We start from the raw sequence: 72,089 nt of genomic DNA on the forward strand, positions 1-72,089 counted from the left end.
CTATAGACGACACAAACACACTTAATTTGCAGCCTAAACAATAAGGATTTAATGGTTTTACAAAAATGTGGACACTCATTGAAATTCTTTGTTTATGGATGGTTGCTAAAAATTTTAAAAGTACTACTATTTTTATTTGCTTCTCTCAAATAAAAGTATTTGAGAAAAGCAAGAAAGTTTTGTTGTATTGCTGTTGTATTGAAACGTTAAACAACTGTCTCGTCTGAGCATCTAAGCAAGTTCACCTTAGAAGCAGTGTAAAATCCTAAAATAAGACATGTGTAGCAGTATGTGCTCACATTTGTTTATTTATTTATTTTTTGCTTAGGCCTTTTGGTTCACCACTCGGATTGATTAAACAACTGCAATGTACAACAAAAAAATATTTATGCACTCCAAGCAACCTTGTAATAGCTTCAGTTGAAACCACAGTAAAATACATTAAACGGAAATTGCAAACACAGACTCACTAGAAAAGCCTGCATGTAATTTAGTTTGGGTACTGCTGCTTTGAAAAGACCTCAGAGGTTTGTTAGAGATGATTAGTGAACAAACACTGTCATAAAACCAAGGAACACTCTGGGAAACACAGGGGTAGCAGTCCCAGCTAACTGTGGAGGATCTGCAAATATGAGGGGATCAAACCACAGGCAGTTTATATTTTTCCACCTGAACTGTTGCAAGCTATTTGTTGTGGGTTTCCACAAATCTGGCCACTGAGCCAAAATGAAACCTGTTATTTAGAGAAGGTCATGTAAAGTCCTGTTTGCAGTTTGCCACTAGTCATGTAGGAGACACTGCAGACATGGTTCAGACTACATGCGTGATGCTATTTCTGATACAGTGTTTCCTCCTGAGCATTCCACTCCTGTGATACAAAGTGGTGGAAGCATGCTGATTAAGTTCTGATTGTGTTTGAGCTATTTTGACAAGAATACTGGGCAAAAAATGTGAATGTTTATACTTGCAGGGCTGATGGAAGCATACCCTAAATCACATGAATTGACAAATGCAGCAAAAGGTTTTTTCTCATAAACTGAGGTGAAACCTATGTATCGTTTTCATTACACTGTACAATTATGCACTATTCTGTGTGGGTGTATCATGCAATCTCATGAAATATGAAAACAGTTATAGGGGCATGAATATGTTTTCAAGAATTATGTTTCTAATTCAAACATCAATTATCAAAGTTGCAATAAAAATGTTCTTTATACAGAGTTTTTAAAAAGTCCACAGAAAAGATATAGCAAGTACCACTTTCACATTTATATCACTGAAACATCCTCCCCGTGTATAACAAATAATCCAAAAGCAATATATGACATCAACTTTTTAGCTTTATCCTGTAATATATCAAATGACTGCAAGACACTGGATGTTATCACTCACGTTGTATTTTCTGCATATGAAAAAGAGATGAATATTAATGTCTTTAGGAAACAGTGACCATAAAAATGTCATCTCTGGCTTTAAGAATAGCTCTCACTGTGTTGTTTTTTTTTTTTTTTTTGCTTCTCTTAGCCTCAAATATGCAGCCGACATCGGACGGTCACAGGAGCTCTCTGAGAGCTCGGTTGAGCTGCATAACTTGAGGTGAAGGCATGTGTGTTTTCCATCCTCGCACAGCATGAAGGCAGATTCGCCTTCACATCTCCCGGCAATCCGTCAGTGAGCCGCAAGCAGCACGCTGACACTCCAAAACAGGGGCTCCATTCTCCTCAAATGTTTCTCAACCTAGATGAGTCACAGGGTAACTGGCACTGCTTGAAACAAGCGCGTCGTCTCTTCGGTTCCTTGCGGCTGGGGCTGAGGGGATAATAAGAGACCTGGGAGAAATAAGGGCCCTTTCTAATCCTAAACCTCCTCATAGACAGCACTATTATCAGCCTTGTGTTTAAGTCAGATTACATGCTGCAATTAAAGGAAGGCATCGCGGGATCCTTTATGGGAACTGCTACAGTGAGCCAACGGGCTAAGGGTTTGGAGAGTTTTGGAGAAAAAGACTTGTTTATGGAGTGGAGAGGCTGACAAACTGTCCCAGTGGTATTGGAGGAATGGTTTAGTCATGAGGTTATGCTAAACATGGGTGGAGATGAATAAACATCTATCATACATGGTGGAATATTTTCATATACAACCAGGGGAAAAAAAGGTTAAAGAAGGCGTTCATGCACACTTCATACCTTCCTAATGTACAGAGGACTGAGTCATTGCAGTGGCATGGTCACTGGTATAACATAAAAAGATTTTTTTAAAAAACATCAGAAAATAACTTAATCCTCTTAATTTGCAGTATATTTGCATATTAGGGAAATGAGCTGGCAATAAATCAGGAGTTGCGCAAAAAAACTATGCTGATTGGGAAATTATTCTATTGCAACCATATATTATTGATAAGCTTGCCAATGCAAATTAGTCAACTGCTCATTTGTTTAACTCCACCCTTTTCCAGAGACATTTTTTTCATATTTTATGGCAGGTTTTGTAACATTGGGGATGTAAGTGGAAAACATTTAATTTGACAATGTTTTTAAAGTGATCAGTTTTATTTAGTGTGTTTCACAAAGCAGGGAGCAGTAAATGTTGACTTCAAATTTGGCAGTGTGGTGAAGGGCTATCAATTGCTTTCTTTGGATCAGTTTGACAACCAAACATTGATTTGGAAAGGACATAACATTCTGCCTGTGATGCTTAATACTTTATTTCATTTCTTAAAAACGTTCTTGGTCCTAGTTTAAAACTAAATTTCCAGTTGTTTACCAAAGAATCACCAAAAGTAGTTTTAATGTTTTAGAAACTAGAAAAAAAATCCAAATTAAGTTTTCTAATTTACATACCTGAAAAATGACATAACTACATTCCTTACTTTTTAGAATTGTAGAAACCTTGAAATGTTTAGATACATAGGACAAGTGAACCTAAATGCACACACCAGTGGACGTGTGTGGCACTGATGAGAGGCCAATGGGGAAATCAGCGGGGACGCTTTAAATGCCCTAATGTGGTCAAATTGTTTTCAGATTTTCCATTGATGGACAGTTTCCTTTCACCCATTTAACTACCTCACACACACAAATATATATATAACTCCTCTGAAGCTCTGGTCAGTACTTCCAAGTCTGGACATCGTTACAAAGTTCTTTGCTTGACCCTTGACCTGTGACCTGTGATCCTAAAGTGCTCTTTGCATCGTGAGCCATGGAGATGGGCAGGATGGAGGACCAATCTGAGACAGGAAGTCATGGACGGAAAAGAATCGCTGTGGAGGCACCGGTGTAGGCTGATTGATATATATCCAAATAAACCGAACCAGATCAAAGGCACAGATAGGTCTTGAAGAAGCTTGGAAACTCTTTATATCCGAGTCAGTTTTTGTCATACATTCTCACAGAAGCAAAAGTCGAGACGTGCGAGGGAGATTTAAGACACCGGTGGCATCCGGTTTCTGCCCCGACTTGTGCTTTACAAAATGATTAGTTACAGGAGGTGAATAGATGAGTGCATGAAATGAAACGGAAGAGACAAGGGATTAAAAAATGTGAGATAAATCTAAAACAAAGCACATTCCCTCTTATCTACCTTTGCATCTTAAAACTCCATGATTATTCCATCCCCTCATCCTCTGACAAACAGAAGTGTAATAGAAATAAAACAAAAATTAAGATAATCATCAATGGTTTTGACAGAGACACCAGTTCAGCCTGCAGCACTTTTTTGTAAGCTTTCAAAAATGCAGTTACTTTAGTCTTGTGCTTGTTTGGAAAATACCCAGAACCAGGCAGAGCTGTGTGGCTGAGGCATGACTGGACAAGCAAGGTGGTTCAGGATGTCCATGAATTAGAAACCTGAGGGCCAGAAAAGATGGAGGAAAAGGATGTGGGAGTATTGGAAGACCATTCTAATAGCTGTAGAGGAGAAAGGAGAAAAAACAGTGATTATTTTTACACAAATTTTTAAGTGGCAATTATGGCATTTTGCTGTCATGCAAAAGATCTCTTTTAACATGAAGTATGAATATAAATAAAGCTTATTATATTCCTAAGTTAGAATAAAACTGAAAACAGAGATGAACAAATATATGTAATGGTTATTGGAATCTGACATTTTTAGCTTGATGCTAATTGGTTTTCTGGTGGTCCGAAATGCCCTTTTTCAACCACTGAATTTCACATATGTTAGCAGTACTAGTTCCCTGTTTTAACATGCTTTGGTGTAAAGGCTGTTAATTTAATGTAATTCATTTTTAACACCAGTATTGTGTTTCAAAATGAAATCAGCGCATGCAAAAAGATGTAAGGAGCAATTTAAGAGAAAAATCTGTATTTTCGAAAAGGTATCAAGAAATGTTTGAGAGTCATTCACTCTAAACAAAAATGAAAGAGGAAGACTTTAAGAAAATAACAGGATGTCTAAACATTACGTCAAATGTGCTTTTTTTCACCCATTTGTAATATTCACCTGGATGTTTCAGCAACTATTTGTTTCAGAGTTTAAGGATCTATCTTCTGAAGGAAATACCAAAAAGACTCCGCTGTGTTAGTTAACTAAATAATTAATCACAGGAAGGGTAAAAAACTATAGTAGAATGCTGTTGTTGTATATTAATATATTGTGGATTAGATTCTACATTTTACATCCATGTGCTGCATTGTTCAGTCACTCATCCTCAACTAGGTCAGAAGCAACACTGATGTTACTGTTTCTTCCAGCAACATTTCAACATGTCCATAAGTTATGGAATCAAGCAGTCTTTTGACTTAACAGTGATGATCATTCATCATCAGAATGAGGATGGAAAAAGTTAATTGCCCGCAGTGCATAAATCTCTTTGCATCCTCACCTAGCATAAATCTAGATTAGGTAGTTCTGGATGCTAGTGGCTAGTAAAAAAAAGGGCCAAGACCAAAACAAATCTGTACTGGCATTAACTGTCATAAACTCCAGTCTAACAAAAAGTTGAAGTGATTTCTGTGACTGCTATTTTATAAACCTTCAAAGTTTTGCTACATATGAAACAGAGTAGAAGGCAATGCACCACCAGTAATCTTTCCGTATGACACACAACAGATTATGTGAAACTAAGAGGTTTCGGTCTACTGCGGGTAAAATATTCAGCACTTCAGCATGTCATGATACTTCAAGCTGTCTTATTTTAAATGACCAATTGTTCACTCTCACTTTTCAAATTGATGAATGCTCTTTATATAAATGTTCTGTCGGTTTATAACAGAAAGTCAGTTTACAATACACATATTTTTGCTAATTTCTCCCATTAATCACTGCAATATTCTCAGTCCTGCCAGTTCTTGCCTTTCACTAAGGCTGACTGAGTCATGTTCAAAGATGCCCAGAAGAAGCTGCTAAATAAACAGTCTCAACCACAGTGTATTGAACAGAATTGTTGCTTTAGGTAATTGTGTTTTAAAAGAGCCCAAGTCACTGAATCATCCTCTATAGACTCAAAATTTGACTTTGGGTGTGCACAGCCCTATGTTTACATACTTTAAAAGGTCATAAGGTATTGTTCTCTTAAAAGTGAGCATTCCTACAGAAGTTATTTTCACCTTGAATTTGAAATTATGTTCTAGGCGTTTCTTTAAAGTGCTTTTACCGAAAGGCTCTGCTATGCATGTTTAAAGCTGTTGCCATAAAAATCAAAAGTTTATATGGTCTTTGTTTGGGATATTCCCAAAAATAAAAGTAATCTGTTAATAGTAATATGATTTGTGAAACCCAGTTGTTAGATGATTCCATTTATAGAAACCTGTTAGCTGGCATTAGTCATTTTACAGCAAGCATATTAAACGGGCTATGACATAAGTTTTATTCATCGTTGCAGCTTCTTTTTCTGTTTCATGGCTTTTTTGGGTGAAACGTTTCTTCTGGAATTTTTCCGAGATCTAGTTTTGACCAAACATGTTTTGAAACATAACCTCCCCCCCATTTATTTTCTTCATTCTTCCTGTCCTTTATCTTTTCTTCTACTTTCCTTTCTAGTTTGGGCAGTAAATATGTGACTCCAGGCAAGATACTTATCCAGCAACAAGGTTCTCCAAGAGCAATAACATGCTGTGACCCAGGAAGCACATAGAAGCCTTTCAGACCTTGTACCGCACCACACACACATACACACCCCCGCGTGCACGCCGACGAGACACAGGGAAACATCTGTGTATGGTGAAGTGGTCAGCGCGCCAGTAAAACTGGATGAGGCTTTAAAGACATTCCTTCATTTTACGGCTAGGTGAAAGAAAGGCGGTTGAAGGTAATGAGGAGGCAAATACCTCGAGTGTCATCGACACCACACCGCCTCCCAGATTTCTATCGCAGCTTTCTGCAGGGCCAAACAAACAAGCAAACACACACACACACACACACACCAGCCAGTAAAGAGGTAACTGTCATTGCTGATGAGGTGGAACACAGCCCCCTACAGAGTTGCAAATATGTTTGTTTATATCCACATTCAATCCAACATCTCTGTGTAAAATAAGTGCAAAAGATCACAGTGACTGCAAGCCCCCTTATACAGCAAGAGGGTGCTGTGAAGCACAGCCTACAAATAACTCATTTTGCTCCGTGAATTCTCTCAGATATTAATTAAAAATTCATTTATTTCTATGTTTCTTCAGATGATTTCAGAGTATTGTGCACATTGTTTTTTTTGTTTTTTACCTGCCTAACTTTTCTGTGTATGACATTCATGCTTAAGTACTGAGATACTAGCCAATTTTTTTTATGTTACTTTATTTGTATTATTGTGAAACTAATTAGCATTTTTTTGACACAAAGTTTCGGTAAGTCTATTGTAAGAACGACAATAAAAATGAGACATGAAAAATAATCTGGGTTAAGATTTTGTCATCATGTACAGTATGTAATGACTAATGTAAAGATGGTGTATTTACCTCTTATTTAGGTGTAACTGGTGAATGAATTTATCTTTGACTCAAGTATTGAATATTGCAGAACATTTTGTTTATTAACAAAGAAGAAATTTGTATTTTCAACCTAAAGTGTGAATTCCTATAGAAATAGTAGCACCGAGAACCAACCTCTCAGAATCACATTTAGAGTAGTGACAGGGAAACTGATGAGTGACAAATTTTCTCACTTTCCAAAAACAACACTCCAACATTTGTTTTGTGTCATTATTAGCAGATAAGGTGCAAAAGTAAATGGAAATCTTCTTGACAGCTGTTTTTTTAGCGGTCTGGGGGGATGGTGTTCAGTCTCCCATTTATGTTTTTACGCATACTTTTAAGTCACCAAGCAAATGAATGTGTGTCTGCAACTAGAAACAATCATATTATCTGATAAATAATAATCAGTTACGAAGAGGAAAAAGAGGAAAAATAAGAAATCGAAAATAATGCACTTGAATGAAGGGCCATGTTTGTAAATAAAATAAAGTATCATACTTTATTATGATAGTATTTAGTATTTATGTACTAAATCTTTAGTACAAATTTAAAAAGTGACAAACTCGCAGGTATTTGTCTATTTGCATCTCTGGTAAGCCACGTCACACTGCAGATCAAACAGTACCCTCTCAGACAACTTTTCACCGTATGTGGATTATCTGGAGTGTCACACACCCTCTCCGATCCCAGGCCGATCTATCCAAACAGAGCAGGCGAGCAGGGGGAGGAAATTGAATTTCCCTCCTCAAAGACAGACCTCTAAATCCCCATCAATGGGAGCTTAGAAAGCCTGGAGTCCATCAAGTTTCGTCTGTCAAGGTGGTCCAGCCAATCAGATTCCTTCCTCTTGCATGTCTTTCCTTAGCAAACATGTCACAAAAAGAGATAGTCACACTCAGGCGCTCACATGAGCTCCAACAGAAAAAAAATACTCGAATAATCAAACAAATGCAAACACACACACACAGAGACACACAGTCCTGTCCCTCCTCTCAGCACCAGCCTCAGCATCAACAATCAACAATCTGAGGCATTGTGGACCCTCTGATCCTGTGACCTTTCACCTTTGGAGTTAACCTCAGAGAAGCCTGCACTGAGAAGTGAACTAGGCAGCGGCAGAAAAGAAGGTGAAGTTCCCATGAGAACAGGAACAAGGGAAGTTCAGAAATACAAGACACTGAAGATAGTGATGATGATGATGATGATGATGATGATGATGATGATGATGATGATGATGATGATGATGATGATGATGATGATGGTAAGGAAGGTCGATGACGTGTACTTTAGTATTCTGCACTGATTGAAGACACTATTGGAGTGTCAACGTTGCTAAATATAAAACATGGAGGCAAATCAATATTAGAACTTATGCCTTAAGTATAAGAGGTTTGTAGGCGAACAATGAAATATTCTTTCATTTTGTACATGAAACGTACAACTACAAAGTGTCTCAACTTATCAGACAAAAATGTGATTAGAGAATGAAACTCCTAGAGCTCCACTCCCACCATCCCCCTTTCGACTCGCTTTCATCACTGTGTTGACACTCTAACATACAGCAGCTGCTCCAAATGGCAACAGCAGCATCTCTCTAGAGGAAAGCCCCAGCTGCAACACCTCTCTCTGGGCATCCAGGTCAGCAACCCCACCAACTACCCCAGAACCCGAGGTCTCATATGAAAGGATTCAAACCTGCCTTTGAGTAAAGGCATTATTGACCTGCAAATTTGTGACAACACCCACTTACCCTGGATCTGTATTGACATATCCTGCGGTTCTGGTGAAAGGTTTGCAAATACATGAATGTCATTCATGTTGGGATTTTAAATAATGATTTGTAACAGTTTGAAACTAAATTAACTGCATTCTTGTATTTGGATATTTCACTTCTCTTCTTGTCAAACATGGCAGAGTTTATTTAGATTGGCTAATCTCCTGGCATAGGTCAGAGTTTTATAGTTCATAAGTTTTTGATATGCTTAAATTGAGGGTACAGCGAGGTGTTTAATATTAGCCCTTATCTACACCCGATCCAGTTTTAGTGTGTTTGTTGGCATTTTGGATCATTATTCTCTTAGAACGCCCAAGTTTAGACCACAGACAGACCTCTATGCGGTTGGTTATTGTGAACGGATCAACGGTCCAACTGCAAATGTGAGTTGCTGATAACCAATGGAAAGAGAGCCTTGGATATGTCATCAGGTGTGTGCCAACTTAAAACAAAAAAACACAAAAAAAACTTTATTTGTCACTATACTCAACAACTTTTTTACCATCACTGCTCCCAGCAAACATTCCTGTTGGTATTTTCACAATTATTTATACAGTTTTACTGTTTTAAATCATTGGTAAAAAATGGCAATTTGCCTGTACTTGTATAGCACTTTGTCAAGTCCAGAGCACGCCAACGTGCTTCCCACTTCATTCAGTCATTCACCCATTCATACACATATTCACACGGAAATAAATGGTGGCAAACTAATTGTAGACACAGATGCCCTGGGGCAGTCTGACAGAGGCACTGGGTAGAAGCGTCTTACCCACAGACACAATGACGAAGACAGACGGAGCGGAAGTTTGAACCATCGACTGATTTCATACAGGATGAACTCCTATCACTGTAGCCACTTTCATACAATATTCTGCTGGTATTGCGCATCTCTGTTTTTCTGCAGTGTTTTTATTCATTATATTTACTATATAAAAGATATTTCTATTCTATATTTCTTTCTATATTTCTAAACAACATTATGAACATAAATGCACAACAGCACTGGACATAATACAAATCACTTTACTAACTACAATCAGTTTTATCAAAAACGATTGATGGTGTAACATATATTGCAAAGTTAAATATGTTTATTGTCTCCAACCAAAATAGTTTTGTAAAAACACAGAAAGCTTACAATAAGGAGCAGCATAATTTTTTAATGTCCCTTATTGTCCTCTGTACAGTTCAGTAGTTTTGATGAGAAGCCATTTTGTTGCCTTCTTTTCCTGACTCATTCCATTTCCTGACACCTGCCTTACTTATACGGCATGTTCTTTTGTTGTGCCTGTTAAGAAGATTGAAAAAACCTGAAAGAAATTATTTATAAATAAAAAGAGCTGATTATGATGTCCGTATATCTGACTTCTAACATTCAATAAGACATCCAAACATTGGCCTTACAAAAAAAAGCTCACTCAAGAGCAAACCTAACTTGGACCTATACAACGTGGAGATCCATCAAAACAGAACTGTGACACATTTGTCTCTGGTTATGTTATACAGTCGTATACAGCATGCACATGGACACAGACACACTTTCTATCAGCAGTCTATATCCTGTTTGGCAGCACTCTAATGACCTCTAAACAATGTATCCTTTAGATAAGGATCAGATCGCTGTACAGTTGTGTGTGTGTGTGTGCGTGTGTGTGCGTGTGTTCGTGTACGATGCTGGCTATAATCGGCAGTATTCATGCAGGCCCAGGCTTCCAGCGTTTCTACAGCTGTTGCCTGTTGTACTCCCTGACCTCCGCCAGTAGGTCCTGAGGCCATGAGTCCTGATAGCAGCCGCTCAAACGCTCCCCTCTGGATCAGCAGGGCCAAGGTCGAGGACAAGCACAAGCCGTTCAACCGTTTGTGATGCATACAAACATTTCACATGTCTTCCCTAAAAGTTTGTTTAAAAACACAGGCATACCTTTTGTTCACACCTGCATAAAAGCGCTGATGATTTTGTTATTTTTGTTTTTTTCGTCAGGAAAAAAAAATTGTTAACTGTATGATCCAGATTGCTTCAACAAAAACAAAAAGATCTGTTCACTTCGACTTTTCACTTGTTGCTCTAAAATGCAAATAATTACCTTGAGAAGTCACCTAAGTAGTAAAAGTCTACCTATGTAGGTAGGTGGAAGAAAATGTTGAAAACAATGTGTAAAATTCTCATAAGTTTGTTGTAAAGTAATAAGGTGGTGTATAAAAAATTTAGCAAGGCACCTCATAGATGTTATCCTGTCAGCCATCATCAGCTTTCTCCAGTTACTAATGCATAAAAATACAATTCGGCCATACACAAGCCATAAATCGCCTGTGTAAATACCCATGGTCTGCAATTTAGGTTGCCTGCTTTAAGTTGATTTTTGGTGGAGTGACCATTTGCGCTGCATGCACTTTATCATCAAAAACCCCAAAACACAAATTTAGACAGAATTTATTATGAGGAGTATTTGTATTTTTCCTCAGAGCAAGAGAGGAAATCCATCCCACTGACAGCTGTCTCAACATTTCTCTGCTGACCAGTAACATTCAAACAATAACTGCTACACGTTCTGACATTCTTCAGTAAGAACATCGCATATCATTCATGCTTGTCATGATTTCTTGCTTCTTTCAGTCTGAGACAAGTGCGTTTTATGAACGTGCACGTTGTTGCAGACAGGTGGTACTGATCGATGTGAAAGGCTGTAAATGATGACACATTCATGTAGCCAAGAGTTTGACTGATGAATTCGGAAGACTCATGTGAAAAGGTTTTATGGTAAATAGAAAGAGGAGCTTTGACTAGACTATAAAATGTTTAACATAAACAACCATTGATAAATTATGAAAACTTATGTAACTGTGTACTTTTAAATCCTGAGCAGTTATTTAAAAGAAGCTTTATAACTTGCATTGTGCCTTACTTTACAGTAAACTGGAAACTGTATTTTCAGACATGTCTCAAAAACCTTTTACACTAATCAGATATGTCTGATTAGTGTATGAAAAAGCTTTTCTTTTTTATTTGTTCTTGCTTTCAATTTCTGTCCTCAATGCAACAAGCTCACTTTGAAAATAAAGGCAGATTTCCAAAATCTCAGAGTTCAGCTCATTTTCTGTTTTTTTTTTTTTTCATTTTTATCTTTTATTTATGGAAAAATTCAGAATAAAAAAATATGTACAATTATTAACAGTGGACAACAAATTAAATATAAATGTGAGAAAACAAAAACAATTTTTTTGACTATTCTACAAATTCCAAAAGGAAAAACAAAATATACTCAAAAAATTATGCAACTTACGTAAATTTTTTTGAAAGTCCATTCTTTAAATCATTCAAAGTCCAAAAGAGGTCCAAATATTTTCCGACAAAGTTTCTTGTTGACCCCGCCGACCACCCTCCATTGATCCTAAAATAGTCCAAGAAAAAGTTTCCAGCAATTTACTTTATTTTTGTGAAATTCTATGTTCATTATGGAATACACACAAAGGCTGCCATTTTAGCAATTTTAACCAAGGAAAATTTGCTAATCATTCATACAGATCGCAAAAGACATTAAAGATAAAGCTAATTTCCCTGCAGTTGTTAAATCTTCTTTTATAAAGACATATCGCATTGCTTTATCTCCTGAAAACCCAACAACCACTTCTTTTCTACACACTCACAAGTCTTCATTCGTTCCCTTATGGCCATCGGGAGAAGTCTTTTTTGGACCTCAGATGGATAGACTGTCTCTCTGTGGACCCTCAACCAGTCACATGAGACTCATGAGTATGCACAGAACAAGGCAAACACTGACATAGTGTGATATCCATCACTGGTGGCAGTCACATCTCCCAGCCTCAAGCCCACAGTGGGTGTGAATGTTCACTATAGAAATCATGTGCAGATAGAGAAGTGCCCAAGCCTAATGACAGAATAGGACAGTCTGTCCATCTGCTCTTACATTGCAGTAGCGCAAATTTAACTACATGGACAACCACCTCAGGAAAAGGTCATCAACACTAACACTGTGTTTCTCTGTTTTCTTCATCCAGTACAACGTTTCTCTGTCATATGCACATGCAGACTCTCAATCAGTGATGGATATCCACTTTAGTATTTGTGCACACGAAGTCTGGGGATTCCCATTTCCCAGAGGCCATTGGGTGACTTTGGTGAGAGACAGGACTTCTGTTACCTAAACAAAGCAAGGCCGCACTTCCTGCTTGGTCAGAGAAAATGCAGAGGGAGAAAGCAAGAGAGGCATTTTTATCGCATTTCTGAGACAAAACATGGATCATAAAGGAGGACATGGGAAGAGTGGGGGCTGAAGCAGCAGGGGTGGCAGAGGAAGAGCCCTTTCCCTCTCAGCTGTGCCTCCACTTCCTGTGCATGGAGGAAGTCCCTCGTAGGACATGCAGTGATCTCATTCTGGCTCGTGAGGGGCTTCCGTCCTGGCAAGTGGTGCTACTTTGAACCAGAAGCCATGAGAGGAAAACGAAGGAGCGAGGCGCACGCACACACATGCCAGTGCTCATTATTGCTGTGGAAAACACACACCCACACAACCGGCCCAACAGGAAACAGGGCTGCTCGGAACAAACAAGCACTTCCTGTGAGTGCTGGGGGCCCATTCATAGAGACCCCAATCAAAATCCAATGTTCTGTCTACTGAATCATTATCGCCATAATTCAGGAGACATTACCACTCATTTGCTAATAGCCACAAGGCCTTATTTATCCTAACAGCCCTCCCAAACAGTACATCCCCCTTACTGGTGACCCACCTTTAGACTTTCTCCTTGCGGAAGTCAACTTTCCCTTTAAAGGTTGACCACTAATTGAAATACATTAGGTTTAAATTGCCTCTTCTTTCCTTTCACCCATCATGTTGACAGACGACCCAATATTTAAGTTTGCCTCTCTAATTTGTTGTAGAAATACCAAGGCAGAAAGGCAATGTGGCTCAGGGGGCTTCTGGGCTGTTGGTTTACAGTACCATTACACTGAGAGACGGCAGGAACAGAACAGCCATTATGTTCCAAGGTCACAGGGCGGTCAACACTGGACTACATCAAACAACAGCATACTGCGTCTCTCTGGATAAGTTTAGGTAAAAAGAACACAACTAGATGATTTGCGGCTGTTAGGACAAGTTGGAGCTGTAGATATGTATGAATAAGAGCTACTCATGGAATTACATGTAGACTTTTGATATTATGATCATGCCTGGATTTAGGCCCTGGTTGATTTGGCAACATAGATAGTTAATGCTGTCTGATTAAAGTTTAATGGAGCAGCTTTATCAGAAAATGAACAAAAATTATAAATCTTTCTCAGTTTACATTTGAAAAAGTTGTTCAACCATAATTGTTTGTAAAGTTGTTTGTTTTGCTGTAGATCTACTAAGAAATCTTTATCCAAAGGGATAAAGCCCAAAATTCCCATTTGTTTCAAGGAGAATGACTTTTGAATGTAAGAGACACATTAGGCTCATTGAAAGGCATTTCTGTTTGGCTAGAAATAGGAACTCAAGTTAAATAATGCATGCTATGAATAATGACTGTGTGTCTTCAGTTTTATTCAGTTTATTTATTTTAATTCACAAACCGTGTAGTCTCACGCCACTTTACACAATAAAAGTTGATTCAATCTACTGGTAATTATACAGACAGTTTCAAAGTCAATTACATACATTTCAAATATATTCTGGTTATCAAACAATGCATTCAAGTTCAGATTATTATCGAAACTAGTAAAAAGCAGATTGCATTAAATCACTGGCTTCCAGCATTCATTTCTCCTAGACGAGCATGTAGTGACAGTGGACTGTGGTTTGCATTGTGTTGTTTACTTTGCAGCAATCCATCATCTTAGCATTCATGTAGCAACAGCAGGAAGGAAAACTCCCCTTTAACAGGGCATCTCTCACAACTGACCATGGTGTTTGGAAGGTAGAGCATACACACAAAAAACAAAGAAGAGTGGATCCAGAAGTACTATTCGAGGGCTTTCTTTTATTTTTATCTCTCAACTTTTCAGATTTATGTGTTTAGTAGTTTTCTTTTGCTGCTTGATCTACAGTATGTCTAATGCAGACATATTTATTGTTGCCTATAGTGTCGGTGATTGACAGGTTATATTCCTCGGAAGAATGACATGACAACATAGCCGGCTGTTAAACACCACTGCAGAAGGACTGCTAAAATAACATTACTGTTGGACAATGTCTCCTACGTCATAGCATGAAGCTGTTACTGAACTGAAGAGCTCCTGCATCCTAGGTACACAAAGGAACACTATGGGGGATCCTTTCTCCCTATAAACTCAATGAATGTTGACCCCCTTGCTGGTATTTGGCAATTTCTAAAGAAATCTTGTAGATCGCTATAAGTATGCATACATGTCATACATTGGTGGTGTGAGAACCCTCATGGGAAAATAGATATGACACTGCTAAAAAAGAAAACAAATTGAATCTCATACAAATAAATAGACAATAACAGAAAAAAGAATTACAAAAGAACATGTTGCAATTGGTTCTTTATCCTTTTTTTGTTGGTAGCCTGAACACCATGCAATCCATCTACCACATACCAAGGCTAACCCACACAAAACCACACTCTATAAATTACTGAGTCACTTGTCAAACAAACGATACCTGTGATAACACTCCTTTATTTTCCCTTTGTGTGTGTGTGTGTTTGGTCCAACCCCCACACCTCCTCACCGTTATCTGAACACCCAACCCCAATGAACAGAGGCAGCCTGTGGAAGCTCAACAGCGAGTAAACTTTGCCTTAACTTTGAAGCCGGCCATGTGAGTGCTTGTCCCCAGGTTGCCTGGAGCACTCAGCAGTGGTGGCTCTCCAAAGAGGAGGTCAATGGGACAGGTAAACAGGAAGCGCCAGTGCGATGATTGACAATGTGTTTAGACACAAAGAGATGGATAATCTGAGAACGCTCGCTCACAGACAAATGACTTACCTACACATGTTGCAGGGCAATTGGTGTATGGAGTATTTAACTTTGCTTATATATATATGTTGTTTTATTTATTTTTTTATATGTATATGTTGCTTTTTTTGCCTGCATCTGTCTTTGGAATTAAATGAATCTGAAGATTTCAAGTCCTGCTTTTGATGAATGTCCTTGTCTTGTATTTACCCCCAAAGAGTCTGTAGAAATCATAAAGTGAAACCTAATATTTCATCTTTGTTGAGCTTCTGACATCCAGTGTAAAGCACAATGTTTTTACACTGTCTGGAGTTTGTTTCCCAAGGGGAGCTATTTGTTTGTGACACAGCACTGGTTCATTTTCTGAATAAGGGAGAAGTAATTTTCCCACAATTCTGAGTCACATATTCTAAATCTGTTTGCAGTCTTGAACTTCTGGCCTACAAACCAATCTCCCCATCTCTTTGGCCGTACTTATGCCTTGTTTGTGCCAAACTTACTCCAGGTTTAGTCAGCTATATTGTCATAAACTAAGGCGGATGTCTTGTCACAGTCTGCAGATGCTATGAGGTGACGCTGAGGGTGCTTGAAAGCAAACAGCAGCCTGGGTGGCAGACTGAGGTCTGGTGGCTGCAGCTTGCTTGAGCTAATCACGTTGATTATTCTGATTACAGACCATTTCCCCACCTCTGTGTCATGCTGCAACTTTACTGACCTGAATCTGACAGGAAGTCCTGCTTGCCATAGGCGATCTGTCTTCCTGTTCTCTCTGCCGTCCAAGTCCTCACCACCCACCCATCCACCAAAAACGACCTCTCCCTCCCTTCTTTCCTGCACTCTAACACAATCGCTCCCCAAGGTAGCTTTGTGACTGTTTCCTCAACATTTTGCCAGGCAAGTCATGGTCAAGAGATTTACTAGAAACTCTGAAAACATACTCACACACACATGCAAACCATGTCTAATTTTGTACCTGTGTTCCCCTTTTGTTGGCCAGTTTTCTCTTTTTCTTTAAAGGCACTTGAGTAAAATCTTCCTGGCTACTGTGTGGCCAAGAGGCACACAGATGTTTGTACTCTTCTCTTTGCTCATATGTTTATCAGATCACTGTGCTGTTTCATAATCTACATTATAAGGACTGAGCAGATAACAAAGTCTTTGATTTGGGGCTGATTTAACTCTTATCCCCCATGTTAAATTTAGCACAGTGATTGCTAATTGAGATTATGGGCCTCTGTGGGACTCTGCCACAGAAACACACAGAGGTCCTGTTTTTGAAGGATAAGAGCTAGTGTGGTTAGTTCAGTTCAGTTCAGGTGAGAGGAAGTTGTAATCAAACATCTAAGGGTGTAAAAAAGTAGGGGTATCAATCAATTTCAAAGTCTAGAAGAATTGAAATATTTAAATTTTTTTCTATTTAGATATGTAAAAATGATTAGCAATGTTTGTGATTTATAAGAGCTTCCCAAGCTTAATTCCTATTTGTGGCAATATGATAAATTGTTTCAATATTTTCATCCGAGGTTCAAACAATTCAGTTTTTCAGTCCCACAGCCCCATTAGGTTTTTTAATTACCCAAATGTCATTCTTTTGTTGCCATTAGAGAGAAATCTATCTTTTAATAGGACACACTGTTAATGAAAGTGGAGCTGTTAATTTAGTAAAGCTTCTACATAAACATTGTACTTTATGTAACCTAAAAGCTGCAATTAATAATTAGACAGTCAGATGTGGTTCAAAAGTAAAACCTTTGTTACCAAGTTAAAAATGGAAAAGCAGACCAGGTGGATATGACTTCATAATAACACCGTTCTTAGTCATACGGCTAACCCCACTTAAAATTGAATACCACTGTAATTAAAAACTGAAAATATTTACACAAGACAGTGATAGTATCAATTAACATTTTTGCCTAACCACTTGCTTATGTCAATTCCACCTGCTATTATGGTTTTAAAGCCAACATTATGACCAATGCTTCTCATGAGACTTGGAAAGACATAATGATGTTACATGTCAACACAGCATCACCTGCAACTTTAAAGAACTACAATTTTAGACATTTAATTGGATCTATTAAGGAAAAAAATGTTATGCAACATGCTGACATAGTCTTAGATCCTTTACTCATGAGGAACCAAGTTCTTGAGCAAAAATAATATTAAAATTTTAGCACTTTTAGTCTTATTGTGTTAATTGGAGGCAAAATATAATTTGTCTTCCTTTAGCAGAAGAAATTAGTTTGCTAATGAAATGTCGCATGCTAGTGCTGAAAAAGATGGATACAAATATTTTGGCATGAAGAGGAAGAGGGCGGAGGAAGCAGTCATTCAAGAAAGAAATGCCTGGAGGAAACGTTAGCATGACTGGAGGAATGTAAGATGTGCTTTAATTGATTAGTAGACCACATGATGGAGGTCTTGAGAGAGGATGGGCATTTTTTTTTAAGCGAGGGTGTGGGGTAAGGAGCGATGACCCTGTGGAGGGCAGGTCAGGGACCTCTAGGCTACTGGAGCCTTTTGGGAATTCATCCACAAAGATCTTCATTCCTAATACATTCACAATAATTGACAGCTAAACATGACGTATGATGACAAGACAGAACAGGCCAAGGGTGATTGTAAGAACATCATTCTATAGTGGTTGTCTTTTTTCGCTCTCTCTTTCTCACAATATCTTGCAAATTCAGGATCGTTGCATGTGTGTTCATGTTCTTATAGGATTTGAGTGGTTGTGCACATTTTCTCCATTGAAGGATGACATGCTAAATCATATCCTGGCAGGTAAACTCTCTTAGTCACCATTAGTTTGTAGATTGTCTTGTAATTGGACACTATGTAAATTTGTAAATGTGACCTTACTACACAGTCTCTTAGTTATAATTTTATAGTTTTTTAGTTATGTGTTAATATGAACGCTCCCACCTGCTTTAACTTGTGGCTGTGATTCTCAAATTTCCCCTCTGAGGGTCAATGATGGATATTTCTATTTTATTCTATGAAACTAACACATATGAAACACTTTAAGATTTGCACTACAAGAGGAAGACCCACAATACTCCATTGTGTCCATTTAATAGCATGTTACAGAGTAGTTGAGCTAATATGAATTAGCCAACATATGATGTCATTGTGTTAAAGACTCTTAGCAATATTTTTTAAAAAGTTCCTGTTTTCTTTTGACTACTTTTCAAGTATGTGCAGCAACCTTTAAAGATTTATTTATTTATTCATTTGTTTATTTATTTATTTATTCATGACTATATAATTTAAATTTATTGGTAGTTCTTGAATTAAACAGTAGTCGTGCACTCTTTTCAGTTTATAGTTTGCAATGTAGGAATGTGGCAAAACTTGATGCAAAACTTTTGGCACTTCATTTATCAACAGAATAAATGAAGTGAGAAAGTCTTCAAATAAAATGTTGTTATATGTTGGTGACCAAAGAAATGTTATCTATGATGCAGGTTTTAACAAGAAGCTGAGGAGTAAAATAACCTCAAGCCACAAAGAGGTGTCAAAAAAAATCATCAACTACATACACCCATCCCCAAATCCTTTCACTGAATATCATAATTATGACAATTGTCTATATGGAAATTAGCTTTTTTCTGTAATCTTCCCCGTCACGCCCACATGCGCTGTAAACCATATGTACAATCAAGACTTAAACAGCAAAAAAGAAAAGAAAAATATCTTCAGCTCATCTTAATTTCATGAGGTATTCATGTCCCTGATGAGCCTCCTAAAAATGTCACCCGAAACAGGCCACTTAAACATAAAATGGCTTGCATGTGTGCTTTAGGTATAAGTAGATCTTGGTCTTTTTTCTCTAAACTTAACAACAAAGGCTGTTCAGTTTTCCAAGAAATGTTACATGGGAGAAGAGACTCAGGAGATGGAGAAGAGGAAAAATACAATAAGGCTTCCACATGCTTGTCAATACTCTAATCACAGACATTTCTCCTGAGACAGTCTGGGAGGGACCAGGGGGAGCATCACTATGACAACCTCGAAACCCCCAAATTTTGCACTTCAAAGTTGGAGAGGTATCCCACTGAGAGAGTGGGAGACCACCTCCTGCAGTCATTTACATCTCATTAGGATTAAACTGCCTTCTAACAACGAACACACAAATGCATACGCCCACATTGTACTTAATGCGCTCATGCTTTGCATCTGCTGCTTCTCATTGTTCTATTTTTAAACATTAGAAGCTACTTATCATTTCAGATTGCCTTATAAGCAGCTTCAGAAAGTTTGAATAAAGTTTTTTTTTGACATTTTAATACTAAAACAAGCCAAATGTTGCTCCATTTTCACGCATGAGTTTATGAGCTTTAACTGAATTTTCAGTTTAGTTCAACAGAGCTTTCTTCTATATGAGTCAGAGGTGCTAATGGATCAGTAAATAGTAATAAAATAAGGTTACCCAAACTTCCCACCACCTTAGTGAAGTACATGTTTCTACTGCCATAATTACATTTTACAGTCAAATTAATCTGTAATCAAATTTGATTGGTGTATGACTGGAGGTGAGGAAGCAGTAAAAGAGGCAAGCACTTCATAAAGAGTTTGTCAGGCATGCTGGCAGTAAGTACCATCATCACAGTTAAAAATGAAAATGTATTTACTCTAATTAGTTCCTTGGTACCTAAATCATTTTAAAGATTGTGTGGCTTTTACTTTTGTGTTCAGATACTTCTTTTACTTCCATTCACTCTAGTTACAGGAATTCTTTTGAATTAAAAATTTCTAAAAATTTTAATTAAAGTTAATTAAATTTTTAATTCTTATGATTATACTGGAAGTGGGAAAATGCTTAGTCTGACAGTTTTTTGGTTACCCACTCCTTGCAAAAATATTGATACCCCTGAACTTTTCCCCCCAAAAATATTCACATTGCAATTATGCAATGTCTTCACCTAAGACTGTATGTCAGGGGTCCCCAAACTTTCTCCTGTGAGGGCCACATAACTTGTCCCTTCTCTGATGGGGGGCCGGGGTCAGTTTGTAACAGAAAAAGTGTGACGATTGTAAGAGTGCTAAACATAAAAATTTATTGTTTTTCAGAAAGCACAATCAAATAACCTTTTCTGGATTCTTCAGAGAACAAAAGTCAGGAAATAACACTATTTATGAAATAAATAATAACCAAATAACACTGGGTTCTCCACATAAAAAAAAGGGTTAGGGTCAATTATATGCATGTATAAAACAGTTACTAACTAGTAGTTAATAATAAATAAAGTTCATTACTAAGGAACATTTATTTTATTGCAAAAGTCCAACTTATCAAATAAAAATGCACATATATAAAAATACTCTGGTATTGTTCAGGGGGCCGGACCAAATGTGGAGGCGGGCCGCATCTGGCCCGCGGACCGTAGTTTGGGGACCACTGCTGTATGTGATCAGCACAGTGGAAGGATAATATATTTTTTAATAAAATGCAAATTAGAAAAGTGGTGCAAATATCTGCAAGAAATATTGAAATATTTGTGCTTATGTATAACGATAAATGTGACTTTTTTGCTTGCCATATCAATCACAGATTATACACTTGCATTAAGTCAGGTTCAGGCAACGGTGTAGTAGAAATAAGATATACTGCCACCTGCAGGTGGGAGTTAGCATCACGTAAAGCAAATATTTTTGACCATTTTTGTGGAAAATTTGGAATAAACTCAGAATTATGCATTAACACGAAAACATTGGAGAGACTGATTGGTGTAATTTAGCAACATACAGGTAAAAAAACCTGTTTTGATAAAATATTATTTAAGCATGCAACTATTATCTTGAAGGGTCTGTTTATGTGCCCCCTGGAGTCTAGAGGGCTACATAAAAAGTTATGGCATGCCGAATTTGGCCCCAGGCCTTGACACGTGTTATAGACTCCACTCAGAGGTAGAGTCTATTTACTGATAAGGTAACTTCTGAAGGCTGTTCTCAATAGATTTTACTTTGGTGAGTATGAGATAAGAGGGCTAAATAAATACACTTTGCAGATTTTTATTTATAAAACAATTTCACCGTCAACCTACCTACAACAAAGCCACATATACACACAATGACAGAAAAGCAATGTGGCTAAAATTATGAGCTCTATAAACAACACGAGGGTCCAGCACAGGAGGAAAGAATCACTCAGCACAGAGACAAATGGGTCTTTTGCCAACTGATGGCTAACCGTTGTTAGGACAGCCATTTTTCTGGACCACTAACTTCCTGTTTAAGCCAGGGTTCAACAAATCACCAGCGCTATCATTAAAAGAGCGCTAACTTCTCCACTTCCTGTCAACACAAGCATTCACCAAAAATTTATGACAGAGGTTTCCTTCTCCAAGCTTTACAAGCAAATAATCCTTCACCTTTCTTCTCCTCTCCTTCTCGTCTTCTTTCTCATTTTTTTTTCATCCCCTCAGCTTTTTCCCAGTTCTTGTAAATCACGCTAATCTGACTGGAGCAGACTGACAGGACTGAGCATGTTTGCAGGAAGTTTGCGTGTTCCATTTTTTTCACCTCCAAACTGCACATTGATGATCTTAGGGGTGATATATTGACCTAGAGGCTGGGAACCTAACCCTCAGGGAGGAATGCGTTTAGACACACACATTCACATACAAATGCGCATGTAGGAACACACAGAAGGCCTCTCCTGCCAGAGGTGTTGAAATGCTTGTAAGTCTTGAAATGCCAGTTGAGACGCTAAGCTCTCCTTTCACACACACAGTACAGCCAGGGACAAGAAAGCTGACAAATGGATGCGTTGAAACATATTAACCATCTCCCTTTGTGTGTGGACAAACATTTAGTCTGGCTAATGACCCCTGAGGATCAAAACAAATGCAGGGAGATAAAGATGGGCAGAAGAAGGAGGGGTGAGGAGCTAAAAAGAGCTGATTGACCTCCACAAGGGCTAAACAGGGTTCACTAGGGCCAGCAGATTGTTTGGTTTTGTGGGTTATCTGTGTATGAAGTAATAAGAAGAGGAAGTGAAAGAATTACATGCTGGTTCTTAAACATGAGGGCGCTGCTGAGGATCGTGGTGTGGAACAAGGTGTGAGGTGAAGACAAATCCAAACAAGGATTTTGGGTATCGTCGACTCCCATCTGTGTTCATCAACAAACAAGACATTTAATGGATGTTATCTTATTCATTTCAGGTCCTGTCAAACCCACATTGGAAGTTTATCTCGAGACAAAGATCACACTGGTGATGTTATGACACAAAACATGCTTCATACGTCATCAGTTATCAGCGCTTTTATCAAAATCATCCAACAGCTGCACCAACCACACCAAGGACAGTGAGCAGCAAGGATGAAGTGGATGCTTCCCTTTGAGGTTCACAGTGCTGCCTTTTTTCATGTGTCAATAAAACATCCCTTCCTGGGGCGTGCTGTGGTGGCGCAGGGAGTTACGCGGACGTCGCGGGTTCGACTCCCGGTCCCGATGACCTTTGCCGCATGTCTTCTCCTCAACCTCCTTCCTGTCTGCCTACTGTAGAAAAAATACGAGCCACTAGCGCCGCAAAAACTCTTCGGAGAAAAAAAAAACATCCCTTCCATTAAATGTGAGCAAAATAATCAGCTGAGACACTGAGTTTCATCTAACTGAATACAATTCAGTTAGTTGAAGGTCTACATGTGCACTTACCTTAGGCATCTAATGTCCAACAGGCAAGGTACAGCCTGGACAGGTCAGCAGGCCAATGCAGGGTAAAATGAAAGGACAATGAAAGACAATCAGTTCTTTCATGAAACAATTTAGGCCAGTGATAATTGAAAATAGGGTGAAATATAATTGATACCGTATTGTAAATTGAATTGTAACTAAGATCTGAGCATTTGATTTTTATTAATATTCATTATTAACAATCTTCATGGAAAATAACCTAATATGGATAATTGCAAATCTGGCTCCAACTTGACATAGAAGCAGTTAAAAGGCATCCACTTTCTGACAAAAAAATTTAATCCCCAAATTCAGTGTCTCTGAAAATTAGAATATTGAAAAATAAAAGTTAGCCATTAGAACTTATATTGAAAACTCCGTAATCAGATAATTTTATATATATAAAGAAAACAACTGCAACAATTTCTTGTTGCTCTAAGCAGCATCTCAGTCTGGGTCGTCGGTGACACAATCGTGGGAAAGACTCTTGACTTGACAGATGTCCAGTTGTCATTGACTTCCTCCAAAAGCAGGGAGAGCCACTAAAGGTCAATGCTAAAAAACCTAATTGTGCACAGAGTGCTGTATTCACATTTCACATTTAAATATAAAATGCTGTGGAACCTGTGGAAGAAAAAAGAAGAGTAGCATGAAAAGATGCACGTGCAACAGGGATACCCACAGCTTTGAGAGGATTGTCAAGCAAAATTAATTCAAGAATGTGGAGAGGAGGGCTTCACAAAGAGAGGACTGAAGCCAGAGTTAGTCCAAGAGCCATTACACAGAGACAAATTTTATACATCGGCAACAAGCATCTTATTTGGACTAAACGGAAGAAAGCTAGATTTTTCTGGGTGAAGAGTCCAGAGGTAGAGATTATGGCCTGAAGTCCAGACTTTTCCAGTCAGTGATGAATTGGGTTATTATGTCATCTGCTTGTCTTAGTCTATTGTGTTTCCTAAACTCCACAGTCAATGCAGCCATTTATTGTGAAATTTTAGAGCGCTCAATGCTTTGTTCTGCTGACAAGATTCATGCAAATGCTGATTGTGGTTTCCAGCTGGACTTGGAACTAGTTCACACTGCCAAACGTACCAAGCGCTGGTCCAGTGACCATGGTGTTTATGTGTTTGACTGACTTGACCTGAACCTCATTGAGAATGAATGCAGCATTGCCAAGAGGAAGATGAGAGACACCAGACCCAACATTGCACATGACCTAGAGACAAATATCAAAGGAACATGTTTCCATTACACTTCAACACAAGCTAGTTGTCTCCATTCCACACTATACTAATGCAGTAATTCATCCAAAAGGTGGCCCAACTAATTATGTAGTGCAGAAAAATGAACATACTTTTCTTTTAAAATACAATTTCCTTCTTGTTTTTGTTATATTTGAATGTTCTGAGACACTACATTTTCAAGAAATTCAAAAATGTTTTACATGAACCTGTATGTATTTTAATCTTGTGTGTGTGTGTGTGTATGCGTGTGCAACAGACCCTCAAATCTTCAGTTAAGCAAGGCTTCCTTCCCTTGATTCACAACTCCAAAACTGAAAGGGCAAAGAGCAACAATGGGCCCATAAAGCTGTCAGGGCAAACCTGAATTTACACTCCAAACACTTTATACAGCCAAACCTTTCTCCTGAGGCAAGTCTGGAGAGGTTTTTCAAAAATGGCTGGAGTGGGGTTTTGGGCGCACATTTCATTGTGTCCGGCCAGCTCCTGATCGGCAAGCTTCTGTTTGACTCGTGATCAAATCAGATAAACTGGATCGCTTGGCTGCTGATCCTGCTATCAATACATCAATGACATCGATTTTCAGTTGATCATCAGGCCTCCTAATCACATTCACCTTTAGGGCCAAGCGTATTGATAAATGTTAATGACAGCATCCGGAACTTCTACTGTGAGCTACACAGAAAACAGTGTTGCATGGTTACCTCTGATTTTACACCCCAGTGGGAACTGCTGGGGGCTGTCAAACATTAGTGTAATGAATAAGTCAGCATAAATCACTAATTCACAAAACCAAGATGAAATCTATGAAAGAGAAGGTGGGAATAATATCTTCTCCCATCCTGTACAATTATTAGTCTCCAGTTCACACTCTCACTTCAGTGAAGGGATGAGAACACTTGCATATCATTGTCCATCTCTGCAAAAACTCCCACACTGACATGGATTCCTGATTATCATTTGCGTGATATCTCTTAACGCATTCTTCACTTGGTCAACTGTTAAACTGTAGTGTACTTCCTTACCAGCAAATACTACATAAATCAGCTACAGAAACTCTGCATCTTGGCTTGCATAAGATTAGGATGACACAGAGTTCTTTCTTATGAAGAATAACCCCATAAATATTGTGATACCACATTAAAGCCCACACCTTTCTATACATGAAACTACCTCCAAGGTAAAGGAGCTTTGATGTGCTCCAACAGCAATTGGCTATTGTGAAAAAGGAAGCATGAACATGAGATTCTGGCAGTCACATATACAAAAGGCATTGCTCAAGTGGAAAAATTGATGTTTATGTGCTCCATTAATCACCTCATGTGCCTCCCTAATTGTACAGGTAGAACTGCCGGCATACTTAGAGACAGTTTGAGGGCAAGATGTAACAAGAAAGCATGCACTGTGCTTTTGGCAATATCTTTAAAGACCAGAATATTTTCTGATTGAGTTTATTCTTCTGAAAATAGACTTGATGGGAAAAAATGTCCCAGAAAAATACATGTGAGAAAAAGAAACATGTCAGAAGCATATTTCTCACATTGGTTTTAAAATAAAATGATCAAGATTTCTTGTTTTTTTTTTTTTTTGACCAGCAAGGAATTTCTAGAGAGCTCATAGAAATTCTTTCTGGCTGTGTTGTAACTTGTTCCTGATGAAGTCAGATCTGGCACAGTATTAAAATGAAAACGCTTCTTTTTACCTGAGTCATCACCTCAGGCTCATTCAGCTACATATTTAAAAGAAGCACTCACAAGGAACATATGAGTTCCAGGCAAGATGTGCTTTACATTGTTTGCAAAAGTATTCATATCCTTTAAGCTTTTTCCCATTTTATCATATTGAAAACAAACCTTCAACTTCCACAACTGGAAACTATCCAAGAGATGTCAAATCCACCTCTGATTTAGGAGAATCTGTTGCCAGAAAACATTTAGGTTCTTTTTTGTAGAAGAACATAAATGTTTTGGTTTTGGTTCTTCAATAAACCTAAACCAAAAATCTGTTCTTTTTGGTAGAAAACGTTTGGTGAAATAATGTCAAAATAAGTCAGGTTTACAGTTCACTACTGGCCATATTTGGAATAAAGCAAACATTTAGAAGAAAATAAGACCAAAACTGAACCCTGAAACCGTTGCCATAGTGAAATACAATGGAAAATGTATGCTCTAAACACTCTCCAACTAATCTAACTTAGTTTGAGGTAATAGACATTGTAGCTTTAATTGCAGCAAATTTAAGACTGGGGGGCTACTGAAAACAAATGCTACTTTTTCAGATTTTTTATTAATGCACTACTTTGTGTTGGTTAATAAACTAACATCCCAAGAAAATACATTGAAATTTGTGGATGGAAGGTGACAAAATGTGAAAAGGTTTAAGTGGTCTGAAAATCTTGCAAGGAATAAACATGAGAAGGTGATGGTGTTAGGAAGGGTACGTAAACTCCACTGTGTGGGTGTGGGGGTTTTGCTGAAACTAAGATCTAATGATGTGGATCAGCGTGGACAAACATGATTCTTCATAACGCAGGATTTCTTTGAGGAGAGAATGCCACTCTGGAATCTGACTTGACATGATTAAAGAAGAGGAGACTTAGTGGCTTACACAAACTGAATGCTGTGCAGGTCAGCATATGGACCACTTAAATCACTCTGGGATTTATATATGGATTTTCCCTGCACTTTGATGTTGGGAATGTTTGACAGAGCTAAATACACCTCAAGGATTCCAATGCTTGAAAATACATGTTGAGATACCAGAATGAAGAGCAAGCTAATACCTGGTGATTAAAAGGTTGATTATTAGGAAAAATATGTATTTTCCACAGTTTTATTAGGGCACTTGAGGCAAAATCATTGTAAGTTAGAGAATCTGACAAAAAAAATTAAGAGGTTTATATGTGAGAGTGTATTATTATTCCACTTTTTATTTCTTTTTTAATTTACCATTCCTGGGTATCTGTATAAAACATTGATAAAATGTTTAACTCTCTTCTAAAGAAGGAGGGTCATTCCCTTAATATTAAGAGCCTAGTTAGTTAATCAGAGGAGATTTTTTTGGATTAACTTTCTTAAGAGAAACACAAGATGTGATATTACCAGGACTATCAGTTTTCCCTTATATTAGGGAAAAATTGGGGGCTCTCATCATTTACAATATGGTCTCTGGGATTTCAACATGGCTGTCTCAGTTATGTCAAATTTGCTTTTGTTTGCTGATGTTTGCCATTTGCACAATTTACCTATTAAATAAATAGAAATCATTGGAATCAGCTGGAAAAGGCCCAAGTTGTTTAATTTAAACCACACTGTGATATAGTATTACACACACATTGATCGCTGCAAAATGTATATAAATGCTGCACAAATGTTACACCAATTACACAGATATAATGTGACTTAATCTCACTCTTGGCTATACAGTCACTCTGTCTACTCTTATAAAGATTCACTCAACATAACATATCACATGATTGGAGAGACTGACAAGGCAGGAGAATTTGTTGTATTTTCTAATTAATATAAAAATGAACATATTTTACCTCCTAGGTGAACTCATGCACTTTGTACACAGCACTCAGTGAATAGTTGGTTTTGAGCATTGAACATTCAGCCCAAGATGGCAATGCAATCATTTGGTTTGTATGATTATGTCATAATTTATCTGTCCTGTGAAGTTGACACACCTAATCTCAATGCAGATGCAATGTATCAAGGTGCATCATAAAGTACATAGTTCATAGATGTGACAGGACTTGATTTATTTCTTCACACGTTCTGCCTTTACAAATACAAACAGATGTGGTAAGCTGAGACAGTGTGACGGTAGCTTTACTGTTATCACTAGTTGAGGTGGACCTTTGTCTTAATGTGATCATTTAAATGTGATCAATATCTTAATGAGATCAATTCTTTCTCTACTGGGATTAACGACTGTGACGCTGCTGGGACAATGGTAAATATACTGGAATTCAGCATCACAAAGACTTGCCAGAGTGCAATATTTGCTCTTAACATTTTAAATGGACCAGCAGCAGCTATTACACAGCAGCTTTTGAATGTTTATCCAATCACAGGTAAGTTAGAAAATATGATGACTGTATCATCAGACCGTGGTACATAATTAAAATGATTTACCCTGCTGTTTGTTTACACTCATAAAAGCATGAGAGCACTAAATGCAGCTGTGCGTGCTGCCTGTCTGACCTAACACAGTCAGCCTCTGTGTAATTGAAGCAGATTGCTCTCACAACATGCTTGTGTTTGCACCATCCAGCATGGTGACTTATAAATCTTTTATCCAAACTGGCCTAATTGCTTAACCATCCATGGTCCGGTCCAGAGGTGAATGGTAGGAGGGAAGCTGGGGATGCCGTGGTTGTCACAAAAACAACAAGTAAAGAGGCCAGAGCCTATGCTACCTTTGTCTGACAAGTCTGTCTTTCATCTCTATAGACTACATTCATATGTGATAAAGTGAAAAATGAGAGCAAAAGATTAATGGTTCCATAATGAGCAATTGAAGACTTAACACTGGTGTGTCCTCTTTAGATATTCCTTATTGAAGTCAATTGCAATATTTTACTTGTTTACCATACACAGCATCTATATAATTCAAATAAAATCAGTGATTTTTTTTTAAAGTGAAGTCCTGTTGAAAGAGCATGGTAAATGGCTTGCACTTGTACAGTGCCTTATTAAGTCCTTAGGATGCCAAAGTGCTTTACTCTACATTCAGTCATTCATCCATTCATGCATACATTCACACACTGGTAGTGGCACGCTAATGTATAGCCACAGTTGTGCTGGGGCACACTCTAACCTCTACCAGAAGACAAGGCAGGTGAAGTGTCTTGCCACAACTACAGAGGCAGAAAGAGCAGGAATCAACTCTTTCGTCCCAGAATATTTGGGACGAATTCCTACCACTGATAACCACCCTCTTGATCTAGTACAAATACAGATTAAACTGAGTCCATAGGTCCAAGCTAATGACTAGACTATCACACCTGATAGTCCTGTAGACTCAGTTTGATTGGGGACCAAAATTGAAACATTTGTTGCATTTTCAATTGGTGCAGTTCGCTTTAGGGCAACCTGTTACCCCTCTTGCTTTTGGTGGCACTACACCAAGAACCACTGAAGGAAACAACATGAAAACTTTTAAAGAGGTTACTGAGATTAACTTTCTTCTACAAAAATTGTACATAAAATTGGAGTGATGTGAGATTTCTCTTTTGCCTTTTATAAAAGACTGCAAGACATTTCTCCCACCAGCGCAATGCTTGCACATTTTTAGTATTTGCAAAGAATGCAAATGTTGCACTATAACCTACTTCCTGCTTTTGGAATGGTCTACAGTCTGCTTGACGTTCCCTTATGCACTTGAACCACAACAGAGTTCACTTAAACCAAACAAAGATTTTGGTTTTAAGTTTGACCAGAATTCACTTTTTTACTCACCAGAGTTTGATTGTGCATTCACACCTCGCCAAATGATCAGGGTTTTCTATGCAGATGAACTAGAGTTCAATTAAAGCAGACCAAACAGGGCTGGTGTGAATGCACCCTGAGACACCTAGGCAGGCGCATACCCTCTTAAAGCAGCTTCAGTCTGAAAAGCATCATACATCCTGTGCTTCCCTGATCTTTATTTTCTATGTTCCCACTCCCACTCTGCCTTTCTTCACAGCTGAGGATGCCTCTGTTGCTGCTGCAGGGTCAGAGCTATGCACCAGTTTGAGAAAAAAAAAGTAGTATGAGCGGACATGTAAGAGCCTGTGGGGAGTTTCTGACTCCACAGCCATCTCTTCTCCAAGTTCCTGGGAGCTGAATGCAGAGATGGTCCCAGGAAACTCCCTGCCATTCCAAGCCTGTTGACCAAACAGCTGCAGATTCTCAGTTTACTAACTTTGGTTTTTCATCTTAACCACCTACAATAAACTCAATAACTTTACAACAACAAGCCTACATTTTAGTACAAAGTAGTCCCACAACTGAATATTTAATATACTTTTTTAAAAAATGAAATACTGTATTTTATTATCTTTCCATTGTTTTCTAAAATAGCTGGAAGCTGTCAAGTCTTCCCACTCAGCTGGCGCTCAGCTGAAAGTCGTTTTGTAAACGTTTTCCCTGAAAATAAGTGAATATCATGAACTGTGTATACGCCTGTGCATAATTACAGATGAGCAGTTCATCCTAAGCTCTCATTAGAAAAGGGAATGGGAATAACTCCAGGCTACAACCACCGCTTGCGGTTACGTAACATGCTCTTCTCCTTTTCAGTCTTTATCCCGGAGGCATCTGAAAGCTCCCCTTCCTGCAAAGCCTGTTTATTTCTTGAGTTTCTTTTTTTCATTCTGAGTTTCTAGATGAGGATTCTCCTAACAGCCAAACATTCTTTTAATATTTCATCTTTTTCTTTAGAAAAAAAAATTATATCTCTTTGTGAATGCCTTTGTTTGACTCGCTATATACAGTGATGATGAGCATCTGACTTTAACTTTCGTGTCCGTCCACAGGAGGGCGTAGGTGAGCGCCGCTTTGTCTTCAATCTGGGTGAACTGGTGGCCTTCAGACAAAAGGCAAAACATTAAGAGCTCAACCAGAGAGGATATAATATATTATATATATTATTATTAATATATAATTTAATGTGTATTATGAAATAGAATAAAATTATATATATATAAATCACGTTAACGCGTGATTAATTGTTTAAATTAGTATAGAAATTTAAGAATGTACTTTATTTTTTACTTTATTTTTTTTTCAATATGTTTTACCATACAGTGTGTTAAAACCCGTGTGGAGTGAATGGAGAATAGCTTACGTAGTAAATGTTGATTTTTACAGCCCTTAAAGTAGCACTCTGAAGGACTCATTAGCAATTCAACAAATGCACCAGCCAAAGCTTCTCATCTTATATCTTTAGGACAAGCCTGAAGCAAGCTTTTTCTTTTCTTCCTTTCTATTTGTCTTTTGCTTGTTACCTGTTTTTTCCCCATTTCTTTAAAAGAAACACTTTCTTTTTGACCCATTCATTTCAGTATTGAAGCTATGTTCTCCATTCACCTTGAAAGAAGGATTCCAGCCAGCCTCTCCCCTCCCGCATCGCATCCCAGTCCACAGCATAGGTAGAAATTGTCCCTCCCCTAAACCAGCCCGTGTGGGAGGAGCTTGCTTTCCTCCCCTCAAAACTAAAGTGTATAACACTCTGGAGAGACCCACAATGTGTGTCAGAGGACCGTCTTAGCTCCAAAAGTAGATGACTGATCCAAATCTGGTGTCTGTATTAACTACTGACTGCAAGATACGAGAAATATCGATTCACGCGTTTTCATCCCAAGTAAGGACGAGGTGAGCATCTTCTAATTTCAGAAGATATTCTTCACATTTTGTATCCATTGTCTTATATATCTCTAATAAATAGTTCTCATATTCGAATGTTGTCATTCAATTTATTTTCTAACAAAAGTTGCTTTTGTTTTAAAAGAATAGTGCAGCCCTCATTTGTTTTGCGCCTTAACAGTGCGTCATGGGCACATTTACGCACGGACTCCTTTGAGATTTGTGCGGTTTTTTAAAGCCTACAGTGGAGGCAGTTGGGAATCTGTGTGTGGGCTTTTGACTCAGACACTTTCTGTGGAGCACTTCTGTTAGAAAGAAATGTGGAGAGACGCTCTCCAACCGCGCACGCTGACTGAACCTCTCTTGTATGTTCACAGGATTTTCGATTGTTGGATAGAATGCCGGCGATCATCAGTAAAAACTCCGATTTGGAGTTTGATTCCTTACAACCATGTTTCTATCCGGACGAGGACGACTTCTACCTCTGTGGTCCCGACGCTGCGCCACCGGGGGAGGACATCTGGAAGAAATTCGAGCTGCTGCCCACTCCGCCCCTCTCTCCGAGCCGTGCAGCGCTACCGGGAGAGCCGGCGGCCGCAACTGCCTCTTCAGAGGCAGATCCCCTCGGCTTCAGCTTAGGGGACCCCTTGGACTGGGCTTCTGAGCTGCTGCTCCTGCCCGAGGACGATATATGGGGGGCATCCGACGACGGGGACCTTTTCGGCTCTTCTGTGGATACAAATCCCAACAACATCATTATCCAGGACTGTATGTGGAGCGGCTTCTCCGCCAGGGAAAAGCTGGAGCGAGTGGTAACGGAGAAACTGGGTAAGGCGATTTCAACGGCATCGGCCGGGGGAAGGAACGCGTACGTCAGGGTGCCGGAGGTGGTGAGCCGCAGCTCGGTGTCGGAGTGCGTGGACCCCGCGATAGTGTTCCCCTTCCCGGTGAACAAGAAGAGCAGCAGCAAGGACGCATCTGGGACTGTTAACGCGTCCACAGCGAATGGAAGCGCAGCTAGTGACTCCGGTAAGAATCAGATGAACACCGTAATATAATTGTTACACTTTTTAAAAAAAAAAGATTTCTCAGAAATATTAACAATGTCACACGTCTTCACTAAATTTTCACACATTACTGTTATTATTTGAAGTCTGGTATATCTGTGAGGCAGGATCTTGTTCATATGACTGGCCCAAAATCCGATTATCCCGTCACATTCGACACGCACACGCACACGCACACACGCACACACACCCCAACCTGCAATTACACACGCATGCAAGCACACAGACGCACACTGGAGTAGTGACACAGTGAACCGTGGTTTTATGTAATCAGCGGGCTCTTCATCCGGCAGATGGCAGTAAAATAGGGAATTGTGCGCTTTGCTGAACTCAGTTGGCACCGGAGCCAAAACAAAACAAAAAAAAAAAAAAAACACACCACAGCAGCAGGCTGCAGGAGGGGGAGATGAAAAGGTTTTCAATAATGTGATGATCTGATAAAAGTGTGCCGTAAATGCTTTCATTACGCATGGATGAGGGAGACAATTTGCGCGCAGTTGGTGATAAATTGGCATTTAAACAACTTGGCCAAACTTTTGCTGATAACTGAATGAATATCATCGACTGTAAGAGTCTTAACAACAATACAACAGGAGGCAGTTGTGTGTTAGATTGGAAAATTACCGTACATCCTTTAGCACTCGTATTTCCCTTTCCCTGCCCCAGGAGCTCCCTAAATAAACACTCACACAAGTCCTTATCTGTGTGTTTTTGCTTGGAAAACAATACTACAAAAGCCCCCGGACTTGGCACAGAGTACAGACTCGGTCAGTTCTGCCTCACATCTCCTCTGCAGTAAAGGAAAGAAGTCACTAAGTCCTGGTTGATTCTTCTTCTTTCTTCCCCTTTTTCTTATTTTGGGGTGGGCGGGGTGGAGGAGTGTTTTGAGCTAGCGCTCCATTCTCGACAGCTGTCTTCCTGGCGCCACTCCAGTTTTGGGGCTTAAATTGTGGTGATCCGATGGCCTGACGCCCCACCATCCCTGCGCACTCTGCCCCCAGAGGTATCCATCCTCTATTTTGGAGTTTACATTTTTAATGAAAGGCATGCACACTTTTAAAAGAAGAGTAGTATGGGATTATCCTTTCAGTTTGGCCCATTTCAAAATTTCAACCTCCTTTTAATGAATTTTTTTTAAAGTCAGTTTTACAGTCAAATTGCCAAGTGGAAGAAAGAACATAAAAAAAATCCTCTGAACTGCACTCAATGAGCTGTTCCTTTCTGAGAGTGAAACACCAAAGAGGCTCACATGTGGCAGAGTCAGCCACACCCCCTTCCCTGCTCCCTTCATTCAGCCAGCTGTGCTCAGCTTTGTTTTGATGTCAGCAGCAGTCTGTATGAGCGATCAGTATGTGTGTCTGGTGTCTGAAGTGGGTTACCATAAGCTGTAAAATGCCACACTCCACAGATGCTCCTGGGCTGATAATGAAAGCCATTATCACAAAGGCATTTTAACTGCGTCTCACACCCTGTGCCTTCCACTTGTTCACTTCCAGGCACTCAAAGAAACAACGTAGGTTTGTTAAAATTCGGCTGATTTGCTCTGTTTTAGTTCAGCTGAGCCAGAAACTTCTCCAGTACAGATGTTGGATGGTATCAGATTTTCATGATTAACTGATATACATGGTCTCTTGACCAAACAGCTTGACAATTGCAGCTGTAATTAAAGTGATGGGCCAGCCTGGGCCTTCATTGGACTTTTCAGTAGGACATCTGGACTATCTGTGTTTTTCGTAACATCAAAATTGGTCTTTATCAAATGTATGAGAAAATATTAACTTTCCTTCAGCTAGCTGACTGGCAGTGCATATAAACAGGTGAGGGAGGGGGCAGTGCAGTGCTATTCTACCCTACAACCAAAGAAATCTGGTCTACCACTTTCTCTGGCATCTTGTTAAAATGACGTCTAACGACTTTTTGTGGTCTTGAGTGCATAACTTGTTAAAACCTGAGTACCTGGATGCTGGTAACTGGCATATGTGTACTCCACCATATGCCTAGACTCTGTTAAAGCTCTTTCTACTATCTCAAACACTCAAAGTATTACCGAGGTTGTGGTAACAGACTGACGGCATTAGACTAATACTGTCTCATCTCGCCGAAGATTAGCAGAGGTTTTGAAGAAGGGAATTGGAATACAACTCAGAACTCCAGTCTGTCTGCTCAGTGCTGAGTATGAACATGCCAATGCCTGCAGAGCAGATTAGCTGAGAAGTGACTGACATTAAGCATTAAGACATTTGTGCCTGCGCTAAAAGCATTGAGCAACGTCCTCTCCCACACACATTCCTCACTTGATCTCACTAATTTATGAACATATTTACCTGTCACCTACTGTCACACGTAGATTGAATAGTGAGAATATTTTGCACATCAGTGACAAAGTTTGTTTTGTTTTTTGTTCTTTTTTTTCTCCCAGAAGAGGAAGACGAAGATGAGGATGAAGACGATGAAGAAGAGGATGACGAGGATGATGAGGAGGAAGAAGAGGAGGAAGAGATTGATGTAGTTACAGTAGAGAAGAGACGCTCCACAATCAGCAAGACATCTCCCATGACCACAGGTATAGGAACCATCTGTGTTAATCCCAAGAGCCAAGATGCAAGAGGGATTGTCTCAGGATCTGGGGTTGTGAGTCGGTTCATCAGCCGTGCCCCTCAGGAGCTCATCCTGAAGAGGAGCTCGGTCCATCAGCAGCAACACAACTACGCGGCGCCCTCACCCTATGCCTCAGATGATGACCTGACCCCACCTCCAAAGAAACAGAAGACATCAGAGACATCGCGCCCTCCCATCAGAATCGGTTCATCGTCCTCCACATCTTCCTCCTCGTCCTGCACCTCTGCCCCCAGCATTGCGGGCTCCCGCAGCAAGCGCAGCACCAGCGGGGACAGCAGTCCACGTGGAAGCTCTGACTCTGAGGACAGCGAGCGCCGACGAAACCACAACATCCTGGAGCGCCAGCGACGCAACGACTTGCGATCCAGCTTCCTGACCCTGCGTGACCATGTCCCAGAGCTGGCTCACAACGAGAAGGCGGCAAAGGTGCTGATCCTGAAGAAGGCAACCGAGTACGTTTGTTCACTGGAGACGGAGGAGATGAGGCTCCAGCAGGAGAAGGACAGGCTGCAGGCTCGCAGGCAACACCTCATGCGCAGGCTGGAGCAGACTAGGACTCGCTGACGGACAACTGCTACAAAATAAAACCCCTCACATAGACCCTGGAGGAACCCCTCTCACCATCCTGAACTCCAGACATAGGCCTATACACTTAAGCACAGACACGCAGGCCTTTATATCTGTTGGACTTTTGCACACAGAAACACTAAAATCTCAGAGGACATTTATCGTCAGATGCCGATACACAAACCTGGAAGAGAGAAGAGAAGAGGATGCACAGGGGGGAGGGGGGTTTGCTGGAGGAACGCTCGGACTTTTACTGCCGCCACTTTTTTTGCACATTTGTTGACGTTAAGAATGTTTAGGGTTTACTTTTCAATCCAGTCACATCGAGGAAAGACAAAAAGAGAAAGAATGAGGAGGGAGACAAGAGACACTTTTTTTTTTGTCTTCGCTCCCTCTGGTTGTTGTTATTGTTTTTTTTATATATCATTTCTACATGTATGTTTGTTTGTTTTTTGTACTCACTGTGACACCAGCCTGGAATTGCATGATTCCACACAGGGATGGGTGTTGGAGGGCACTTTGCTTGGAGAGTTCAGCGGTGCACGCTTACCTTTGCCTTCATCACTGCAAAACTGAAAAATGAAACATAAAAAACTGATGACCGAGGCGTCATAGCAGACACAAACAATGCCACTACAGGTTCTTTTTCCCTCACTCTTCTCACACTGGTGCTCAAACCAAGTCAGTGGATGTATAACTGTGCACCTTGCTAGGCGACACTTTTGTATATAACAATAGTGTGCAGACAAAATACACTCAGATCTGCCTTGTTTTATATTTACACTTTTGTTCTTGTTTTTTTTTTTAATATTCAAGTCAGGAAGCTGCCAATAACTGGACTGTAAGTTTATATACCTTTCAATGTACTGTAAGGTCTCAGTTTATGAGAGTCAGAAAAACTTTGTAATATAACTGCATATTTTTCCTTCTCTTTTTCTTTTTTGTATATCACTACGTTTTACACATTTATTTGCTTTTAGTGTGATACATACTAAATTTGATACTTATATTTTCGTAAGAGAATGCATTCTTGGTAGATATCACTTTATCTTGTCATTTTCTCTCTTATCAGACATTTTTTTTGTACAGCAGATGTGTTCTATCCACATGTACCTGGACTTTCCCCACCTTTTTTTAAACTTTCCTCTTTTGTTGATATTTTTAACTATCGGGTGCATAGAACTGGGTAAACTGATATGTTTGTTTTTTCACTACATTAAATGTACCTTTAGTGCTGCAACTCATGGCACTTTTGAAATACCTCATTTTGAAAAATAAATAGACAAAATTTCCTGACTTTTTACGTCTGTGTCTTGCCTCCAAATTTCTGTATTTGTTGTCGCTCCTCTCAGAAGCCTCATCCTCACAAAGAAAGAGCGCGTCTTCTGAATCCTCTCTGTTTCTGCACCCTGCGGCTGCCACCCCGCCCCTCCCTCTCAAGCCTCTCACACCCTACACACACACACACACACACACACCCCTGCACGCCCACACACATTTCCACATCTCTCTCTGTTTCCCTTTCTGCTATACACAGCTCTTCCCGCTACATTGTTCAGGCTGCTGCCATGGAAACTGGAGCAGCTGCTAAGTAGCAGACACGAGAGTGAGTCTTTTATTTGTTAGTAGTCTGTGTATTCCTCGTGTGTGTGTGTGTGTGTGTGTGTGTGTGTGTGCGTGTGTGTGTGTGTGTGTGTGTGTGTGTGTGTGTGTGTGTGGATATGAATGCAAATGTTCTTATGTGTGTCTACCTTTTGTCGTGGTCTGTGTGTGGCCCCCGGTGCCTGATATTGCCGGTGCTACACATTGCCTGCCATGATGCCAGGACAAGTCTTGATACTGTTTACCAACATCAGCCACATGGCTTTGCCCTCCTCCCCTCCCCTCCATGCCCCTTTCGATCCGTTGTCCCCTTGTGACTTCAGCGCTGGGCCTCGGCCCAAAAATGTGCCTTGGAAAAGGGAATTCTCTGGAGATGGCTGAAAGAGAAATCTATTGCTATGGTCAGCACAGTCTTTTAGTGAGCTCACAAAAAGAAATGGACAAGGTAAGAGGAGAAATACACTGCATAAAAACATACCGTGTAGGTGATTTTGAGAAATTCTTTTAATCTAGGAAGCTGTTCCATTTTTGCCAGTGATCATCTTTAGCAAAAGCACCTCAAACACTCCTGCTTATGGAGTAATTTATAGCTTCACAATCTCTGTGTTTTAGGATTACATGGATTTAATGACAAAACAAAACTGAAATGGACATTATGGAGGCGCAAGCATCCAGTTTCTTAAAAGAAGTGAAAAGGGAACAAAGCCTTGTAAATGACTTATGTTTTGTCAATGCGACATGATAATCTGATGTATAGTTTGTCTCTGACATCATCAAATAGTGCACTTTTTTAATTCTTTGTATATGCTCAAATATTGTGCTGAAATTCAAAACTGATGATATTTTAAAACTTTTCTGTTGAACCCTTTTTGAATTTACCACTTTAGTTCAGTGACATGTTATAGTTTTTTATGACAATGGTTTTCATCCTTTTCTTATAAACTATAGCCTTAGAAAAATATTAAGTTTGCTGAGTGACAACACATTGACAAACATTTCAAAACAATCAATTAGAAGTTTGACTCCTATGGGTAGTTATGTTTTTTTTTCATTAGAGAAAGAAATCTTATAATTTTGATTGTAAGAATGTTAACGGTGTAACTATGTGTTTGATTTTTATCAAGCAGTGCAAATTTTCAAGCTAAATTAAATCAGTTAGCAAGCCTGACTGACATTTAAACTTGGAGCTGGAACATGGTTTAGATGTGTAATTCCACCAATATTCCTTGTTCACGTTCCTCTGCTCTAGTGCAGTGAATTATTTCATTTACACTTTTCAAATAATACCAAAATATGTGGTAAGTACCACTAAGTAATTCTTGTAGCACAGTAGAACAATATTTATAAAAAAAAAAAAATGAGAAAAGCCTACATGGACTTTTTCACAGTGACATTTTTTGCAGCCAGATGTTTTGAGAACTGAGCGACTATACTCTAAAAGTTTGGGTCGGAAATTTAGTAAATGGAAACATTGCATGAAACCTTCACATAAGTGACAACACCATAAAGATTGATGACTTTGGAGTTGAGGCAGCCCAAAACTGAGCCTCTCACAGGGGGCGGCGGGGGCCGCTGTATTACATAACAGGGGTCTGGCGTCTTTGTGTGCACTTACAGTGCATGTATGGAACAGGAGTCAGGCGTTTTTATCTGTGTACGAGTTCATGTTGTGACCTCTCCTGGGACTTCCCCTCACCATCTGCCTGCTGAATTCATCCTACTTGGTTAAAGTAGAAAACAAGTTCACAGACAATAGCAGTGAGCATGCAGGAGGGGAAAGCAAAACAGTATATCCTAACAGACACACAATGGACTTGGCTGGTAATATGAGCTAACAATACCCAAACAGCAGCGTCCAGTATCACACTTCCTGTTTACACTATAAGTTCAAACTGCTTCCTCTTCAGAGACACGCTCACTGCCGACACATTTTAACTGTAGTTAATCTCTCTGAAATGAGGCTAATTGGTTTAGAAGGGAGCTGATGTCGTTGAGTGGTCATCTCCTGTGTTTTAACAGACATATGGCCGAGGCTTTTCTTTCAGCTCAGTGACCGCCCTGGCTGACTGAAGCTCCTCAGACCCACACATGACACAGATCTAATGGGCTTATGCCCCACTAACGGGAGAACATTAAAGCTGCACAGAAGATAATGGGGCATGTTTGTGTTGCTCAAGCATTGGTGTCATCCTCCGGAAATCTTCATTAGATTAATCAACAAACACTTGTTCCAATGTTTCTATTGTCCTGCGGACACCGGGTCTGCATTGAACATGTCAACCTTCCCATATGGAGGGAAACAAAGCCTCCTGTGTGTGTTCGTGCGCAAGTGTGTCTGAGCCCAACCTCTGCACAAAGGCATCGCCCGTGCACCACACTGGGCTCTGTTTGCCAGGACCTCCGCTATCTGAGAGGGAGTGTGGGCGTGTATGTGTGTGTGTGAGTGTCATAAGAGCGTGTTGCCATCTGTTGTGGGGTGCAGCACTGTTGCAGGTGTTTAGAAAGGGGGTGTGCGTAGGAGTTAAGGTAAATAGAGGAGAAGAGCCATGTGCATGGAGGGTGTTAGAGGATACTGCGGAAGAAAACACAGGCGAGCATGAGTGGAAACGGCACAGCTCCTTCAGGGAGCCTCCTGTCCGGACTGAGTAATATGCAGCAGTGACAAAGAGCTACAGTAATTGCAGAACACACAGTGGACAGTGAAGCAGAAGAGGGTAGGAGGGAGGGAGCACAAGGAGAGAAAAGAAGGCCTGAGTGTTTGATCAAAGTTTACCAAAGACTGAGGAGATTTGCATACAGATGGTACTGTAGCACAGCCCCCATAATACCTTTCCCTCTCTTTATTTTTCTTTCTGACTCATGCACGCTCACACACACTCGTACACAAATGTTATAGGGTTTCATTGAAAAATCCATGAATAGCCTTTCAAGAGCACGTTCAGGCGAAGAGACAGCCTCGGCTGTGCAACAGAGCATTGAAAAAGACCAAAAAGCAGGGAGGAAAACAGGATAGAAATAAAGATAAGAACTAAGACAGAAGATGTGAAGAGTGAGAGGAGTGGCAAAAATGAAAAAGAAAAAATCTTTTTGTCATAATCAATAAACACCTTTTTTTGTGAATGACTCATATTTATTATCTGCTAATGTCAATTCAGATCTTCCTTTCATCCTTTACCTACATCCATCTTCACACTGTAATGACTCTGAATACCCCTATTGTGGATTTATTGATAATTTCTTTTAAGTTGAAGCCATTATTTCAAGGCAGGTCCTTGACAATAAACCTGATGTGCCAAAACCTGGAGTTCTTTCTCTGACGCTGAGCAGTGAAAGCCACAGGTATGTCCAAAACCAGCCTGAACTTGCAATCAGCTGCTGCACCGCTGACAGTTTAAAGATATATCAGCCTGTAGGTTTCTGGAAACATGTTTGAATATCAACAGAAGCTCAAATCACTCAACATTTGTTCAGAAGCATTTATCTGTCACTGAGTAATTTGTGAAACACTATTACAACATAGCTACAAACAAACTTACAGTAAAAGTGAAGCTGAAGAATCTGATGTACTGAAATAGTTACAGAAGCTACAAGTAAAGTTACGTCATAGTTACCACCTGTCTTTTCTTTAAAGTCCATCTAAAGCTACAAATGTAGGCATATTTCTATGAACCTGAGTTCATTCATTAAATAAATTCAACTGCAACATGAAACATATTTTACTTAGCAGACAGAAATTTCCTGTTTAGAAATCATGTAAATTGGACCTGTGTGATCGCATGAAATAGGCTGAAATGTTCAGAAAGCAAAATTAGCTTCTGAAGAAATTAAGACATTTGAAAAGAAAAAAAACAGGAGTATCGTGGCAACAAACATGATATTTCTGTTTGTTGACATGATACAATATTTTCAGTAGAGGAAAATATAGTATTTTTCTCTACTGAAAAATATTATATTGCATAAGGAGATCAAACCACCAGTCTGTGACCCCTAAGAGCACTTTAGTAGTGCAGTAGGACAGTGTTCCAATTCACTTCAGCAAATTCACCTCTGGAATGGCAAAATAAAAGACATTTTGACTGGTCCAGTCAAATTCCAATTAAATATCTGATTGAGATGCTATTCATGCTCAAGCCCCAAAGTGACTGAATTTAAACAATTCTGTTAAATGTTTGATGGTAGATGTGGTACAAGTTCTCTTCGGGTTCAGGGGTCAATTATTCTTCACACAAGTTGGCAATTTTAAACTAAGATATAAAACTAATAATGAGAACTATTTTTTTATTTTTTCTGTTAATGTTAGCTTATGATCTCAGATGTGCGAATGACAAATAAAGCAAAAACCCCAAAAAATATTTTATTCTTTGTGGGGAAAAGATATTCTTCAAATACCATTTCCCCACACTGTTAAGCTTAAAATACAATAAATAAGGGGTGTTTTTTTCCTAATTTGAAAGTGGTTATCATTTTGTATAAAGCTGCATATTCTCATGCCCAGTCTAAGTATGCGTGGTTATGTTTTAAAGGATTCTTGTGCTGTTCCACATGTGTTTATTTGGGGTAATCGCTGGGGCGCTTCTGTGTTTGTAAATTCGTAGTGAGACTGATTCATAGCTGTTTCTCCTGAGGAAGCAGATAACAAATGGTTTTCTGGTCCAGTGAACACATGAGGCGTACAAACCAAATGAGATTTAACAAAACCTGTCTATGTGGGGCACAGGGGTAAATGGATGGCTTACTGCTAAGGCAGTGTGAGACATATTCAGACTGACCTGAGGCCTAAGCTGACTGTTCGGACATCCCAGTGCTTCATAGGTCCAATCAATCAATTTGTGTTTGATCAGGAACAATTCTGTTTTGAAAATCTTCACTTCAAGGGTTTCTTCTCTTTACCAATCAATATTGTTTGTCTCAAATATTTGGACTTGTCACATTTTATTTATTGAGTTCCACAAGTTCATTAGGTTGTCCTAAGAGCTGCAGGGCAAACCAAGAACAGTTCTCTGATTCTTTACAGCTTTTGTTACACTATAAAATACTTGTTCTATAACATGACTGGCAATGAAATGGTGGAAAAATGTTGAAGAAATTTCAGTTAGATGAATAGGTTTGCCTCCGTCCATCCATGCATCTGTGGAGGGAGGGAGATTGGTGGATTCTTGTTAAATCACCATTGAAGAATTTAAATGAAAATGTCATGGACACTTCAGGAGGAAATCCTGCTCTTTGACAGTTATCTGTCGGTTTGTTGATGAGCCAGAGTGCGATAGAGCAGAGGACTGAGCCCGGGCAGGGAAGCAGGATCCTCAGCAGCTGCCTCCCTGACACATGCGCGACAGGGCTCAGTGGAAATCGGGTTAATGAATCGTGGAGAGAGGGAAACGGCAGGGTTACTTTTCTTTCAATACAAACCCCATCATTATCAGTTCAACCAGCGCTCATCTGCACAACACGGAGCGAAGGGACAGACAGTGAGGTCAGTAGGTGGCATTTCTGGACCCGCAGAAAAAAGGACCTCAGACAATAGATTAGATATGTGCAACACAATGCAACTGCTACTGATGTGTCACAGTCAATTCTTGATGGAAATACTAGTCTTTCTCTATGTTTATGATTCATTACGATAATAACCGTTAAGATCCAGTTGAATATTGTATAACTCTTTCTTATCCTCTTCTTGTCCTTTCTTATGCAACCTTTTGTGCTTCACTTGGTACATCATAGGATGAATCTTTGGTCCATGACCACTCTATTACAGGCCTGTCTGCATTGGTTGTCACCATTCACTGATGGAACAGCGAACCTTAAACAGAAACACTAATCTCACTTTAAATTGCTTTATACTTTCTTAGCACCAATGGCATGTGAAGCACTGACTGAAGCTTCTATTTCAATTTTGACCTAAATTGAAACATATATAAATTTTTTCTTAATTATGCTTTAATCAATTCCATGCTGTTCAACTATATGATTTCAAGAAAAGTAAGATAATATTTAATATATGGTCAGCTTTTGTTTTAAAATATTGTATGTATTTTTGGAAAATTTTTCCGTTTTTTGAAAACCATTTATGATCTTATCTTCATTTATATTCATACATATATCTTTGCCACTATTGCAAAAATTGTCCTTATTGGTTTCTCATTTTCCTTTCATTTAAAAAAACAAACTGTCTCAGTACTGCCCCCTATAGTTATGGCATGGTACTTTCTGGTTCACGCACAGATCTTAACTGCACATTAATGGCTGCTCAGAAAGATTAGCATATTCATTAAGTATTTTAGACAGACTGTGGAACATCAACATGTGTAGAGTATCAAATGTGTTTTGGCTACATAAAGAGAATCAGCAATGGGAAAGCATCAACCGCCTTTTTCATTCACCTTGTAACACAGCGCCACCAGAGGTGAAGGACAGCACTACACTGTTTCACCCAGCACTTCTCACATGTATGCAGAATATGCAAATGTAGTTATTTTGACTACAACATTTTTAAGTCATATGAAAATCTAATTTGTGCAACAGTCAATTGCATATGTTGATTTTGCCTTGTTAGTACCTATTTTCTTTGTCATTATAACCCCCTGACTACAAGTCACTGCTTAGCACAGCTACGTAAATGGATAAAAACATTTAAGAAGAACAACCCTCCTCCCTACAGTTATGCTTCCAAAATATGCTTGATGACAACTTGACACTAATAACCAAAAGTTTTTAATCACTGGAGAAAATTGGAAGAAATTTAAACAAATGCAGTCTCTTTACACAGATAATGTGCTTATCTAAGAGGATGTAATGTATTAGCATATTTGACTGGCTGTGCACAACCGATTTTTGTATTCGACAGCTGTTGAGTCAGACGACAGCATTGTCCAAACATGTGTCAATGCAGACTAATCTGAACAAGGAAAATTTGGTCGGGTAGTGAGGTGGCATTTTGGAAATCCTTTATTGAGCCCAGTTTTATAAACAAAGGTTAATTACAGAATAATTCATTTCAAAGGGTTAGCAGCTTTATTCCTTGTAACAGTGCGGGTTATGACATCCATGAACCACAAGCTGGTGTCAGCAAAGGCCTAAGGAACATTAATAAACAATGCTACTGTGTTAACTCAGGCATGGCATTGATTTCTTTAATTGGTGGCCTGGGAGTGGGAAACATTATTGGATTTGATCTGAAACAACCCCCACATTTGTGCACACATTCCCTCCCTCCTTTCTCTGAAACACATCAAAAACACTCCACCAGTGGCTCTGTCATTGCTAGACATAGAAACAATCTGGAATGTTTCACATCTCTCCGAGATTTTATAGCAAACAACTGTCAAAAAAATGTCACAAATGTATTAGTGTGGATTCAGTTACACACATGTAGTTGGCTCATGTAGGAATGAATGAATGAAGGAATGACAGTAACCTTTTGAGATTTGGGGGAGGGCTACTCCAAAACTGTCAGTAAATATTGGGGGCGTGTCCAGGATGTTATGAAAGACACAGTGATTTGTCTATTTCTTAACATGTACATACTTGTACATTTTATAATTCTGTCGCTGAGAACAATAAAAATATTTTTCCTGTTCAGCAAAAATGGAGTGGGCTTCTTTTTGCTTTACACCAAGTCAAAACAGTAAAAAAAAAAGAAAGAAGAACAACAGGCAGGTTTTTGAGATTTTTGTACCAACTACCAGTTAATTGCATGATAAAAATGGAAGTAGGAAGGAATGAAATTGAAATATGTTGGTAGAAAATAGAATGCAAATTGGTAGAAGGGCCGAACACACCAAGAGTTCAAAGAAATACACTTATATTCTAAGTAAAAATGAACTAAGGCAAATACATATGTTGGGACTAAACAGTACATGCAATGACAAGTCAAAAAATTCAGACACATCTCACAACTTGAAAACAATTTAAAAGAAAAAAAAGGAAGAAAAAGGAACATAAACATTTAAGTTGTTACAGTGACACAATTATTAAATATTTTAACTATATCTAACATGGCCCTGTTCAGTCTTCTTTTTGTTGCAGCAGTTGTGTAGTTGTGTTTTCTGTGTTCTTCTCCTTTCCTTATAAACATTTTGTAATATTAACATAATGTTCCAATTGTGTTTTGCAAGTGAATGCCATCAAATTGTTGTACAAATAATTATGTTTATTACAGATGTAAAATAAATCACACAATGTATTTAAATACATGGTTTTTCAGCTTGCTTGCTGCCTTACAATTCAGAGCATGAATTCTGCTTTATCAAGGCATTCTTAGAAGTGGATAATAAAACTTATTAGCTATAAAAATGTATTTTAAACTTATACGCAGCTGCTGTAAACACATACAAATAAAGTATCACATGTACGTTTATCACAGTTGAGCTGCATGAAAAAAAAAATCTGAATTGTTCCAATACTTCTGGAAAATTAACTGTGATGGAAACTTTTCCAGTACCTTTGGGGAACTTCCCCCTGCTGAGGAACACGAACGTTACAGTCACACCATGAACAGGTAGCGCTGTCAGCAGAAAGTAAATTAGCCTGGCAGTTGGAGCAGCTGCACTGATAAGACCTCACCCACTCAAAATTCAATCAGACAAAGGAAGATATGGAACAAAACAAGCTCAACTGTGTACATATTTCCTCTTTTGTTGATCTCATTCTGTTGTCTGAAACCTGGAGTGATTAATTTGCATCATGGGATATTTCCTGCACAACATCCGATTCCCTCAATCTGTTATTCTTTTGTCTTTCTTTAAGCTGAATGAGATCCACAGCTTAATACAGTGACACGCTGAAGTGAGAGGACACTGTGCGCTCTTTTGATACTCTGCTGTGGCTCCATCCATCACTGATAATGGCTCAGGACAGCTATGTGTTCAGTCCCCCCTCTCTCCATCATACTGAAGACTTGAAGCAGAAGGGTGGCTAGGAGGAGGAGGTGTACTTTGTCCTCATCTATTTCCTGATACCACATTACCCATCATGTGATAAAAGTCCTGAAATCCCATAACCCCAAAGTGGTCCTAACATCCCCCCAACTCAACAGAAACCAGCCTGGGGCCAGGCCCAGATGGTTGTAACCCCAAGGGAGCGTGCATTCTGCCACTATCCGGCTCTTGATCTGCAACACGACTGGAATAACTCCATACACACTCTAATTCACACACACACAGAGCGCTTTTCTTTATTATTATGCTGATTACCCTTCTAGAAATATTATTGACTCTGGAGCAGGATTGTCTGTCTTCTCAGAAGATAAAAAATAAATAAGAATTCAAATCACATAATTTCTTAAAATTAAGTGTCTATGCTGTGTTTCTTCTTATGCTTGTTCCAAACCCCTCAATAAAGGAAGTATTTGTCAGCTGTAGTAAAATAGCCTAGAGATTGCTAAATGACTTTATCACCTAATTTGCATAACTGGTAGTGTACATGTGATTGCAAGGAGTGCTGTGGGATAGACAGATACACTAAAAGTGTTTAGAAATACAAATACATTTTTGCTGATTCATGGTTGTCATATCACAATTTTAACTCTTTTGTTTATGGCATGAAAATAGACAAACTAACACAATCAAGAGAAACTCAGAGTTACCGTATATTTTATGTTTCTTTAAAAATGTCTTAACTTTAATGAAATTTAATTTTTTTAAGTCAAACTAGGTGAGATCAGTGAACAAAATCTTTGTACCTGTACAATTTATTTGCCATCTGGTGTGGAGGTGTCAGTATCTTCTGTTCTGACCGCAGCTGGGAGGCAACAATACAAAGAAAGTGGGCCACTTGTGAATATCTTGGGACCTGGGATGGCCCTGGCACATGATATATCTTCATTAATTCTTTTCATTATCTTAGTTCTTCTGTCCTTCTTTAATGAAACAACAACAAACACATTTTTCTGAAACATTCCCATAGTGCTTTAAACCTACACCAGTTTATTTTGTCATATCTTAGTTGTATATTTGTTTACATTTTCACTTAACCAATTTTTTTTTATATGTGTGCAATATTGGTACTTCAGAAAGACATCAGTCTTGCATTACCTTCGCACATCGGCAGAGTTACATTAACACAACAATCATCTACTTTAATGCAATTAGATCACTTGGGCAACATTTGTTAGGCATCATGCCAGAAAAGTTTCTTCTCGGTGATGGAACTTAGTTTAAGATTAGTAAAGTTAAAATGATGAACCATTTCAAATATATGTACATATAAACTAAACAAATGTTTTAAGGTGACATTTGCAAATTGTTATCACCCAGTTATGCTGAGACAAAACAATGTGGTTTATTTTGGGGACACATTTCCTCATATTCCTGTCTAATCTGTAATTTAAACAGTACATTGAGGTCAGTTCCAGTAAATCTACACAGATGGCAAGCTAATGTTATTCAATTAGCAGGTGATGTGGAAGGGTGTAACCTGATCCTCAACAAAACACCAACCCAGCACACTCCCTTCTATAAAAGACACCTGTCAGAAACAAGAGCCTCCTTTACCCTGGCTGTTAAAGAAAAGCACTCTACTTGTCTCATCATCATTTAGGACTTAGGTACTTCAAAGCTAGCCAGGTACAAAAGCAGTGAGATGGTTGCCTTCAAAAGAACAGCACAAGTTATGGTAGGTTGGCAGGGGAGAAGAATAGCTCTGTAAATCATAGGGGGGAGAAGAAAATATAAAAGACAAGGCGGAGAGACGCAGTTCACCTGTTCTCTGTAACACAATCACTTAACGATCCTCCAGGCGCATTGTGAGGGAGGGCGCTCCTGTAGCTTGCGCCCTCGCTTTGTGCCCCACTGGAGCGCAGAGATCATCTTCCCCCTCTTTGCAGACCCCCTGACCCTCTCTCTGTTCCACCCACACACACCCATCGAAATTACCCTCACCCCTCAAAGATTAAGATCAATGTCATTCATCGCGTTTAGAGTATCAGCCTTTGATTTGGACCAGAGAAAGGAAAGGGAGGCTCACAGGGCACCTGGGAGCTGTGTGAGGAAAGGGCAAAAAATGTCCTCCATTAGATGAAGATGAAAGTGGCTTTTTTACTTTCTCTTGAAGCTTGTGTGCAATGTGTGTAAATGCTGGCTGATCTCTGAAGCTATTACAATTTCACAAGTGTTGCATAATGTGGAACTCTCTAATCTCAAAGTGGCACTCTAACACCTTTATCTAAAGTTAAATAGATTTTTTTTTAAGTCATCAGTATTGGTCAATACGGTGGCCCTGAGGTGTAATTTATTTTTTTGTAATTGTGCTTCGTTAATGTTGTTGTGTTTCCGTTAATGTTGTTGTGCTTTGCACCTCAGGGCCACCGTAGGTCAAGCATATTTACAAATTACAAATGATGATTATATTGCTGTCAAGGTCAACGCTATCAAAGTTTTCATACATCTTAAAGTAATTATTTTGCAATCTGAAGAGTCAATAGCTTCATATTAGCTCAGGAAATGTGGATAGAGAACTTCATGGAATGTGTTACACGACTAAGCAGCTGCATGCAAATCTTACACCACTAAGTCCAACACAAAGGTTTTAATACAGTGATGTAAAACTCTCCCACTGATCCCTAAAGCAGAGGAAAAGTGCTCTCTGGAGTGACAACTGATTGACAATCGAACATTCAACACTTAAATCTGCTTTGATTTCAATCTCTGCTGATCTGGATGTCTACAGTATAGACACTGTTCGAGTGAAAAGTGAGGCCACCTTTACAATCTCAAGTCTTCTGCAGCCTCTAACAGGTTTTATTTAAGGATCACTCTGTAATTAGTTCAGTTAATCATCCCATCAACTTTTAGCAGCTACCCACAGACTGAAGGTTCACACAGCTTTCACACAGTGCAAAGCTGTATCAGGGGTACCTGGAGATACCCCTCCCATCTCTGTATACGTCACTCTGTAAGTATGTAGGTAAATGGCCATGGGGAGAGTGCCAGGCATTTCTACAGACAGTCTCCTCTGTGGACAACGAATTTGAAATTTCCATCCAGATGTTTTTAGACATTTGACAATCTTTTTAGGCATTTTGTGATGAATTGTACAAATGTACATATTTTCTCACCACGTCTGACAAATGCTCCTCAAAAGAATTCATGTCGCCTATTGGAAGCAGACTAGGTGAAGCAAAATATGAACATCAACAGTGTCCAAAAACATTTCTGCTTAAAACACGTCCACAAACTTCTGACCAATCACACAACTAATAGCACAGAGCTCTGTGCGAAATAGTCCGACCTGGGCCTGGTGTCGCAAAGGGGAGGCAGATGCTTTCCTGGGAATAAGATGACGCAATTTTTGTTATGCAACTACATCAATGAGAGCTAATTTTAATGCTTTGTATGACGTATGGGAAAGTCTTGGTGGTGCCACCACCTCCACCACCATATTTCACCAAATTTCAATTTTTGTCCCTTGTTATCATGTGGATTTTGTGTTTAGGGTAATGTAGTGTTAGGTTTCTGACACACAATAGGATTTACGTTGTAGGCCAACATATTTGATTTAGGTTTATGTGACCAGAGCACATTCATCCCTGTTTTGAGTTTCCAACATGGCTTGGAGCAAACTGCCAATGGACATATCATCACTTTTCCCAACAACCACTTAGTCACTCTCCATAAAATCAAGATTTGTGGAGAGCATGATTAAAAGTTCTGGTGGTTAATCACAACTTAGGTGATGGATCTCTGTTCGCACCTCTAGAATTAACCTGGGCATCTTGTAATTTTCTGATCCATGTGAAGATGGATCAAGCAGTGGGGTGTTTCCTGTTCTTCATTACAGTTAGTTCACTAATGCTCACTAACAAACTTCTAAGATCTACACAAAACAGTCAAGCTAGGATTAAATTGCACAGAAAAGCAACTGATGTCACTTAATATTATTGAGTGTTGTCAGCACAAAGAGGGTTAAATTGAAATGCACAGCAAACTTCTCAGATTTTTATTTATGAATTTTTAAAAAACAACTATTCATTCTTTCCCTATCATTTTGCAAGTTTGCACCACTTTGTCTACGTCTGTCACATACAGCTCACATCCTAATCCTCCTTAAAAAGGCAATAAAAAACAATACAGGACCATTGCCTGGTTTAACATAAAATACAAATAGGCTTTTGAAAGGCACTCTTTTTTTTAACAGCGTTATCATCATATGAAAGGATGCAAAAGTAATGTTGGCAAAGATCTTGGTACTTACATTTTTCTCAAAATAGCACACTTACGTAAAGACAATTTCAAGCAAAAATTGAGTTTAATAGTCCTAAAATATAAAGTTTTATTGGTGCCTTTTATTGATGACAATAAAGTAATGAAATGAAGAGGTTTTATTTGTCTGTTCTGCGTTGCAGAATGCATTCCTGCCTTTTTGTGTATTTTTCAATAGCTTCCATTTAAAAAATTGTCATTTATTTTAGCTGTCTGTCTCTCACTCAGTAGATCCAACCCCTCATTACTTCCACTTCTCTCAGCATTACAACAGGGTTTTCTCTGTATATCTAGTCCCAGACCTTTGACCTGGCCCATAGGTAAGCTTAGCTTTTGCACAGAACTGACCTTTTTCTATTGATACCATTCTCCATTGAAGTTCCAAGCCTTCCTATCTCCACTCTCTCTCTCTCTCTCTGCTTTCCTACCACCCCCATCATCCCCACCTTTGGAGCCACCATGGTTTGTGACGGTCTAAATGCCCCCTTTTGTTGGCAGAATGGACCTTTTGTCTGCACCCCCTGCATGTGCTGACTAAGGGACATCCAATGAGCCCACTTTTGAGTCTACACATAGGGGTATGAGAGGGATAGAAACAGAGGGTCAGCTTAAGCCTTGCAATTAACCCTCACCACCACACCCTCATCCTCTTCCAAGTGTGTTAGAGGAATTTTTTGATTCAAAAACGTTTTAGATGGTTGGCCCCCTTCCCTTTATATAACTTAAAATGTACCTTGAAAGGCCGCCACTCTCATCCTTGCACCTTTAGTTGAGTTGACGAAATAAGCTGACTGATCCTTTACACAAAGTTGTAAACATGGCTTGGATTTACATGCATAAAAACACTCAAAGGAAAAAAAAAAGATCTATCAAAGATCCATGTTGAATCAAGATTTCTCTATTTAGACAGCAATTTAGTTTTTAAGTAGTTGTGTGAGAGTTACTTGACCTGAGAAAAGTGCAAGTACTCACTTTCACAAAAAAACAAAAAAACACATTCTTGATTTGGCACAAATTTTGGTAAAACACTGTGACTTGACATTAATAAGAAACAAGTATGAGTATTCAGAAAAAGGATTGGCAATAAAAATCTAGATCAACAGCAAGGATGATCTTCATTGTAAATATGTTTTTGGTTTTTTTATGGTTTCATGATCAAGAACACCAAAAAGAAAACATATTTACCGAGGTGCCGATTTTAATTTCAGAAACTAAAGCCCAGATGGGCAAGATAAATTGAATAGCAGTTTCAAAAAGTATGAAATATCTGGTGCAATGGAATGCTTGAGAGGAAATCTTAAATCTAATTAAACATGATTTAACTGAATTTAAGAGCAACAGCTCTTTTTTCCATGTGAAGCACTGCAATGCATTTTTTTGTCAATTATCTCCAAAAGTGAATTGAATTATATTGAAAGGATTAAAGTCATATTGCAATAAGCCAAAGTAAACTGAGTTCACATAAATTAAATGGAAATGAACTAAAGTATGCATATTGGTATTGCATTTGATTAAACTGAAATGTGAAAAACACAAACACCAATTTCTATCCACGAAAGCATCTAATTTGACAGGACCTTGACATAATGTTATAAACAGTATTTTACTTCACTTCAACACTAATATTATATTAAAGTTTTTATTTGTTACTCTTGGACAAACAACCTAAACAGACCACAACCTTAACTACTTGTATATTATATATATATATATAAGATTCCAATATATCTATAAGAGTCCAAGATTAACAAAAAAAACTAGTTAAAAAAAAACTATATATATATATATATATATATATATATATATATATATATATATATATATATATATATATATATATATATATATATATATATATATATATATATATATATATAACCTATAAATAATAAAACAGAAAGACTGGTTACATAGGGATCTATATTTCTGAACATCTGCTAATATAGCAGTTTGTGGACAGCCTGTAGACCTATAATTAATCCCGTCAGCATCCCTTTTTTTAATAGATTTCCATTAACATGCTGTAAAAGGTGATGCTTTTAAACAATATCTAATTCATTGCACACCCGAGAGCTCGCATTAGTGCTGAGTAGCATTTACTGGACATCCTTTAAACATCTTCCTTTAAAATCCAATCCGCTAATGTATCCAAATCACATAGCTGTACCAGGCCATATATCTTTAATTGTACGTCGGTACTTTTTAACAAGAGTCAAACGCCTGCTGCAAACTCCTCTACACATCAAAAAGCTGCCGCCAAGCACCTAATATCCTCTGCCGTTACAATGCTGCTGTTTCACCACCCATGTTCATAAAAAATAGTCCTCTCCTCCCCGCCACCCCATTCCCCTCCTTTCACTTTGATTGGGCTAATTGTATTTCCTGCTGAATGCAGTAAACTGAAGGGAAGCAAGGAAGTGCATATGTACGTACCCTGGAGCGAGCATACAAACTCCAATTCACACTGTAGGCAGCTTCTCTAACAAGAGGCCATTAGAGACAATGGACGGGCTCGTTCACTTTCTGAGGGTCCAATTTACAGAGCCGTGGCAGGCATTAAACCCGGTTGAGTCCTTCAGAGTTCAAACTCCTAGACTGCTTTGTCATGCTTTAGAAATAGTTCATTATCTTTCAATGGTTTTAATTATGAACATAAGTTGGATTATAACTTCTGCCTGGTTACAAATACTTTAAAGTAACTTGAATATAATCTAGATTTAACAAAGACTTTATTTGGGAAGACAACATTAACTTAAGCAGTGAATGGTTTATCATTCATCCAACGATAACATTGTTTTCTGTGTGGATTTTAACAGCTGGGAAGCCACAATAAAGTGCCTTACAGGCTTTGTATACATGAATATGCGGCAGCAGTATTATGATATGTGACTACCACAATTTGGTAAGGGGTGGCTGTAAAGTTTGTGTGTTCAAATCCATCTTCCTGCCATAAGTAAATGAGACATATAGGAGTGTTTTGACTGATTTGTATGACTAGAAAAGTGCTATTAAGATTCAGTTTATTTACCTTTCTAAAATCAGCAAGTCTACAAAACCAAATTTGGACCACTAACTTAACAAATGTTAAGCTTTCTTTATGTTAGGATGGCCATTTTTAAACTGACTAAAAGTTTTTACAAAATTCTAATACAAAAGATGGATCTTCTATATTTAAGAAGCCTTCTCGTACAATGTCTTGAAAAAACAACTACAAATATTGACTGGAATATGTAAGCTTAATCAAACACTGGATTGGCTTTAGAAAAAAAAATGTGTCTGTGCATATGCTACTCTACATTTGATCATTAGCAAATGGAAGCATTTTAGTTGTTTTTCTTTAAGCAGGAAAATATGGCACATTTTAGCAATGAGTGGTTGGACTCTTCCAGATTTCAAATACGAAAGACGCAACACGTGGCCCAGCAGGATGCGACAACTCATCAGTTTTTAGTTACAGAGATATCACAAAACCACAGTGCGGTCGCCTTTGTTATCACAGCCTCTCATTCTCTCTCTCTTCATATCTCTAAACCCGGGTGAGCCGCAGTTGGTGGGAGTGGGCAACCCGGGCCCACTTCACAAAAACTCTCTTAACCGCACCAGGACTCTAATGGCATCCTGGGGTGTATTTCCCTTTCTCCACTCTCTCTGCCTTCCTTGATCTGAAAATTCACCCCTCTGCTGAGCTGGTGACCTGGTCTGTGAGCTGCTGCATTGGCAGTGGCAGACAGCATGTTGCTAAATGGGAGGGAAGTCATATGTTAGCAGTTTGAACCTACAGCCTCAATTAGAGGCAGCTGTTGGTGTGCTATCGCACCACATCGGAGACGAGGTGGGGGGGGAGTGAATTTATGGTCTGCGTCTCTGTGGCGACCACTGTTTGATGTGCAGATAATTAGGAAGTGAATGACTTCCTGTGGGTTGCTGCTGGAAGAGGCAGCTCCATACAATAATAATAAAAAAACAGAAAGAAACAGAGAACAAGGAGATAAACAGCTGAGAATTAGGAGGCATATCATTGTATCAGGGTCAGGTGGTGTGGTACAAGAAGCCGGAGTCTTCATGCATCAGGAAAAAGGTACTCTTCCTTACAAGAAACAGAACTGACCACTAGCTTTGCACATGTCCAAACAATCCATAACCAAAGATTAAGCTGTTTTTTCCTCATATAGTGCTCTTAGAAAGTATTTTCCATCATAACTTCAGTTTTTTGGGAATAGAAGCTTTTCAAACCAAACAAAACCTTATGTGAAAATATAATTTCCCCTGTTGTTAAACTATGAACTAACTGTCATAGACCAGATTTCAGATTTGGCTTCACAAGCCACAGATGCATAGTTCTGATGACTTCCTTTTTATTTTCTTTTTTTACCTGTAATAAGTGGAATAAATATCTGAAAACTGCTGTCATTTGCACAGGTCATGACTGTCTGGTTTAAAACGTTTTCTATTAAAACTTTAAGTGTGAAGAAAAGCGGATCAGTTTCTGTAACGAGGGAAATCATATTTCATTTCATTCTAAAACCTGTCTGTTCTTGTCATGTTTTCAGAAAGTTTACAAACTTTGCAAGACAAGCTAATAATCTGAAGAAACATAGCAAATCAAAGGACAATCTTATGCTTCTACAGAGTAGTAAAAAAATTCAGCCCGTCTGTCCAAGCTTGTTACTTCAAACATCAATCTGCTTTCAAATTTGCCAGGAAGAACCTTCTGTTGAGGCAACCATCCAAAGTTTCTTAAGAGCCTCAGTATTAACTTAAATACCACTTGCTTGTTCCATAGCAACCCTTTATTTCTTCACTTGCCTCATCACCAACTTGAATGCCATTTCAACTTTAACCTCCTAAGGCAGAGGTCACAGTGTCAGTTCAGTGTGTTCTCAATATTTCTTAGGAGGATCATAATCAGCAAATCCATTCTAGGAGGGGAAAAAACCCCATTTACAATAAAAAAGGAATAGTAATTGATTCAAAAAGTTCCTCACAGTCATGAGTTAAGTCAGTCAATAAAGCTCTCCTGCAGAGTCTGATGGCCACTGTATGAGCAACAAAAGAGCCAGATTGTGATGGTCAGCATCCTTTGTTTCTCTCCAGCTTTTGTTGTGAACGAAACACAATAGGAAGGAATGCTTGGCTTTCTGCTTGAGTGATAAACCTAATCAAGATGATAACAAGGTTCTTTAAAGTCTTTAACTATTCTTGATAGTATCAGATTAGCCTGTTACAATCAGACCCCCTGTGGATAACCATTTGTGTGCAGTGGAACGCAAACTTTAAAAAACAACAGCACATATGCATACATACAAAACCTTCTTTACATTTGCTATTAATAAGCAAACTAAACATGTCTCAGTCAATAACAAAGATATGTTTGCATATTATCTGGAATATCTTCTTAACCACAAGTTTTAGGTAAAAGATATCATTTTAAAGCAAATAGGTAACAAATGTGTTAATACCCCTCAAATTGTTTCCACATTTTGTCATGCTACAAATGCAAAATCATATTTATTTTATTGGGATTTTATGTGATAAGCTAACATAAAGTAGTACATAATTGTGAAATTTAAGTAAAATTACATGTTTTAAAGAAAGTCTACACAGTTTTATATGTAATATCCCCAATTAAAAGTTACCAAAAGTAATACTTGAAGTCTCCCGATATGTACTTTGAGCTCAACATAAATCATCTGTTCTGGAAAGGTCTCAAATACACAAACAGCATCTTGACATGTCTGAGAACTCACCAGACATGTCAAAAATAAAGTTGTGGAAAAATGTAATTCAGGGTCAGACTATAGAAACATTTTCCAAGGCGTGAATGTCTCAACTTGCTGTTCAATCCATCATCTCAAAATCCTTACTGGGACAGTTTCATCTTGTCACAATCCACATAAAATAAGTTTAGATTTCTTTTTGAATATATTTTTGTAATTATTTAAAATGGGCAGCATCTACAATACTCTTCAAGAGTTTTGCAAGTGTGTATTAAGTGTTGCAGTTTTGCATACAAATCTACATAAACATGAACAATTCTCACCACTGTCCCTGTTCAATGTGTGCTTTAAATTTTCTGGTTAATTGCAGGTCTTTGCAACAAATTGCATTCATACAACACACACACACACACACGCCCTCCCACACCCCCCACATACACACGCACGCATACAAAAGATACACACATTTATCACAGTCAAAACATACCAACCAAGGACCCTTGCAGTTCTGCTATGCTCACAGGAATGCAGGGAAATGGGAAAAAAATTCTTCTTTGATAAGAAGCTGTTTTTTCATGGGGGGTAAGGGGCTGAGAGTGAGTCCTCCTATCTTGTTATGCTTTGCATTTGTTTTAGTCTACAAGAACATGTGATGTGATGAAGCTGGTTTTCCCATTACAGCATGTTCTTTGGTGCCATGGGAACAGAGTGCCTGCCAGTTGCTGATGGAAAAGAAATCCTGCGCTTGAAGATGTGGTGGGGTACTGAGTTTATATGAAAGGTGGGAATTTTCCATCTTTTCTTTTTTTCCTGAACATTAGAAAAAAAAGACACTGGCCTCCCCCCCTCATTGCAGGGATGCCGCTTGTCTGTGCTGAGGGTCCCTGACAAAAGGAATTGTGCAAACGAGCCCTTAAAATCCCTAAATGGTTGTGGTCTGCTCACAAAGGGGGCCAAAGAATGCATTGCCGGACAAAGGCCAGCCCCGGCCCCAGCACTCTGGCCTGAAGTGATGAATCCGAACGGACGCATGAACGTGGGCTGAATCTGAGGCCATGGAGGCACCACCTCACCCCCCACTGGGCCAAGCAAAAGGAACGGACTTCAGGGATACAACGTATACTGAGGGGGCCTCAAAACAATCAAGACTTACTAACTACCCTTAACATCCATAGGCCTTGATTGATATGGGAAACACATGCTTGCTTCTCTGTACAGCACCCTCCATCACTTTTTATCATCCTCAGTGCCTAAAACTATCTCCCCTCTCAAAGCACACTCTACAAATCAGATAAAGGAAGCCATTATATACTGATTTTATGAACAAAACAGGTTTATATTAGCAGATAAGTCTTGCTTTATGAGTGTCCAACATGCTCCATAGGGTCAAAGGCTGTAACGAATGGCAAAGAAATATGAAAGAATAATCGGGAAAACAAAGCACTGTGAAAAATGTATAGTAAGTCTTTCACCAAAGAGTACTGCCCCTCAACAGTACAAAATACAAAGAAAACTAGGTGATTTGCATAGTTTAAAGGTGTAGAAAATGGTTGACAAGACAGATTATAGCGCTTTGAGGAACATTTGCACTGTAAAGGGAAATAAAAACACTTATTATTATGAAACTTGGAGTGCTTCAGAGCAAAAAAGTTAAAAGCGTCACTATAATATATCTACTCTTCCTCGGTCAGTTCACTCTTTTTTTTGTCAATTTGCAACTCCACTTTTATGTTGCCATTTTGGCAACCAACCATTTGCTACACATGTACTTAGAAACTGTACATGAGTTTATTTTTCTCTATGGTACTTTAATTATTAAGATAAGCAATCTAAAAATATTCCAAGCTACTGCTTAATTTAAGTAAAGAGTGCTATATTTCCTAAAACCTTTGCACTACATCTTTTTTGTTGTTGATTATGGTTCTCATTTCATTTGAATAAGTTTCTAAATTACCTTCCGTTTAAACTAATGAAAATTGGTTTAGACAGATACAAGAAAACATTTTGGCAAGTTTGATCTAATGCATGGTTTGAACAAAACATTGATCAGCTCATTCTTACGGGCTCCATTTGACTGCCAAGGAAAACTATACATCCATTCCGCTTTCAATTCACAATTTGTTTGCCTTGTCCTTTTCAGGAATACAGTTCCCATATGCATATACTCTAAAAGTCAAGCAGGTATAATTAGAAAAGGTATGTAAACTCTGTTTGCCATAAAACCCTTTCTGAGCTGACACAACAAGTAAGAGCTATTCATGAAACATGCATCTGTCGGTCAGCTCAGTCAGGCAAAGTCTGAACAGATCCCTTCTTTGCAGCTGAAACTGCTCTCAAGCAAAATGAGTGCAAATGTGAATGTCTGTAAGAGTGGACGTGTGATTAAGTAAGTACCCTCTGTGCTGATACTATTTTAAAATTTGAAGCAACTTCCCAGAAATTGGAGCTGAACTTCACTGAATGCATCGCACAACTGACGTGAGCCTTGTCAACAAACCTTGGCTACTACAACAGCTGCCCTGCTGAAGATGAGGTGAGACAGACATAACAATATTATATCAGGGCTATGTTAGAGACACTCAAATCCTTGTGACTTGTCATTTTTCTGGTTTTAGACCAATCACATTGAAGAACTGAATATTTACTCATATTTATCATACTGCTATGTACCACCACAGGGAAATAGCAATTAATTCTTACTTTCCTGTCACTGGTCATAATTTTATAGCCAGTTTAGTTACAATTATCTCACATAAAGCTGAAACATATTCAATCTAATTTGGTTCCTGACTGCATCAAACCAGATTCTCCCTTATCTATCCATCCATCCATCCATTTTCTAACACCCTTGTCCCAGGTGGAGTCGGGAGGGGTGCTGGTGCATATCTCCAGCTAACGTTTTGAACAAGAGGCGGGGTACACCCTGGACAGGTCGCCAGTATGTTGCAAGTTTCTCTCTTATTAATGTTCTATTTGCATGGAACAATCTAACTAAAGATCTGCAGCTTATTTCTCAGAAATAAATAGCAGTAAACACCTTTACAGTGCACAATTAGTGTTCATATGTAGGAGGACATCGAGTACTGGATTGGAATGATATTTTTGAAACAGTATGTGCTGCTACATTGCCAAACGATTCATGTTTGGGTGTAAAAAAAAGAACATGTGATTTTATTACAGGACCTTCAAGCAATTTGCAGGGTGTTTATGTATCAGTAGAAGAGGGCTGTAGGTCGGTGTTCCCTTACTGGAAAATGAAAACAAGGCAGTGCTACTTTATTTGGCCACAAAAATAGATCTGCCCTTTATTAAAAAAAATAAGTTGAAAGAGGAAAGTTGTTACTGCCTTACAGTCATAAGAACTCAAGCTTCCCAATACTCATGTAGGACACAATACTTGGACAAAATAAGGTGTTCTTGTCAGAGGAGACCAAATTTGAACTTTCTAGTCTACATGCAAAATGTTGGCAGACAACTAACATTGCAGACACCCTGACTGCTACCCCCAGAGTGAAACATAGTAAGGGTGAAATCACATTGTGGGCATGGTTTAATTTAGCTGGGAAAAGCTAGCTGGCTAGAGTCAAATGGAAAGATGGATAGAGCAATATACAGAGCAATATGGGAAGAAAGCCTGATCCAGACTCTACAAGATTTGGCTGGAAAATCACCTGCTATAAGGTGAAAGGCCTTGACATACCTTTCTGTGTCCATCTTTGACCTGACAGAATAGAACATTCTCCTATTCATAGCATTTTTAACTTGGCAAAACTGTATGTCTGAATGGACCCAAATGTATATAAGCTGACACTCACACACATTGTGATTTTACAATAATTTCTGTGGAGGCAACAATTCCCTGATTTATACAATGCCTATCCAGAACAAGAGAAGAAAAAAAATAATACAACTGAATTTAAATACACATTTGTTTATTATTGCTTCCCAGATTAATTATCATTTCATCAGATGTCCCCTCACTGTTAATTTAAAATGTGATTTGCCCTGTTTTTCTTCTTCTCAATGTCTGACCTAGTATTCTCTTCATCTGTAGCGTGATTGGCGCCACCCTCTGACTGAGACCATTACCGTCCCTTCAGCCTGCACAGTAGTGTTTTCGCAAAATTCTGTTTTACACGGTAGACATCTGCAGAGACCTCTAGTGGACCCTAATGGACAGGATCGGATGACAAAATTTACTTTCACACTAGTTTCGCTTTTAGGGGGCGAAAGTAAAGTGAACTAAATGGTATAAATTGGGCATAGAAATACAAGAAAGGCTACAATGGAATGGGCTATATATAAGCACTTTCATGTGTCAGAATGGTAAAGTCAAAGACAAAACTAAAGAAGACTAGAAAACTGGTGTTCACAGATTCTTCCTATCTAATCTTACTGATGTGGCATTATTTTGTTACAAGAATAGCAAAAATTTGTTCTCCAGATTTGAAAAGCTGCTAGAGACTTACACCATAAGACCTACACCTGTTCTTGCAGTGAAGGTTGGTTTAATTAACAATACAGTGAACCCTCATTTTTCGCGGGGGTTACGTTCCAAAAACAACCCGTGATAGGCGAAATCCGTGAAGTAGTAACCTTTATATTTTTTACAATTATTATCAATGAAATACTCCATAGTACATTGAAACCAAAGAACAAAACCTTTTTACAGGCCCAAGCATTTGTTTAACAAATAAAAGTACTGTATAAACGGTTTTTTTTTTTGGGGGGGGGGGGTTATTACAAATAACTACTGTACTGTAAAATAATCATTTTAATCATCAATACGAACTGAAGGCTTCAAATTGCGGAGATCACCGCGACCCGAGTCATTGGATTAGAACGGGAGAAAAAAAAATTTATTATGAAAAAAAAGTACAAAGTACAGTAGGACAAATAGCGTGTATTTCACTGCTCTTCTGACTGAGCCGCTGCATCCTGACTCCGCTCCGTAGGGTTTTTTTTCTTCTAAACCCCTCCGTGCAGGTGTGTTTTTCGAGAGAAGAACATAGTTATCGCTAGTTGTTGTCGCTCTATTTTCTTCTGGGCAAAAAGATTTTTGAAATTGCAAGAGAATTTGCTAACTTAAACTTGGCAAGCTGTTTTACGTACGTGTACATATTAAACCGCAACGTTATTGACACACAGGTAGCGAAGAAGCGGAGAGACTACTTAGCCAATCAGAATGCAGAACACAATGCACGATGCAAATCCGTGAAGCAGCGAGACCGTGAAAGGAGAACTGCGATATAGCGAGGGTTCACTGTATACAGGGGAACATTTTTTGTAAGATTTTTATTGTAAGCAAAAACTGGAAAAAAAAAAAAAAAAAAGATGTGTTCATAGGTTCCACTTCACAATCCTAAAACAACACATTTTGTGGTAACAAACAATAAGGTAACAAAATATAAAAAGTTGAAGGAGTGTGAATATTTTCAGAAGGTACAACAAATAAGTGAAATTTCCAACAAAGCTTTGTTACAGGTATAGTGATAAGGTAAGAAAGATTGAAAATAAAAATTAACATTTTCTCTGTCTATTGTAAACTGTAGGAATTTCTTGCTTTGTTTATCTTCCATGCTTCTTTTTATTTTTCATCATTGTAGTTAGCTGAATTGTGTCTTGGATGCCACAGAGAAGGGTGTTAAAATTACAGAAACACATGTGTCAAACAACCAAGTGACAGTCTTCTAGTTAATTTGGAGCCACCAATTATCCCTGCTTGCAAGTCTTTTTGGAATGTAGAACAAACCACAGTACTCAGGAAAAGAAAAGTATGCAAACATGTGGAGAGCAAATAGTTTTCCATGTAGACAAACTTCAATAGTTGAGATTGGTGTTGTAGGTCTTGTCACATCACAGAATTGTCCATTCCAAATATTACAGAAATGTTGGTATAGGTCTAGCTGTTACAATTTGTCTTCAGTAGGATCATACGTTAAATACTGTTCTCTGAAGAGGATCCTTTTGCGTATTCAGTGAAAGCCTGAGGCATATATTACTCACAATAGTGGTATTTACAAAGTCCTGACTTCATATCCTGCCTGAGTTTTTTTGTCTTATTTGACTTGGGGCCCAGATTTTCTCAGCACATGCATCCTAAACTAAAGAAATCCCTTTTACATACCTCCTCAGTACTTAAGAGGCTTATTGATTACATAACGTGAAGAGTTGCGGCAGATCTGAGCAGGCTCGGCACAAAAAAGCAAGACACAAAACTGAAAAATAACCTCGCCATGTTTAATTTTTAATTCAATACAAAGCCCATTCATTCACAAAACAAGGAACAAAGACAGTTAAACCGTGTCCTGTTAATGGTTAATATCTCACTTGCCACTTTGCTTTCACTTCTTGAGGAGGAACACACATGTTCACACACAAAACACCGCCTAGGACTTGTTTTATTGCTTTCGAGTGGGTGGCGTTAGCGATACCTCTCTGATTCATATCACTGTTTGAAGTGGGATCATTTTTCCAGCAGCATACATGCCATTCACACAGGTATCCACCCACAGACAAAGTAATTTTGCTTTCTTCCCACCTCATAGTTTAACTGGAAATTCACTTTGATATGTCGTAAATGGCAGGAGTTCAACATTTTGTCGCTAGCATCAAATGAAATACATAACACCAAAGGTATGACAAAGGCAGGCTAGCAGATAACAAACATTGGAAAACGAAAGTGAAGGGTCTTAAGAAAGTATATATGTAAGGGTAGATATCAATTTGATGGATAACTATGAATGTACCATTTTGGGGAAGCATTTGTCCTTGGCACTCTACCGGGCCTATCATGCAGGTAGTTCTCATAAACGGCACCTGTTGTCCAAACCTCACCTATTTTCTAAGCTGATTCTCATAAAAAGCTTGACGTGGAGACGTTGGTTATGGCATTCCACATCTACAGTCAGTTATGTCTGAAAAGGGTTTTCTTTTTGTCTGCTGAAGCCTTCTTATCCAAATAAAAAGGCTTCACAATAGTATTTGTGAAAGCTAAGATTAGGTGGCAACATTGACTGGAAATAGATTGGTTTATTTTATAGAAATTGACATCAGGTTCTCTTATGTATATCAAATGTATGTATTATTTAAAATGTGCAACAATAGCACATTGCCTTGGATAAGCATATTTACAGTTTTCTACTGCATAAAAATATTGGATTTTTCTTTTTTTTTCATAGACTCTTCTTAATGATTACAATGGTCTACGCTTCTAAGTGTTGAAAAATAATCAGGTAGTGATTGACTCAATTGGTCAGAAAAATTGTCAACTTCTCTGCCACATGACCCACTTACAGCGTGTGGCAGAATGAAGAGTGTGCACTTTGGCAGCACTATGCCTTGCTTTGCTTGTTTCCTAATGTCATCTCATTAGGGAGACATTTGAGAAATCTTGTAGTAATGCCACATTTAGATGTGCATATGGCACCAAAGTCGAACAAAACAAAGTCACAAGCTTTTTCAACATATAACAAAATCCCCCAATGCCATGGCATCTGGGGCTAGTTTGAGATTGCTTTAAATATACAAAATCTTCAGAAACAAATTAAGACAATGCCTCTGCATTACTTGCGTAAATCTGTGTTTCTCCATATGGAAAAGAAAAACAATGAAGATAATAGTGTGATTAGGGCATTCCAAACAATTTGATGGTACTGTTAATGAAGCAGGTTACATCCCATTTTCTTTCACTGTGTTTAGCTCATTTACAAAATGCAGGAATTCCACCTACAAGCACAGGAAGCTTCTTAAAAGAGGAACTAAAGCTACAAGCTATGAATGTTAGCCACACAGGCCAACAAAAAGTGGAACAAAAGGTACATAACACCCCACTCATTCCTTTAACACAAGTCATGCCAAAAACTGTGTAGTGCAATAAATTAATGTCCGATTAAAAATGGCTATCTCCCTTGCCAAATTGTCATGGAGTGGCACCATTGATGCAGGCTGCAAAACCAAGCACATCACCAATCACCCACTCGCTAAGAACTGAAGACAACATTCTTGAGTAGATCCTTCTTTCACGGGCTTGATTAGGGCTGAGACTAAGGTTCTGGGGTATGTAAAGCAGGCTGCACAGGACGTTACAAAGGAGCAACGAAGGAAGGGCCACCCTGACAGCTTTGGTGGAGCAGATTTTTGAGGGGGTACAGGGGTACCAGAGGGATGGAAGACAGAAACCGGGGGGGTGTTCACCTCTTCAAAGCCTTTCCGCTGGTTCTGTGGAACTGTGGATGCTGAATGTAGGTGGGGGGAGGAAAGGGGAGGCAAATGAGAGAAAGAGAGCATTAGGAAGCCCTCTCTTTGTCGCTGGGATTGGTGTGGGGAGGGGAGGTGGTTAGACACTGAACGCCTCAGGAAGATTAACCGCCAGACCCGGTCGGAAGCTGAAGAGTAGGTGGGTGTGTTGCAGCGAATCATAAAGGAAGCCCGCTTTGTTTCTGTTGTATGATTGGTAAAGAGGAGAGATGGTATGTAAGAAGTAGAGATTGATTGATTGGTACAGTGGACAGCAATGAAGAGAGGGAGTGGGGATGTCAGCGCTAAGCCTCAAGTTGCTCCCTGATTCTAATGTGGTGAGAGAAGAGGATAAGACCCAGTGACTTGAAAAAGAAATATGGAGAAACTAAGCCACAAAGGAGAGGAATGGTGGGTGTGTACAAGATTGAAAACTGACAAAACTTTTTTTTTAAAGGAAACATTGAAGAATGTTATGGTGGAGAGGATGAACCTGTAAAGGAAACTTTTATGGTGGAGGTGGTGGGCTTTCCTCAATATGGATTAACGGAGCTCTGCTGTGAGGAGAGGCAGGACGGGGTTAGAATGAAGGGAGGGAAGATGGGATGAAAGTTAGGGTGGGATGGGGAGGGTGAGAATAAAGAATTGCCATTCGCTTCACTCACTTCACTACTCAGGAACAAAGCATGATGGGAGGTACTTGACACAACACTCTTCCAGGCCATGTACTTGTACGCATGTGTGTGTGTGTGTGTGTGTGTGTGTGTGTGTGTGTGTGTGTGTGTGTGTGTGTGTGTGTGTGTGTGTGTGTGTGTGTGTGCGGGGGTGTGCGTGTGGGTATGTGTGTGTGTGTGTGTGTGTGTGTGTGTGTGTGTGTGTGTGTGTGTGTGTGTGTGTGTGTGTGTGTGTGTGTGTAGGTGTGTGTGTGTGTGTGTGTGTGTGTAGTTTAGCTTCTCAAGAGGTACTGTAGCTTAAATGTGAAATTTTATCTAAAATCCTATCTGGAATACACAATGTTTGAAAGTAAACATCCATCTATTCCAAAGCTCTTTCGTGAGTCTCGACTACTGTTTTATTTATAATGAAATATAAGTACAATTTATTTAACTTGTTGCTAAACACTTGAGGAAACTAAATCAGACAGAAAGACACCTTTTAACATTTCTGTAAAATTTCAGAGAAAGATCTTTGAAACTGAAAGCATAAGAAAAAACCGAGCGCCACGCAGTAAAATTGTCATGTTTACAAACAAGTAAATTGTTGCATTTTCACTCATACCATGAATTACAAGAGTCTCAAAAATGTACTTGTATTAAAGTTCCTAGTAGTCTATCAATAACAAGACTGCATCTTACTGAAATCCACTCCATTATTTTAATGTTTATCAAATCCTGTTTCTGTTTCGGACCATTAATCTATGTTTATTGTGGTGTCTTTAATTGTTTATTATTTTATGTATTTTTCTACTTGCAGGTTTGTGTTGGATTTACCTGCGAAGTGAGGACTGATTTTTGGAATGATCTCACTGTAATGAGCGTGTTGTTTCTGGATGTTGCAAGACCAGTAGCTAACTGTTAGGTTGCTAACTGTGGTCAGCAACACATGGTATTTCTTTTACATGCAATGCATGTAAACATGGAAAGAACATACTAGCAAACAGAGAATGTACAGTAGTGATTTGTGGGATTTTGAATGATGAGACAGTAAACCTCAAACATGCAATCAACTTGTCTATTTCAGTGAGGGGTTTTTTTTATGAGCAGCCTCCAAACTAAATTAGAACTCAAAAATCTCCAACTTTATGTCAAAATTTTGACATCGTAGGCCATTTTCTTAGATTTTTCCATCTCAAACATCAGAAATGTCAACTTTTAAGAGTATGGCAAATGGTGCAATGGTGTCAATGGTGGTAGGAGTTTGGGGGTCACAGTTTTCAGCCCCTTTTCCATCCGTCATTGTGTCCTTGGGCAAGACACTTCACCCGCCTTGCCTGATGGTGGTGGTCAGTGGGGCATGGCAGCAGTCAGACTGCCCCAGGGCACCTGTGGCTACTATCCAGCAGCTTGTCACCATCAGTGTGTGGGTGGTTTTTAATAGGAGAATAACTGAATGTAGTGTGAAGTGCTTTAGATCTCCTAGACTTGATAAAGTGCTATAAAAGTACACACTGTTTTACTATTTTTAAAATAATAATTATATTAATAATATTAATAATAATAATAGTGCTTTCTTTGCTTTGCCAATTCATGTCAAATGTATGTGCGTGCTTTGTATCATTTATTGCCCACAACAACAAAACAGTTTGGATGAACCCTTCTTTAGGCTTAACAGTGAGGTTAGTTGTACATTAACTTTACAAAGCAGGAAAGTTAAATGAATTTTTGCTAATTCTTGTGTTAAAATGTAAAAACAGAAACACTAGGTTTTGTATGCTTCTATTTTGAATGGGTATTTTGAACCAAGCAGGAGAAAATTAAACTGCCATTTCAAATTCTGTCATGCTAAAAATGTATTGCAGTGTAATGCAAATAAGGAGGGAGTAATTAATTAACCAGGTATTTATTAACCACAAAAACCTCTCCACCTCTACCCATTAACTAGCAAAAAATAAAAGACGAAAGCAGAAAAGACCCTTGAACTAAAGGAGAAAGCCTTTGAACTTTTGCAGCAAGTCTTTTCCCCCAAACAAAAACAAATTCTTTGCCTATTGTCTTTTTTTTTTTGTCCTGAAATTTTTCTCTCACTTGTTTTGGTCTTCTGCAAAGTCACCGGTCTTCCTCTTTCTAAAGCACCTACAGCCCCCAGCTTGCTCCTATTGGCTCCTCTTTGCTTTCCCACTCTGAGTGCTCACGGCTCCTGAAGTGATGCTCTTTGTGTGGGGTTCAGGGGTTGTGCCTATTAGCGTGAAGAAAGCCCTGCTGAGCCTTATCCCGACCCGGACGAGAACGCAGGGCTCTTTACCCCAACCTCAGTCCGGCCAGCCCCCTTCCTCGAACAGGACACTTTCATCCTTTTGTCAGGAGGTCAATGAGCAGACCCCCAAAGGGGAAGGAGGGCCCCCACCAATAATGATATGCATGACAGTCATTGTATGACCCCTATGGGGGGGTCATGGTTGGTTGATGTAGGTGGGACATGGCATGGAGGGCGGGCTGCTAACTATGGATGGTTATGAATTTCCACAGGATCATCTCATATTTCTACCATGATCAAGTATGAGAAACACAGGAGGCAACAAATGTAGCAACATTCTTGGGCCAAAACATGTTGTTGTGTAATTTTTCTTTACACTTTCATTCAGTTCATTTAACATAAAGAAAAGAAGAGTAAGGTTTTATTTTCATATTTAAAAAGAAATATTACATTATAATAGCATAAGAAGGGACGCATGCACCTAACCTGAATTTTTTTTTTTTTTCAATAATTTTATTTGTTTCAAATTTTTAACACTGCTACATTTCCTGGCTCTAAAATACATTGTTATGTTGCATTAATAAAAAAGATGAAGAACCCAAATTCTCTTAGGTTGGGAAAGGCACAAAACAGTTCATGGAATCTGTTACTGGATTTGAGACTTTTAGAATCCACATGAAAAACTAAGATTTTCAAACTCATTTTTTGCTTTAGAAAAGTAAGAGATTTTGTTTTTGTTTAAATCGGTTTTATTTCTCTGCATGTGGGTGAGATGTGTAAATACAGAGAGAAAAAAGCTCATTTTGCAAACCATTTGTGTTAAATGTGGACAGGACCTAAAGGACCTGACACTCCGCCACAAGTATAAAGGAGATGACTCTGTGCACTGCTTATAAAATCTTTTCTGTTCACATATTAAACTGACTTGAGCTTTGCCCAAAGAATCAACAGAGATTGTATGTGCAATCTGAAAGGTGCATGTGTTTGTGTTTGTCTGATTATTATGAACTAGTGTAATGTTTGAGCAACTGCTTCAGAACGGTTCTCATTTTTGTGGCTCCTAGATCCTTTCCACATTGCTTCCTACTCTGCTTGAACTAGAAGTGCCATTTTAATTGATGCAGAACAAGCCGAAAATTAAAGTGATTCCTGTTTTGTAATATGATCAATTTTGCATCCACATCTGAAACTGTACAACATGGATCCTACCAAGGTGCATAAGTAATACAGAAAACCTTTGCACATCAAGTGAGTAGTACAACACACCTACAGATTAAACTAAAACTAATGTTACATTAATATTTTTTACATGCTATCTGCTCAAACTAAGTAGTGCAAATCCAGTATAAAAACTTATGTAAAAGTAGTAGTGTTGTAAAGAATTATTAGATAGTGTCCACATGAAAATACTGTTGTTTTAAGATTGTAGGAATCTGCCTTAGAACATCACGCTTTGAATAGTTTTCACATCTATGTCTAATTGGAGCTTTGTGTGTCTCAAACCAGTTCAGACTGCCCTTCACTGCTGTCGAAATGTTTGAGTTTCAGGATACAATCAGGATCAACTATGGTTTTTTTTTAATGTTTGTTTTGCTTTGTTGGTGGTCAGTTACAACAATGTAATTATAACATCTGTCATTAAAAATTACACGGCTTTATAATTTTTTTTTCCAAAGTTGCCCACTACAACTTTGGACCAATCATTTCACAAATCTGTGTTTTTATAAATTAGTTTAGCTGGTGTTTTTTTTGTTCATGACATCTCAGGTTGAATATGTTAAGATTGTCACTAAAAGAGCAAACATATAAACACCCTTGGTTTCACAGATGATACTATTATAAACCAGTGCAGCCTTTACACTACAGCACCTAAAGATACTCTTCCTGAAACTGTGCAACTGTGTTAATTAGGTGAGAATGACAAGATGGGACAGCTTGTTCTTCTCCTGCCAGTAAAATTATTTTCTTACGCCTTTTGGATGAGTGACAGAGGGACCACACTGTCAATTCTGTCTGTTCTCTTGCTGCGTGTCACCTTCTCAAGACAGATCCAAGACCGGTGTGTGCAGGCGTGCGTGTGTAGGGGTGTGTGTGAGAGAGAGAGGCAGAGAGAGATGAGGATGAAGAGTATTAGCCAGTTCCCCGCTGATAAAGCTGCGAGCGTGAGCTGCCAGAGGAGAGGGGGTAATTATGGGACCTGTTGTGTTGAAGGAAAGCCAGGCCACCGAGGAGGGATTAAGGCCGTCAATCTTCTGTTTCCCTTCACTTTGGTCCTGCCTTCACCCTGCTAATTTTCAGCGTTCCTATGAGCTACTAAATTGACTTGAATGCAAGATTAGTAATTTCAACACATTATGAACTGAAAATATTGGCTGAAAAATATATACCTGTAGGTATGGTGGACAAAGACAAAGCCGATGGGTAGTAGATGTTGTAAACTGTTCCTAAAATCCTGAACAAAATCCCCTCTCCAAAACAAATGCTAATTGCTTTAGGGATTTTAATTTGTAAGGAAGGAGTATTATGCTCCTTTTGCAGCTACATTATACCTTTCTTTTTTGTTACACACAAAACACTTTACAAATGAAAAATCAGAAAAAAGCTGATGTGTATTTGAATTCACTCCTATTAGGTCAACTGAACCACATTTTTCTGCAGTTTTCAACTGGACGTCTATTAAGATAGTTTCTACCAGCATTAAACATCTAAAACTTGAAATATCTTCCCATCCTTCTGTGTAAAATAGATCGAGTTCAGTCAGATTAGTTGAAAAACATAGATAAACATTTAAAATCTTACCAGTGGTCCTCAACTGGATTAATTGCTGGACTTTGTTTGGGACCTTTGATTTAAATATTACCATTCCTTTCAGTATTGGTCTGTATATTTCTGCTTAACTAAACATACCCTACAGGTATGTGAAAGTCCTACACCAACCAAACACACAACCATACACACAAATGCCATTGTGCTGAGAAAAGGGAGTTCTTTGGCAGCTCCATTACAAACCCCACACTGACCAATTATCTGTTTTAGGGTGATTGTCTGCCCTCCTCTACCATCAGACCGCCTTTGATCCCACTCATCCCTCCCTGTGTCACTCTAGATCTGTGCACAGGTATAATATTTCCACCTGGGAGCCTGAACACTCCTTTTAAAGTTCCACTTGAATCATCCTTGCTGCCTTGAGAGGCATGGAACAAACTACTTCCTCCTTCTTTTTAGCTCCTGATGAATCACGGATCATTTCTCCCCTCATCATCTTATCCTCTCTTTCTTTTTATCTTCCCTACCCCGCTGCCTGGGCCACTGAAAATTGGGCGTCTTTGAATTATGCTGATTGCAAGTGGCAGATGGCAATTAAATAAGATGAGGAAGTAAATGCAGAGGGGAAAAAGCCAAAAAAAGTCTCAAAAGCAGCAAGAGGTGGACAAAGGAGAAGAGACGGGGAAAAAGAGTTAGAAACGCAAAGTAGAAGTGTGAGAAAAGGAACAACAGAGGTCCCTGCTGGTGGTTTGTTTGATCAGACTGGTAGTCGTCCCAGGCTCTTTGTATGGTTCAATCATCAGAGTTGATTCATCCAAATGGATACCAGAACACAGTAGTTCATCGTACAGTAACCATCTTCTATCCCTCGACATCATCCTAATACAAACCAGACTCACATAATCGTTCACACATTACTTTTCACTGCATATGCGCTGTGAGCTTGTCCTCAGTGTCTAATTCTGTTCTAATGAGGGCATCATAAAAGCAGCCGAAAAAGGGCAAATTGTCTGAAATTACTGACTGAATAAACTTGTAGAGCAATCTGTGTCTCTTTATGTCATAATGTTATCAGAAAGTTACCAATGGTGGAACCTTTTCCAGCAGCCAGAGTGGTTTTCTGGGACTATTTGCTTATTCATGTTATTTCCACTGATGGAACCAGAGTCCATTCAGATTACTTGTGCAGAAATCTAACTCAGAAAGCAACATACAAAAATTATATGAATACATCATGTATACACACAGTTGTTTGGCAGATTAAAAGTACATTTATCATAACTGCAATAGTACCAAATAATTCCATCATTCAGATTATATATGTTAAGCAATGACAAAGCAAATCATGCCTTACTAACCCCATTTTAGACAAATTATGCTGAACTAACTTCACAGCTCAAGTTAGAGATGTGAAGTTTAAAATCTTTCAGGATGTGACATCTGTTGAGGTGCTAATTCCTCTGGACCTGAAGTCAAGGTGTACAAAACCCAAAATAGAAGTTTATG

General features: G+C 38.8%; 1 protein-coding gene across 3 annotated transcripts; it reads left to right on the forward strand.

Moving 5' to 3' along the window:
* The first annotated feature begins 31,771 nt into the window (after positions 1 to 31,771).
* LOC102221568 (N-myc proto-oncogene protein-like) lies at positions 31,772 to 37,454 on the forward strand. Of its 3 annotated transcripts, none has more exons than XM_014470090.2 (3): positions 31,772 to 31,896; positions 32,276 to 32,927; positions 35,385 to 37,454. In XM_014470090.2, exons 1-3 carry the CDS (start codon positions 31,816 to 31,818, stop codon positions 36,146 to 36,148), a joined length of 1,497 nt encoding a protein of 498 aa, XP_014325576.1. In that variant the 5' UTR covers positions 31,772 to 31,815; the 3' UTR covers positions 36,149 to 37,454. The 3 variants fall into 3 exon arrangements, with proteins under 3 accessions (XP_014325576.1, XP_023203923.1, XP_005802681.1); XM_023348155.1 differs by having other exon boundaries at positions 35,388 to 37,454; XM_005802624.3 differs by having other exon boundaries at positions 31,805 to 31,907.
* The last annotated feature ends 34,635 nt before the right edge of the window (positions 37,455 to 72,089 follow it).

This window comes from Xiphophorus maculatus, chromosome 15 (assembly GCF_002775205.1).
Source record: "Xiphophorus maculatus strain JP 163 A chromosome 15, X_maculatus-5.0-male, whole genome shotgun sequence".
NCBI classification, from domain to species: domain Eukaryota; kingdom Metazoa; phylum Chordata; class Actinopteri; order Cyprinodontiformes; family Poeciliidae; genus Xiphophorus; species Xiphophorus maculatus.

Excerpts from the sequence above, each read along its gene's own strand:
- LOC102221568 (XM_014470090.2), top strand. The coding sequence starts at position 31,816 with ATGACTGATCCAAATCTGGTGTCTGTATTAACTACTGACTGCAAGATA. Across the intron at positions 31,897-32,275 it reads TTCACGCGTTTTCATCCCAA|GATTTTCGATTGTTGGATAG; the intron begins GTAAGGACGAGG and ends GTATGTTCACAG. Across the intron at positions 32,928-35,384 it reads AAGCGCAGCTAGTGACTCCG|AAGAGGAAGACGAAGATGAG; the intron begins GTAAGAATCAGA and ends TTTTTCTCCCAG.